At 47.2% G+C, this 60,948-nt stretch overlaps 4 protein-coding genes and 1 pseudogene across 7 annotated transcripts; 4 read left to right on the plus strand and 1 right to left on the minus strand.

The window, feature by feature from the left end:
• Nucleotides 1-144: 144 nt before the first annotated feature.
• LOC102273832 (ubiquitin carboxyl-terminal hydrolase 17-like) lies at nt 145-9,339 on the minus strand (annotated as a pseudogene).
• A 2,937-nt stretch (nt 9,340-12,276) lies between these two features.
• On the plus strand, nt 12,277-15,256 carry LOC102274122 (zinc finger protein 124). Its single transcript, XM_070364097.1, is given in 4 exon segments — nt 12,277-12,288; nt 12,409-12,535; nt 14,582-14,924; nt 14,926-15,256. Coding segments are annotated over 4 exon segments (813 nt in total).
• A 7,219-nt stretch (nt 15,257-22,475) lies between these two features.
• On the plus strand, nt 22,476-25,276 carry LOC138985922 (protein FAM90A5-like). The gene is made up of 4 exons (XM_070364098.1): nt 22,476-22,595; nt 23,038-23,234; nt 23,662-23,767; nt 24,569-25,276. The coding sequence occupies exons 1-4, from the start codon at nt 22,476-22,478 to the stop codon at nt 25,274-25,276; spliced, it is 1,131 nt and encodes a 376-aa protein (XP_070220199.1).
• A 7,261-nt stretch (nt 25,277-32,537) lies between these two features.
• On the plus strand, nt 32,538-35,681 carry LOC102274698 (zinc finger protein 596-like). The gene is given in 6 exon segments (XM_070364099.1): nt 32,538-32,549; nt 32,670-32,796; nt 33,520-33,615; nt 34,251-34,333; nt 34,718-35,629; nt 35,631-35,681. Coding segments are annotated over 6 exon segments (1,281 nt in total).
• A 4,169-nt stretch (nt 35,682-39,850) lies between these two features.
• On the plus strand, nt 39,851-60,686 carry XKR5 (XK related 5). Of its 4 annotated transcripts, none has more exons than XM_070364234.1 (7): nt 39,851-40,151; nt 42,084-42,267; nt 47,982-48,166; nt 49,757-49,963; nt 50,620-50,789; nt 54,285-54,396; nt 56,205-60,686. In XM_070364234.1, exons 1-7 carry the CDS (start codon nt 40,094-40,096, stop codon nt 57,272-57,274), a joined length of 1,986 nt encoding a protein of 661 aa, XP_070220335.1. In that variant the 5' UTR covers nt 39,851-40,093; the 3' UTR covers nt 57,275-60,686. The 4 variants fall into 4 exon arrangements, with proteins under 4 accessions (XP_070220335.1, XP_070220334.1, XP_070220336.1 ...); XM_070364233.1 differs by having other exon boundaries at nt 39,875-40,151; nt 49,754-49,963; nt 56,205-60,683; XM_070364235.1 differs by having other exon boundaries at nt 39,997-40,151; nt 49,735-49,963; nt 56,205-60,685.
• Nucleotides 60,687-60,948: the final 262 nt, after the last annotated feature.

Below are 60,948 nucleotides of genomic sequence, written 5' to 3' on the forward strand. Positions count from 1 at the left end.
TTAAGGATACTGTTTGCTGTGGTTTGTCATATATAGCTTTTATTATGTTGAGGTATGTTCCTTCTATGCCTGCTTTCTGGAGGGTTTTTATCATAAATGGATGTTGAATTTTGTCAAAGGCTTTCTCTGCATCTATTGAGATAATCATATGGTTTTTAAGCTGATTTCTTGAACATCAGTTTCCTTCAGGGGCTCCTCTGACCCAGGAGCTCCAGGACTGGCATCTCCTGCAGGCTCGCCATGGGCTGCATCCACACCTGTGGGGTCAACCCCCAGGGACCTCCTGGCGCTACCCCCATTACCTGCTTCCAGTTCATTCTTCTGGATGTAAAGAGGACATAGGCACTCTGGGTAGATGCACGGCACAGGGGGTGACCTTAGCATCGTCCATCTTGTACCACTGGCCATTTCCAGCTCTTATGCAACAAAAGTAATGTCCTTGGTGACAGCTCTTCCCGGAGTGGACCAGCACGGCATAGAGCACATAATCCAGGTGTCCTACTTTCTGCTCAGATATGTACAGTAGAACATCAAGGCATCCAGGATATCTCACTTGCTTGTGCATTTTGTCACCTATGAAACCTGAGAGCCGCTTTAGCATGAGGATCAGGACCTTGCGGGGGCGTGGTGCAGAGTCAACCTCTTGGTGGCCTGCACCTGGAGACATATGCTACAATGATAGGCATTGCCACCATCTAGCTTCTTGGGCTTCACTAGCTCTCTCAAAGCTTGGTTCATACTCTGAGTTGCCATGATATCCAGTGGATGTCCAGACATGGGTCAAAAGTGTCTGAGACACCAAGGCAGTGGAGACACTGGATCTGAGATCTCCAGGACCCTCCAAAGATCTGACAGATGAGGGTGCTGTCCTCAGAGGCATGGTCTAACAGCTCATAGGCACTCAGACACACTTGCTGCATGATGTCCAGGGTGAGTATCAGAAACTCGTGGGCATCTTCCTGCTTATATCTGTGGAAACTAGCAACCAGGTCCTTCCAGGGCCAGATCACCTCTCCAGAATGAAGGAGGGCTCAGGTGATGTGAGCTTGCATAGCACACAGCACACAGATATGGTAGGGACAGATGGTCCATGCTGCTGAAACAGCATGAGCTGCCCAGGGCCCGCGTGTCGGTCAGGCACTACAGCACTGCATTCATAGAGCAGGTGTTCCCCATGTTCGAAGCCCAACTCCCAGCTCATGTCTCTTTCAGCTTGGAAGTGGGTCTCAGATTTCACAGGTGACAAAATGCACAAGAAAGTGAGATATCCTGGGTGCCCTGATGCACAGCTGTGCATGTCTGACATGTAACCACTGGACTGCCAAGGAATTCCCCAAAGATAGTTTTTTTAATGGTGAAACTATAATATATTTAGAAAGATGAAAACTTATTGGGAATCATCCACATTCATCCCAAGTATTTGAAAGTAGAAGTCAACTCAAGATGTATGAAAAAGAACACCTGAAATGAAAGGTATGAGAAAGAAGTTGGACAGATCATAGATATTTGACGGTAGGAGTTCTAGTAACATTTATCCTTTTAGAGCACTTCTTCAGTCCTTCAACCCCAGGTCTGGTCCTGGGAGTCCCCAGATCTGAGCCCAAGGCTTGGTCTCTGCCTCCAGAGTTACTGGGTTATAGAAATGGAAAACATGCTCTGAGGGGTTTGGTGTGAAACCGCACCTCCGGAGGTCCACACTCCAGTTTCTATCTAAATAAAGATCTCCAACTGCAGGCAGAGGTTCAGTCCTGGAGGCATGAAGTTTCCACATCAAGTGTAGTTGCTCTGTTTTCTCCTGAGGCCTCTGTTTTTAGAGTGTGACCAGTGTCCTCCAGTGGCCTGCCCGTCCTTAGACTTTGGGGTCTCTTGCTTTTCTTCTAAAGGCACCAGTCTGCTGAGATGAGGGTATGACTTTAACCTAAACACTGCTTTATCTGCCCCCTCTCCATAGACATGAGAGAAATGGCAACCCACTCCAGTGTTTTTGCCTGGGAAATTCCATGGACCGAAAGCCTGAGAGGCTATAGTCCATGGGCTCACAAGCAGTCTCCATAGACAGCCACATTAGGGTCTCTTCAAGTTTTATTGATTTATTTTTAATTCGGGGGCCACGTTTTGCAACATGTTACCACAACCAAGAATGGAAACTGCACTCCCTGCCTTGGAAGGCAATGTCTTAACCACAGGACCACAAGGAACATCCTCCATTCTGGTTTCTTCAATGTGATCAGATCAGATCAGATTAGTCTCTCAGTCGTGTCCAACTCTTTGCGACCCCATGAATCGCAGCACGCCAGGCCTCCCTGTCCATCACCAACTCCCGGAGTTCACTTAGACTCACGTCCATCGAGTCAGTGATGCCATCCAGCCATCTCATCCTCTGTCGTCCCCTTCTCCTCTTGCCCCCAATCCCTCCCAGCATCAGAGTCTTTTCCAGTGAGTCAACTCTTCGCATGAGGTGGCCAAAGTACTGGAGTTTCAGCTTTAGCATCATTCCTTCCAAAGAAATCCCAGGGCTGATCTCCTTCAGAATGGACTGGTTTGGATCTCCTTGCAGTCCAAGGGACTCTCAAGAGTCTTCTCCAGCACCACAGTTCAAAAGCATCAATTCTTCGGCACTCAGCCTTCTTCACAGTTCAACTCTCACATCCATACATGACCACAGGAAAAACCATAGCCTTGACTAGACGAAACTTTGTTGGCAAAGTAACGTCTCTGCTTTTGAATATGCTATCTATGTTGGTCATAACTTTTCTTCCAAGGAGTAAGCATCTTTTCATTTCATAGCTGCAGTCACCATCTGTAGTGATTTTGGAGCCCAGAAAAATAAAGTCTGCCACTGTGTCCACTGTTTCGCCATCTATTTCCCATGAAGTGATGGGACCGGATGCCATGATCTTCGTTTTCTGAATGTTGAGCTTTAAGCCAACTTTTTCACTCTCCACTTTCACCTTCATCAAGAGGCTTTTTAGTTCCTCTTCACTTTCTGCCATAAGGGTGGTGTCATCTGCATATCTGAGGTTATTGATATTTCTCCCGGCAATCTTGATTCCAGCTTGTGTTTCTTCCAGCCCAGCGTTTCTCATAATGTACTCTGCATAGGAGTTAAATAAACAGGGTGACAATATACAGCCGAATAGCTGAACATATGAATTTGGTAGGAGATAAAATCTGGCTTCTAAAAGTTCATTCTTTTTTGTGTTTTTTATGTTTTAAAAACTGGCTTTTATTTTTTATTGATTTTTTTAGTTGAAGTACAGTTAATTTACAGGATTATAAACCTTTCAGGTGCAGCACTTAGTACTTCAATATTTTTAATGGATCATACTCCATATAAAATAATTATAAAATATTGGCCATATTCCCTATGCTTGTGCATTACATCACTATTCGTTATCTATTTCACACCTGGTAGAATCAAGAATTGGAATATTTCAGGAAGCTCCTCAGGAGAAAATGATACCTTGTGGTATAGCTGGAAACACTTTTCCAAAGAGCATCTCACCTCAATGTTCTGTATCAACAACCACAATGTACTAGCTATGACAAACCTAGACAGCATATTAAAAGGCAGAGACATTACTTTACCAACAAAGGTCTGTCTAATCAAAGTTATGGGTTTTCCAATAGTCATGTATGGATATGAGTGTTGGATCATAAACAATGCTGAGTGCCAAAGAATTGATGCTTTTCAACTGTGGTGTTGGAGAAGACTCTTGAAAGTCCCTCGGACAGCAGGGAGATCAAACCCATAAATCTGAAAGGAAATCAGTCCTGAATATTCATTGGAAGAACTGATGCTGAAGCTGAAGCTCCAAGACTTTGGCCACCCAATGGCAAAGAATTGACTCCTTGGAAAAGACCCTGATGCTGGAAAAGACTGAAGGCAGGAGGAGAGGGGATGACAGAGGATGAGATGGTTGGATGGCATCACCAACTTAATGGACATGAGTTTTAGCAAGTTGGTGATGGACAGGAAGGCCTGGTGTACTGCAGTCTATGGAGTCCCAAACAGTCTGACACAAATAAGCAACTGAACTGACTGAATAACAATGTACTATAATATACAATAATGGGAATAAAGAAGATTAACAACAATAACAATTAAGGCAACAATGAACATGGGGAGGGAGATGTACTCATTATATTAATGATGATAATAAACCTACAGTGATGGGAGATGAGAGACAGGTTTTTACGGAGTGAGTGACAGGGTCATGACATCAGTTCTCAGGGCAGCAGAGCTCTAGATTTAACAGGGAAATACATTCTGGGGCACAGCCTAGGAGCAGGAAGAGAAAGGAATCCACTTACACACGAGGACACAGGGCACTTAACCCCATTGCCAGCCTTATATGGAGGGGTTTCTGGGCACAGAGAGACCTGGTCCAGGACCCCCACAGGACACCACCAGCTCTCCAGAGTGAGGACAGCTGGCTGGCAGGGTGGCTGCCTCCTGGGAGGCAGGGTCCTGATCCACACCTGCCCAGCAGCACCACTCGGTACTGACTGTCAGCTCCCAGTGTCACTCCCCCTCAGTTCAGTTCATATCAGTCACTCAGTCATGTCCAATTCTTTGCAACCCCATGGACCGCACCACGCCAGGCCTCCCTGTCCATCACCAATTCCTGGAGTTTACCCAAACTCATTGAGTTTAACAACCCATTGAGTCTGTGATGCCATCCAACCATCTCATCCTCTGTCATCCCCTTCTCCTCCTGCTCTCAATCTTTCCCAGCATCGGAGTCTTTTCTAATGAGTCAGTGCATTCACATCAGGTGTCCAAAGTATTGGAGTTTCAGCTTCAACATCAGTCCTTCCAATGAACACCAGGACTGATTTCCTCTGGATGGACTGGTTGGATCTCCTTGCAGTCCAAAGGATTCTCAAGAGTCTTCTCCAGCACCACAGTTCAAAAGCATCAACTCTTCGGCACTCAGCTTTCTTTATAGTCCAATTCTCACATCCATCCATGACTACCGGATAAACCATAGCCTTGACTCGATGGACCTTTGTTGGCAAAGTAATGTCTCTGCTTTTTAATATGCTGTCGGGCTCATGGCTGCAGTCACCATCTGTGATTTTGCATGGATTTCTTCCTTCTCATCTTCTTGAGATCACTCCCGAATAAATACTCAGCACATGAAACTTCATCTCCTCTGCCCTCTGGTATCCAAAACTGTGATGAAAGTGATAAGATTCCAGGGAAAATGGGGCTCACAACAGAAGGAATCAACTTCTGCTCAGGATGGAAATAACATGAAGACTGATGGCATCTCATGAGACTTGAATTTTGATCGGACATGAGCTTTGCTGGCAAGAATCATGTCTATGAATTAATGAGGAAAAACACAAGATTGTTTGAGATGGGGAGAAATGCTAAAAAGCTCTACCCTCAACCTGGATTAAAGAGGGTATGAGAGGGAAACCATTAGAAATAAAAGGAATCCAAATTGTTTGCTTATACTTTTTTTTTGTTTCATTTAAAATTTCAGGTTGGGTGATGCCATAACATATTTAAATGCAAAGAGGAGGGTTCAGAGAGAAGGAGTGGTTTAAAGTGTATATGGTTTGTTTGCAACTCATACAACTCAATATCAAAAAAAACAAACAAGCCAAATAACAATTGAGCAGAGGTCTGAACAGACATTTTTATAAATAAGAAATACACTTGGCCACAGGCACATGAAAAGATGCTCAACAATGTTAATCAAAGAAATGGAAGTCCAATCCACAATGAGATTTCACCTCACACCTGTCCCATGGTTATCATCAGAATTCTATGGCTAGCAGGTGTCGGCTAGAATATGGAGAGAAGGGAACCCTCCTACACTGTTGGTGGGAATGCAAATTGGTGTAGCCACTGTGGAGAACAGTATGGAGGTTCTTCAGACTACTAAGCAGAACTACTGTATGATCCAAAATTCCTCTCCTGGGTAAAATCTGAGAAAAGGAAAACATGAATTCTAATAGATACATGCACCTCTCATGTTCACATTAGTATTGTTTACAAGAGCCCAGATATGGAAGCGCCTAAGTGTCCATCCACAGATGAACCGATAATACCCTCCAGTCCACGCTTGTTGCTGCAAATGGCAAACTGCTTTCATTTTTATGGCTGAGTAATATTGCACTGTATATTATGCCAAGTGAAATAACTCAGAAAGACAAACACTGTGTGTGTTATCATTTATGTGTGTAATCTGAAATAAAATAAAACAGAAACACACAGATATAGACTACAAAGCAGTGGTTACCACTGGGGAAGGGGAGCTGGGAGGTGCAAGTTAGGGGTTGGAAATTAAGAGGAACAAGCTGCCTTGTATAAAATAAATGAGCTGCCAGTATATATTACAAAACACAGGGAATACAGATGATATTTTATAGTAACTTTAGTGGGGCATAATCTATAAGATACTGCATCACCATGCTACATCTGAAACGAATATCATACTTTACATCAACTATCTTTAAAAACTAGATGAAAATAAAATACAGTGCATGCATTTTAAATCATAACATACATTCTGATGCCAGGAGAGAATAGGGGAAAACACAGGTAGAGAAATAAATTCCCGAGTGAGATGAAAGGCAATTCCTTTCCTTTTATGTGGGAGATGGCATAAATAATGAATAATCCTACAAGAGTTCTTTAAAACTTGTGGTGGAAAATGTCCACTCCCAAATGATCTATTTCATTTAGGAAATGGTCTACACAAAATCTGATGAGCCATAAAGAAAAGGATGAGCCCTTGAAGATTGAGTGGTAATGGGGAAAGTTTAAAAATATTCTTTTTAAAAAAAATTAAAATATAGTGGATTTACCTTAATATACTAGCTTCAGATGAAATTTCCTTTTTTAAAAAATTTTATTTTATTTTTAAACTTTACAATATTGTATTAGTTTTGCCAAATATCAAAATGGATCCGCCACAGGTATACATGTGTTCCCCATCCTGAACCCTCCTCCCTCCTCCCTCCCCATACCATCCCTCTGGGTCGTCCCAGTGCACCAGCCCCAAGCATCCAGTATCATGCATCAAACCTGGATTGGCAACTCGTTTCATACATGATATTATACATGTTTCAATGCCATTCTCCCAAATCTTCCCACCCTCTCCCTGTCCAACAGAGTCCATAAGGCTTTCTAATCAGTGTCTGTCTTGCTGTCTCAGTTCAGGGTTTTTGTTACCATCTTTCTAAATTCCATACAGATCAAGAGTTAGTATACTGTATTGGTGTTTTTCCCATCTCTTTTCATTTTGTATAATTGTTCCATTTCATCCACCTCATCAAAGAACTGCTTCAAATGTATTCTTTTTAGAAATAGAATTTTTCTGGATATGTACCATTGCTTTTTTTCCATTCATCCTGTGGATTGGCAATTTGATCTCTTGGTCAACCTTGTAAAAAGAATGAAACTAGAACCAGATTGAACATCAAAGTTCACGGTTCAAAAATGCAAAATGGATTACTTTACTAAGTGTAAGACCAGAAACTATTGTGCTCCTAGTTTGAGCATTCTTTGGCATCCATTCATTTGGGATTGAATGGAAACTGACCCACCTCCTTTTCCAAACAAATACAAATAAACAAAATAAACAGAAATTAAACTTAAAGACTGCACAGAAAACAAACTATAGTGGTTGCCATTTAAAACAAAAATAGGGGGAAAGAAAGGGGTTGGCAAATTAAAAGAACAAAACAACTAATGTCAAAAAAACTATAAAACTAGTATAGGAGAACATAGAGAAAATAAACCTTAATCAGAAAAATGGGAGTGCTGAGTAAATTAGGCTTTTGATTTCTCCAGAGAAGACATACAGATCCCTAACAAACACATGAAAAGAGATCAAACCATTATCAAATGCAAACAGGAGCCAAATGAATATACCATTTGAAGGTCAGAATGGCTGAAGATCCAGAACTTTGGCAATAAATGCTGAGAAAGTGCTGACTCACTGAAAAGACCCTCTTGCTTTTCAATTGAGGAATGATTGAAAGGAGAAGGGGACAAACAGAGGGTGAGAACAGTGTGGAGCATCACTGACTCAATGGACCTAATTTACAAATTTTGAAGTAAGATAGGAAAAACATCAATACAGCATGCTGCATGTCTATAGGGTTTAGAAAGATTGAAATAACCCAAGTCAACAAACAACAAAAGAACACTGATGCAAAAGAGGAGGAATACAGACATTTTTCCAAAACTTTAGTACAGATAATCTATAAAATACATTGAAAATGTTCTACATCTGTAAGAAACAAATGCCAATCCAGGTACATCAACTATAAAAAAACTAGATGAAAAGAGTACTGTTTTAAATCAGAGGGATTCTGATGGGAGGAGAGAATAGGGTTCAAAAACAAATAAAATGCTGAGCTGTGGTGGAATTTTGATAACCCTTCTAATACTATGTAAAGTTTAAAAATAAAATAAAATTTAAAAAATAAATAAATAAAACAGGAAATTCTTTAAATAAATGTGGAATATTCAGTCCATCTAAAAAAAAAAAAAAAAATTTGGAAATAGCACTGCCTTATGATCCATGAAATCCCACTGCTGGGGAACACATGGAGATTGAAACCAGAAGGGAAATGACAAGTTACCAAAATATTCTTTTTCACAAAACTGTTTTTAATAGCCAGGACATGGAAGCAACCCAGATGAAATTTCTTTAATGAACATGGGAGATGGAACTGAAATGCATGAAATAATAGGATTCCCAGGCATTATATGGGGTATAAGCAAAATGTCCTCAGATACAATGAAATACTCACTATGTCCTCTGGTTTAATTTTTTCCATTTGGGAACCAGGAACTTTTAGCTTAAAGAACCATTGCCATACCTGGTAATATTTCTACTCCAATATAGAAATCAACTGTGCATGGCATGGAAGTAAAATAAATTACAATAGTTTACTATGTAGGAAAATTTTTTGTTGATTTCCCCACTAACCAACAAATAGAGGATAAAATTGTCTTCCCATTTTCTGTGCACAGTTAATAAATTTTTAACATGTTCTTGAAGGCCCTGTGTGGCCAGTGCTTTAATGAGTCATGCTCTGCAGTCCAGCAGTAGGTCCTATATGGTCACCTCAGTATTTATCTTTCAAGTGTTCATAGTTCTTCATTTTGCATTTTATTTTTAATTTCTCCCAGAGAATCCCAGCTTCATTTCCCCAGAATCCCAGTGTATCTGATGTCCTGCTTGTTTTGAAGACATAGTATGGTTCATGGTGCAGAAAATGCACTCAAAATATTTATGGATGAAGAAGGAAATGATGGATCATCTCACTGTCCCTGGACAATGTCATTACATCCTTGCTCTTCAACATGCTTGAGGGTTATACTTTCCTATTAGTTTGGGAAACCTAATCTGGTGCCTCAGATGGTAAAGCATCTGTCTACAATTCGGGAGACCTGGGTTTGATCCCTGGGTCGGGAAGATGCCCTGGAGAAGGAAATGGCAATCCACTCCAGTACTATTGCCTGGAAAATCCCATGGACACAGGAGCCTGGTAGGCTACAGTCCATGGGGTCGCAAAGAGTCGGACAGGACTGAGTCAAGGCAAAGCAAAAGCAATAATCAAATTGAAGAGGGTTCCTGATAAGGTGAACCATAGCCTACATTGGATTATAGGCTGTTATTCAGGTATAAAAGGAAGTCAAACAGACAGGGATGCATCTGTTCAGAAGAAGAAGCTGCACTGCTTGGGACCTTGAAGAAAGAGAAATCAGCTGCTTGCTGTGGAGTCCTCAGAATCTGCTTGGCTTCATCAGCTCCTGCAATTTGGGGTTTTGGTGAGTCCTCCAAACTGAGATAGGAGTGTGTTTCTTTCCCTTAAATGTTATGTCTTATCTGTCTCTAGACACTGGTGTCAAAGCAGCCTCTTATGGTCTCTGACTCATACTGTGTCAACATTTTCTTTGCCACTCTCATTTCCAAACTTTGACTGGTCACATCCCTTTTTTTCAGCTCCAACACTGTTGTCTTAAATCTATTTAATTATTTCATCTGCCTAACCGAAGATCCTAGCCATGTGCTCTCCAATACAGCCCCATGTGGCTGGAATATTTAAATTCCTGCAACCGAATAGCTAACTTTCACATCGTTGGTAGTGCCATCCAGATTTCAAGTCTCTTGTCATGATATACATGTGGCACAGCAGTTTCTGTATCATACAACGCTGGTATAGAGCATGCCCTTCATCTTGGAAAGTTCTACTGGCTGTTGATCTCCATCTGATGTTTTTACTAATTTGTTTCTAAATACTTCATTTTCTGCCTCTCTGAATTACTCTCCTTTTATGGGTTTCATCAAGCAATTTTCTTCCTTTCTTATGTGACTTGAGATAGATTTTTATGTTGAAATAATTATTTCAAGATGGAAGGTCTCTTGAAATGTGTCCACTGGTGTGACTGCCCTTTTGCATATGACTGGGGCTTCCTTCCATATCATAGGAATTTACCTGTTCCTCTTATCAGTAGAAGGAAAATTCTAAGAGTGAAAAAGAACATGTCACTTCACTCTGAAATTATCTTTAAGTCAAAATGAAAGGCAAATCTTGATCAGTTTTCCTGGACAGCCCCTCATGATCCATGGGGTTGCAGAATTGGACACGACTAAAGTGAGAATCCCTGGGATGGTGGAGCCTGGTGGGCTGCCATCTATGGGGTCGCACAGAGTCGGACACGACTGAAGGGACTTAGCAGCAGCAGCAGCAAAGTGACTTAGCAAGCACACACAGTCCATCCCACGGGTAATCCAATCAGTGATTCAATCACTTCCTTGAGTGGATTTTGGGGTTTGTGCTTTGTCCTAGACACTTGATTCCTCTCCACAGTTAGCAGAGGCATGGATCCAGGAATTCATTTCTGATAGGAAATGATCCCTAGGCTTTCATTTTGATTGTGAATGGAGGACTGGAGAGCAGGAGCCTGAGAGCAAATATCTTTAGGGAGATTTCTGTTTCAAGACAGAGGGGATGTGATGAAGGGATCGACTGTGGATATATGGAGAGGTTCCTCCCAAACTGGGTGATAAACATGAAGAGAGATTACAGGGAGCTTCTTCTGATTGCTAATGTTAGAGGTCATATTACAGGTAAAACCAGGGAGACCTTTGTTACCCTAAAGGAATTTGATCACAGAACACTGACTGAGCAAAATTAAATGACAGCTGCTCCTTCCTCTAGTGTAACTCTGTCATATTAAAGTTTTTGGAATCTTTGGGTGTCATTGGTAAATTGGCAAATAAAGCAATTTCTTCCCAAACCTGTTTTTCCATATTTTTGAACATCCTTGATCTAGAGAACTGCAACAGTCTATGACAGTAACACTGTGACTCCTGGATGCCGGCTACCTTCTGGTTCGGAGGATGTTAAGGATGAGGCTGGCCGGATAGGTGCTATGGTTTCTCCAAATGGAATAAGTCCTCGATTCAACTCCATCTAAAATAGGTCCTTCAGTTCAGTTCAGTTCAGTCACTCAGTCGTGTCCAACTCTTTGCGACCCTATGAATCACAGCACGCCAGGCCTCCCTGTCCATCACCAACTCCCACAGTTCACTCAGACTCACATCCATCGAGTCAGTGATGCCATCCAGCCATCTCATCCTCTGTCGTCCCCTTCTCCTCCTGATCCCAATCCCTCCCAGCATCAGAGTCTTTTCCAATGAGTCAACTCTTCGCATGAGGAGGCCAAAGTACTGGAGGTGACTGATATTCATGTGCATGTGGGACAGAACTAATGTCAGGGCTGAGGGGAGCTGGAAGGCAGTGTGTTTCCAGAGGACTGCCAGGGCTGTTGGAGAAGCACTGTGGGCGCATAAGGCAGGAGATGATCTGGGGGCTTCCAGAGTGTTTACCTACAGCTGTAAACCACCATCCACTCTGGCGAGAGTCAGGGTCCCCGAGGGTGGGAACCCGGGAGGACACTGAGCGATTCTGGGTGCCACGGGCTGATGAACACAAAGTCAATGCTTAGCACGTTCTTATTTGCAGACTCTGACTTTCTTTGTTAGCAACCGCAGCTCTAGCTCTTCACATGGGATCTGGGAGAGAAGAAGCTGCATAGTATTCCCTGGATGCACCACCGGTTTCCAAGTGCTGGGCTGAGGCTACACCCAGGTGAAGGTTGGGGCTTGAATTCAGGTGGGTCTGGAAGCACAGGACTGGGGTCTCGTGGCTTCTCCATCCTCAGGTTGGCCTGCCTAGTGCTTGATCAGCTGTGAGTGAGATCCTGAGAAAGGCTCCCGGTGACTGAGCTCAAGGATGGAGCCCCTGGTGAGTAGTGATGCTTCCTCCTGAAGCTGCACCCAGTCCCCATCCTTCCTCAGCTCAGCCGCCCACTCTGGACAGTGGTAGGGCTGCTCTGTCTAAACCAGAACATCCATAGTTTTTTAGGAATTGGTGACATTTAAAGATGTAGCAGTCAACTTCACCCAGGAAGAGTGGAGCCTGCTAGACAAGTCCCAGAAAAACCTGTTCAGAAATGTGATGCTGGAAACTGTCACCCACCTGGTCTCTGTAGGTGAGTCTGTCAACAGGGATGTGCCTGCACCTGTGTCCATTCTGTTCATTCACTCACTGAACAAGCATTTAGAACAGCTTCCCTGTGTCCCACTCAGCTGCTTCCTGATTCTCTGATAGTCCTCATAATTACTTAAAGGAAGACATTCCTTTTCATGGCACTTTTCATTACCACACTGAAAGGTCATCTTGGCCAGGTTTCATATCTTTATTGGTACTTAGTCTCAACATTCAGAACAGGACTGGGGATTCAATGGACATTTTAATGCATAAATAAAAGGATCAAATATTTTAAAAAAATAATTCTTCTGTTCCAATCACTCCATGAAGACTTAACACCAGAGTCCTGTATATGACATAATTTCGATTCTTCCTGTAAGGTGAATCACTACTGGATCCTGTTTGACAGAAATATTCAGCCCACTGTAGAGTCTTTTGATCTTTCCCATTTGGAAAAGAATGAGGATTCTGTGGCCTCTCTCTGAACTGGTGCACGGGCATCAGCCCTAGACAGCCTCACTGTTTTTGCTGCTGCTCTGGGTTTCCTCCTGGTCTGCTGAAGGACCTTCACTGTTCTGTCAGTGAAGATGTTACCTGCACCGACCTTCAATTATCTCTTTATTGTCTTCACTACCTTACCCATGACTTGAGCACAGCAAAGGGTAATTAGTCCACACTCAAAATCCACATTTGTTTTTTTTTTTAATCAAACAGGATATCAAATTAGCAAATCAGATGTGATTTCATAGCTGGAACAAGGAACAGAGCTGTGGACTGAAGGAGCAGGAGGCCTCCAAGGTCAGAGTCCAGGTGAGCGTCAGGGGCCTGGGCTTCAGGGCAAAACAGTTTCAGCTGGTGTGTTAAGTCCTTAGAGACACCAGATGAAAGTCTGATGAAGGCAGGGATATATTCCAAAGTGGAAGTGAGGACATTGGGGCATATTCCTCGTGTTGTCATCATTCTGGGCCCCTATCATCACAATTCATATTACTTCCTGCCATTTTCTCTTATTTAAGGAAAGAGGTTTCTTGTGGAGTTATTGCACTTAAATTTTCACATAGTGATTCTTGTCCTGATCCTGCCATTTCATGTTTTTTCCACCATTTTCTGACCCAATGTCACCTGCCCACATTACATTGTTATATTTTAATTCTGTTTTTCTTTTCTAATAGATAATGATTTTTAAAATATTTCTTTCAAATACTACATTGAGTATTTCCTTGCTATATACAGTTTCTCCAACTGAGTGCCAATTTTTGAAACATACTCAATGATCTTGGTGGTTGTCTACATTTTATTTCCCTAATGCCATTCTAAAATCTATATTTTTTCCATTCTTTAGGCAGTGAAAGATCCCTTAAACAACAAGAAATTATATTTATGCAAAGTGTCTACAGAAAGCACATATCCTCTACTATGTCAGTAGTAAGTTTCAGGGGTGGGAACCTCAGTCATCCAAATGAAAGACCCAGCAGTGTGATAAGTTGGTAATTGAGCACAGTTGCCTATGTGTAAGTTGAGATAAAGCTCTTTCAGAGCAAATTTTTGGATAGTCTGAAATTGGTTAACTGATTATGAGCTTAAAACTAATGTAAGGAAAAAAGTCAATAGCATGAACATTGTTCATCTCCTAGTCTTTAGAACACACTGAAGTTTTCAAAATTAATCTGATATCTGGGGTTTGGAAACTATAAAAGAGAATGTTTGTGCCTGAAGGGGAGTATCACAACATGTTTGCAACTAACACGGGAGACATTTTACCAGGAGACTATTCCTGGTTGATGCTCTAGGGTGAACATGTAGAAGAATAAGTGTCTGCCTAGACATGGGCAAACCAGCAACAGCCTCATATCTCCTTTCCCAAAACATGTTTCTCACCAGCAAGGGGATCCTGCTGCATGAACTAATTTGAGAGATGAATTAGCTTCTAGATCTTCACTTCAACATTCATCAATTCACTTAAGAAGGTAACATGTCAGCAAACAGTGTGGAAAATCATGTAGTCAAGGATCATTTCTTAATGCACAGGGTCCTATTCACACTAGAGGAAAATCATGTGAATGTCCTCTATGTAGAAAAGTCTTTAATAATTACTTTAGCCTCAGATGACACAGGATGATTCACACAGGAGAGAAACCAAACAAATGCAGTCTCTGTGGAAATGGCTATTTTCTGAGAAACCACAATCGGGTCCACACTGGAGAGAAACGATTTGAATGTCATGTGTGTGGGAAACTCTTCAAAGTTCCTACCTGGAACATGAGAAAACACACAGGAGAGAAGCCCTATAAATGTCACCTGTGTGAGAAAACTTTTCATCAAATCTCTTACCTTAGAAAACATGAGACAAACAATCCCAAAGAGAAGCACTATGAATGTTGTCAGTGTGGGAGTCTTTAGCCAAAGCTCTGGCCTTAGTCAGCACAAGAGAATCCATGCTGGAGAGAAACCTCACGTGTGTCTTGTGTGTGGGAAGGCCTTCAGTCAGTGTTCTGGATTGACTCTGCACAAAAGAACCCACACAGGAGAGAAACCCTATACATGTCAGGGGTGTGGGAGCACCTTCAGTCAATATGCAAACCTGAGAAGGCATGAGAGAACACACACGGGTGAGCAACCCTATGAGTGTCAGCTCTGTGGGAAGTGCTTTAGTCATGGCTCTTTCCTTAGACAACATGAGGGAACCCAGCACCAGAGAGAAAACCAGGAAGGCCCTCAGTAGACTTTCTCACCTGAGGTGACATGCTGTTCCTTCCACATTCCACACATGAGGAATGTGGGAGGAACAGCAGCCATAGCGTTAGCATTTAAACTCACCAAGTTCACACTCACTAAAGTAACTGTCTGTAATCAATATGGAGGCTCCTTCAGGCATCACACTCCCGGTCCAGACAGGAATCACCTGTGGACATGGATCCACATGTGCACTATCTCTGTGGCAAAGCCTTTAGTCATTGGCCTGACCTCAGGTAACTTAGCAGCTGCTGCTGCTACTAAGTCACTTCAGTCCTGTCTGACTCTGTGAGACCCCATGGACTGCAGCCTACCAGCCTCCTCCATCCATGGGATTTTCCAGGCAAGAGTACTGGAGTGGGGTGCCATTGCCTTCTCCAACTTAGCAGAACTCCCTCTAAATACAATATGGGTGTTTTCAGCAACAACTCCCAACTCTTAAAGACCCTAGAGGATGTGAGCAGAGGATAAGAATGCCTAGTTTTTCTTTCATAATTATTGTTCAACGTGAGCCAACTCCATGTGGAGAACCCTAGGACTTTGATAACTGTCAACAAACATTTGGCCAAGCCCCAGGCTTGATGTGCACAAGAAATTCCATGAAAAAAATAAGCACTAAAACAAGAACAAAGATGAAGACCTTTGAGAAATACTAAGGTGTGTTGAGCAGCACCAAGGCATACTTCTGAACAATTTATCCTAGAGAAGTGATTTCACAGAAGGTTCTGAGAAATTCTGTCTCCATAGAGCAACCCCTCTGGTCCACATGTACTCAGACTATACAACATACTGTCAGTGTCATGAAGGAAGGGAAGTTTTGGTGATCACTTATTTCTCAGTCAACACAAACTTATCACACTGAGGATGCAGCAATCCTAAAATCACAGTGGAGTTACAGCTAGATTTCATATCAGAAAAAAAAAAATCCTGTGTAGGAGGTGTAGTGTTAGTCACTCAGTTGTGTCAGACTCTTTGTGACCCCACGGACTGTAGCCCACCAGGTTCCTCTGTCCAAGGAATTCTGCAGGCAAGAATAGTGGAGTGGGTTGCCATTCCCTTCTTCAGAGATTCTTCCTAACCCAGGGATAGAACCCAGGTCTCCTGCATTACAAGGCAGATTCTTTGTGTGGCAGGGAAAACCCCTGAAAATCCTTTGTGCAAGCCCCTAAAAAATAATGTAACATACAATCAGGTCTCCCTGGTGGCTCAGTGGTAAAAAATCCACCTGCAATGCAGGAGACATGGGTTTGATCCCTGGGTCCAGATCCCCTGGAGAAGGAAATGGCAACCCACTCCAGCATTCTTGCCTAGAGAACCCCATGGAAAAAAGAACCTGGGGGGTACAGTCCATGGGGTTGCAGAGTTAGTCACAACCTAGCAGTTGAACAACAACAACAGCAAAACAGTAGACTGTGATTTGGGGAAAGACCTATTCATGAAAACGTGGCATGAAATGGAGAATGAAGAGACCTGGCAACGTGGATGTAAAGTTTTGTAAGAAGTTAAAATTTGTGTGTACAATAAATAGTTGTAAATATTCTAAACAATCGTTTGTGGCTAAAGGAGCTCAGTATTGCTGTCTGGTTGCTTTGCCTGTGTTCATGCTGATTGCTTCAGTCGTGTCCAGCTCTTTTTGATCCCATGGACCAGAGCCTGCCAGGCTCTTCTGTCCATAGGATTCTCTAGGCAAGAATACTGGAGTGGGTTCCCATGCCTTCCACCAGGGGATCTTCCCAACTCAGGGATCAAATTCATGTCTGTTTATGTCTCCTGAATTGGCAGGTGGGTTTTTATCAGTTGTGCCACCTGGGAAGTCTGGTTTCTTTGGGCCCCTGTAAACACAGGGATGCAGGTCTGCACTCTGGGAAAGTGGGCAGAGACTCAGCCCCATTCTCTGAGTCCCCCTTTCTCCACTGCTCTTTCCACACATCTCAGCTCCACTCATTTCAACATCTCCCCACCCTATCTACCCCTTCAGGCCCTGGGGTGACACAGCTCTGATCTTCAGCTCCACTGGCCAGGTTTCCCAGAATGTCATGACCTGCTCAAGCAAGGACCTGGGGGAGTCTCAGAGACATCTGGTCTTATATTATTTGAGGCCCTTCAACCTATGTCTGCAGATGGAAACCACCTGGGGCTCAAGAGACAGACATCTGATCTCTACCCTCCCAAGACCTCAGAAATCTTTGTTATTTTGTCCCAAATCTCTGAACTGAGCCAAGTGGATGAAGAGTTCCTTCCATGATTGTACTCTTTATCTTACTCAGCTGATTCCTGAATTATGCACACAGCAGTCTCAACAGAAACCCAGTCTTGTTACCCTCACATAAGCTCATGGGATAAATCTGCAAGAATATAAAATACCTAAAACTATCAGCCATCACACAAGCAGGTTTTTAAAAGAATTAGTGCAATGTCCTTTTCCAAAGAAAGAAATGAATGTCATCACAAAGCAAATCGCCCCTCTTGTCTGTAGGACTTGGAAAGTTATCCTTTGACACACATCCATCCTGAACCCATATCTCCAGGGAGAGTCTTCCTGGATATCCACTCGGATGAGGTGTGTTCCTGCCAAAGCAGCACAATTCCCCAAGAAGGCCCGAGTCCACTCACAGAAACACACACAAGGATGGTACTGATACCTCACTTTTTTTTTTTTTTTTTCTTACTTATTTATTTAATTTTAGCTATGCTGGGTATTTTTGCTATGAGGGCTTTTTCTCTAGTTGCAGTGAGCCAGGGCTACTCTCTGGTTGCACTGTGCAGGCTTCTGCTTGCAATCGCTTCTCTTGCTGCAGAGCACAGGCTCTATGGTGCATGGACTCAGTAGTTGTGTCTCCCGGGTGCTAGAATGCAGGCTCAATAGTGGCACATGGGCTTAGTTGCTCTGTAGCATGTGTGATCTCCCCACACCAGGGATCGAACCCATGTCTCCTGCACTTGGCAGGTGGAGTCTTATCCACTGAACTACCAGGGAAACTCCATCATTAGCTTTCAAAATCTCCACGAGGAATTCTGGGGACAGTCAGGTGGTAAAACTGAGCAAGGGTAAGGGGCAACCAATTGTCTTGTCTGTCTATTGTCATGCATTTCATTCCTTGGGTACAAATGGCTCAACAAGGTCATGTGACCTTGGAGTAGCATGAAGGTCAGTTTGCAAAGACAACTTTCCCCATGGACACATCCTCAGCCTCCTGAGTAGCTTCATGTCATCCAGTGAAGTTTGTCCAGCACCCATTTTTCTGAGATTCTACTGACAGATAGGAGGAGTGCAGCTGGATTTCAGGTTGCTTTGAAATATATGTGGTGTTCAGCTAAACCCCCAGAGAAATGGAACAGCAGTCAAAATATGTAGTGATGTGGCTTTAGACAATGGGGTGAAGATTCTTTAATTTTTTTTTTTTAATTTTTATTTTTCTGAGGTATTCTGTTATAATATTAGATGAGTTTTAGGTTTACAACAATATATTTCAGCTCCTGCATACCGTGCACCTGCTCAGCACCAACACGTTATCTTCCCTCCTTTACTCTCCGTGACTGTGTTACCCTTGGGCCCTCCCACCTGCCAATTCCCCGCTGCATCCACCACTCAGTTCTGAGTATCTGTGTATGTGTTCTTGTGTCATTTGTTTTGTTCCTTGATTTTTTTTTCACTTGTTTTCTTTTTGTTTCTTGGTTTCTTCCTGCTTCACACATGAGTAGAGTCAATAGGTGTTTCTCTTCTCTTAATCTGTCTTCAGACATGGAAGGAACAAAGCTGATATATGACTTGGATTGGTCAGGAAAATCTTAACAAGGTCACATGACCTTGGAGCAGTAACAAGTCAGCTAAGAAAGGGAAATTCCACCACGGACCCTCAGCCACCTCCGAGGCTGCATCTCCTCCAGTGGACAGAGTCCAGCTCCCACCATTCTGAGTATCTACTGACAGATGGGAGGTACCCAGCTGGATTTCAGGTTGTTTGTTTTTATTTGGTGTTCAGTGTATCCCCCAGAGAAACAAGACATAGATAAAATATGTACACAGGTGGCTTTATGCACTGTGAAAGTCGTTCAGTCCTGCCTGACTCTTTGCGATCCCATGGACTGTATAGTCCTGGAATTCTCCAGGCAAGAATATTGGAGTGGGTAGCCTTTCTCTTCTCCAGGGAATCTTCCCAACCCAGGGATCGAACCCAGGTCTCCTGCATTGCAGGCAGATTCTTTACCCGCTGAGTCACAAGGGATGCACTGAGGCATGGATAATGTAATTTTTAAGTACTTCTTTTTCTAGGGTATCTTTGGGTTACAATAGTACATGTTTTATTTCTATAAAAATAGATTTCAACTCTGGCATGCCATAAAACTGACCAGCACCAAAAACTGGGTTTTTCTTTTACCATCCTGTGGGCCTCTTTTACTGCCACCCTCTGACACCTGCTGCTCTGTTCTGTGAATGTGTGTTTATTCTTGTGTCGTTTGCTGTCTCTTAATAATGTTTTGTACTTATTCCCTCTTTTTCTTTGTATTTAGTGTTCCATATATGAGTGAATTTATAAGGTATTTCTCTTTTTGGAAAGTGTCTGCAAGATGTTGTTAGATCAAAGGTGATACTTAACCTTGATTGGATTAATACAACCTCATCAAGGTCAGGTGATGTGGGAGCAGACTCAAAGACATGCCCTGCTCTGTTCTGTGAGAATGTTTGCTTTTGTGTCATTTGCTTTCCTTTCTTTTTGTTTTGACTTATTTGCTTTTGAAATTTGTGTTTAGTGTTCCACATCGAAGTGAATTCACAAGATATTTATCTTTCTAAATGGGTCTTCAAGACACTGAGAGATACAGGGTGAGTTTTGCTGTTCAGTCGCTCAGTTGTGTCTGACTCCTTGTGACCCCCTGGACTGTAGCCTACATAACGTTGATTGGTTAAGAAAACCTCATCAAAAAAAAAAAAAAAAAAGGAAAGAAAACCTCATCAAGGTCATGTGACCTTAGGGGAGTATCAAGTCAGCAGGAAAGGGAAATTTCCCCTCTGACCCTCCTCAGCCACCCTGGAAGCTGCATCTCCTCAGCTGGAGTGTCCAGCACTCATGATTCTGAGCATCTGCTGACAGACTAGAGGCTCACAGCTGAATTTCAGGTTGTGTGGTTTAAATTTGGTGTTTGGCTAGTCCCTCAGGGAAATGGGACAAGAGTAAAATCATGTAGTGATGTGGCTTTAGGCAGCTGGGATCGATTCTGTAATTTCTTTAGAATTTTATTTTAATTGTTTTAAGTTTTGGTATTATCCCATTATAATTTTAGTGAAGTTTTAGGTGCATCACCATACATTTCAGCTTCTGTGAACCACACACCTTCTCAGCACCAAAAACTGCAGTTTTCCTCTGTTACTATTTGCTGCCCCATTTTCTTTGAGGCTCCTCTTCTGATTTCCTTTACTCAGGTCTGTGTATCTTTGTATTTGCTATCATGTCAACATTGTCTTCTTTAAAATTCTTTTTTCTTGTTTTCTTTTTGTTTGTCTTTTGTGTTCCACACATGAGTGAAATTGTGAATTATTTCTTTCTCTTCACATGTCTTCAGATGTGGTTAGACCAAAGGGAATAGATGATGTCACTTGGCTAAGAAACTCTCGACAAGCTCATGCGACCTTGGAGCAGCCTCAGGTCAGCTGGGAAAGGGACATTCCTTCTTGACTGGTCCTCAGCCACCATCAAAGCTGCATCTCCCTCAGTGAGGGCATTCCTCCCCCACCTCTCTGATCATCTCCTACAGAGAGGAGGAGCACAGCTGGATTTTAGGATGGTTTGCTTTTTAAACCTGGTGTTCAGCATATTATTCAGAAAAAAGTCCATAGTAAACTTATGTAGTGGTGTGGCCTGGCAAGAGGGAAGGTGTCTTGAACTTTATAATTTCATTTTTTAAATTGAGTAAACATTGATGTTAATATTAGATGTTTCATTTGTTTTTTTTTTTTTTTTTTTTTGCAATTACAAAGCTAATTTTAAAACTTTGGGGTGAACTACACAGGAATAAAAAGACTGGGAAAGGATAACCCCCTCACCCTCTGAGAGTGGCCGAAAGGGAGAGAGGCTACCTGAGGGGAAGGAAGCACAAAAGGGACCCGCTGCAGACTCAGGGCAAAGGGAACACCATCGGTCCTGGGGCCCGGGAGCCCTGTGGCAGGAAACCCCAGCGTGGGGGCACTGGCTTCAGGGACACAGGCCAAGGGCAAGAGGGTTGCACACAAAGCCCCAAAGCTACTTGGCTTCCCCCTTCCCTTTTGCCTTTCTCAGCTTCTGCTGCGTGATCTGCATGTCCCTCTGCTTGGGGGACAATCGCCCCAGCAGCTCAGTGCTTTTCCTTAACTGAGCTGCTCTGCCTTTTCTTATTCTTCTGGCGGGCAAGCTCCTGCTGGCTACCTCACGTCATGGTGACTGCAGCGACTCTGCCCTTTTGTACATTATCACATTTCAGCTGTTTGAACCTTATTCATGCTCACCACCCAGATTTTCCTCTCTCACTGCTCAAACTCATGTCCACATTTGACCACCGTGACTGTCCTCCATGTCCTTCCATCATTTGCCTTTGTCTTGCCCAGCATCAGGGTCCAACAACATCAGTCCTTCCAGTGAATATTCAGGATTTCCTTTCACATCCAGTCCAAGGGACATCAAGAGACAACCACAAAAACCATAGCCTTTACTAGATGGACCTTTGTTTACAGTCCAAAGGAATACATGACTACTGGAAAAATACCATAGCCTTTACTAGATGGACATTTGTCAGCAAAGGAATGTCTGCTTTTTAATATGCTGTCTAAATTGGTCATAGCTTTTCTTCCAAGGAACAAGTGTATTTTCATTTCATGGCTGCAGTCACCATCTCCAGTGATTTTGGAGCCCCAAAAAATAAAGCCTGTCACTGTTTCCCTATCCATTTACTATGATCTTAGTTTTCTGAATGTTGAGTTTTAAGCCAACTTTTTCATTCTTTTCTTCCACTTTCATCAAGAGGCTCTTTAGTTCTTCTTCACTTTCTGTGAAGAGAAAGATCTGGGCAGGAGAAGTCAAATTGTCAGAAACCTGGTCGCGATGTCATGATCTCCATTTAGGGTCGATAGGGCAGGGATGTCTCTGTGTCTCTGCATCAATTTGACAGTTTTTTTTTCTTTTCACAGAGGTGAACTAAAAATTAAGATTCAGGAGAACCTCCAGTAGGTGTGGAAGATGGCTGGTCATTATGGATGGCTGAAAGCCTGCCGACTCTTTCAAGACCAGAAAGTGAGGAAGCAAAACCCAGGACCTGGGAGGCAGACGGCTCCCCCACCACAGGAGAAAGACTCCATGGTGAGTGGAGGCTTGGACCTGCAGGGAATCTGTGGGTGGCATGGACTGCGGAGACAGGGTTTAGACCTGGAATATTCTGGGTCCATAACTCACTAGTGCATTCCCATCCAAAGATAGCTCCCTCGACCTCCCTCCCCAGCAGATCGGGCCACTCAGAGCCTGGGAGGAACCATTGGGGCTCCTCGGGGTTATGTCTGCCCTGGCTTCATCCAGATCTTTCAATGGGGCTCTTACTGTTCACCTTAGACCGCCAGCCCCTCCTCCTCTGATGCTCCTGATGAGGGCTTTGGGAACCACAATATTGTAACTATCCTGGCACCTAAGGAACTGTGTCCTTTCTCCAGAACCAGCATGCAACGCTCTCCATCCATCTTTGCACTCCCTTTGGCCTCGTGCCTGTGGCTTCTGCTGACTCACTGACCTGGTTCTCCTCCACCCACAGGTGAAGTGTAAGGACTGTGGAGCCTTTGGGCACACAGCAAGGAGCCTCAGGTGCCCCATGAAGCGCTGGCAAGGGGCGCTGGTCCCCCTGCCCTTGGGGTCCAGATTCGGTAAGGAGAACCTGGCGTGGAAGCTGCAGGACCCACCGACCCCAGGGACCCCTAACACGGCTGAGAGAGAGGAGGAGGAAAGGCAGAGGTGAGTGGCGGGGAGGTGGGACCCAAGGTCTGGGCTGCAATCTGGAGACGGTTCCTCTCCTTGTCGACACTGTGCTGAGCCATCTCTAGAAAGGACAGGGAAACTGGGCAGACAGAGACAGGAGCCACGTGCTCAGGGGCCACACTTGGGGGCTCACACTAGACTCTGAAGTCACGAAGGAAAGTGGGGAACACACATAACTTTGCACCTGACCAGACCCAAAGCCATACAGATGAAGAGACAGGACTTCCTGGGAGACCCTGGAGGGGTCTTTGGAGTTGGGAAGGACCCGGGGGTCTGCACAAAGGCAGAGGGGTTCAGGTCTGATGTCACACCCAAACTAGGAAAGGGGCTGGGCCACAGCACCGTTGATCCCAACTGTGACAAGGATACTGGGTTTCTGACACTTGACATGTTTGTGTTGCAGGAAAGAGGAGCAGCAGAGGAAGCTCCTGCAGCGATTTCCCAGGAGGCCCCGTGGTCGGCAGCCGCAGAGCTGGAAGGAGGAGCTGGAGCCCGGCCTCTGCCTGAGGGTCAGTCTCTGCTGGGCCCCCTCTTTAATCCACTGGCCTCAGTCCTGTCTGTGGGAGGAAACCATTCATGTTCTTTCCTGACCAAAGTCATCATTTATTTTTCAGATGCCATTTTTCTTGCTGTCTTTGATTTTGCATTCTTACTTGCATGTCTGGCAAGAAAAAGCTGGCAGGGACATGGAAGTGATTTTATCAGTAGCTTCCATGCTATGCTATGCTATGCTAAGTCACTTCAGTCATGTCCGACTCTGTGGGACCCCATAGACGGCAGCCCACCAGGCTCCCCAGTCCCTGGGATTCTCCAGGCAAGAACACTGGAGTGGGCTGCAATTTCCTTCTCCAATGCCTGAAAGTGAAAAGTGAAAGTGAAGTCGCTCAGTCATGTCCGACTCTTAGCGACCCCAGCCCATGGGATTTTCCAAGCAAGAGTACTGGAGTGGGGTGCCATTGCCTTCTCCAAGTAGCTTCCATAGTAGAAGTTAAAACAGGAATCTGTGAATTGTGATTCATCCTCCATGACCATTTTGCCATCATAGTGCCTGCAAAACACCAAGCTGTGTACAGTCCTAAGAAGAGTGTGTACCAAAATCTTGTTTCCCCTTGCTTAACAAGATATATTTTTATAACATTTCCATTTACCTATTTGATCTATAAATGTATCAACGTCATACTGTAATTTTTTTTTTTATGAGCAAACCTGATGTTGAGGATCTTATCATATAAATTAATGCCTGTGAGGTGTTTTACTGGATGGAGAGAAGATTCTCACACCTGGCCTCTCTGTGTGGTCTTGTCTTACAGCACCCAAACATGCCCCTGCTTATCCACACATCCAAGAGGAAATCCCTCCAGCATCCAGATCACCCAAGAGGGTCACCAATGAGGAGAGATGATGTGAAATCCAGCCTCCCCACAGTGGCTCTCATCAGCAGGAATTTGGCCCCGGCCTCCAAGGGCCACATTGAGGCTCCAGGCAAGAGATGTGCTCAGATCCCCACCCTGACACGTGTGAACCCCCCAAAGAAACCTAGACTCAGCCCCGTCCAGACCCCTCAGCAGAGCACTCCGACAGCAGATCTGGGGGCCTTCCTGAATCTCCCTCCTCCACCCAGCACAGCTGGACGTGGACCGAGAGTGGCTGCCTGTGTATCCAGGGAGACACCTGCCCAGGGGCAATGCTTGGACCTCCAGCCTCCAGCGGACAGATCTCCTTCCAGGAGCGTGGGCACCGTCTCCGCAGCCCACCTCCTGCCCATCATCCACGTCCCGGCCCAGCCTCTCAGGATGCTCTTCCTGAGAGATGGCGAAGGCTGCTGGAGCTGCCAGTACACGGCGCCCCTGTCTCCACGGCCTGCGGAGCAGCCAGCCCCTCCTGCTCAGAGCCCGTCCGTTGACCAGGAGCCCGACGGACACGCTGTCCCCGGGCCCCGGAGCGTCCTCTACGATGACCTCCAGGTGTCTTCTTCCTCCGAAGAGAGTGACTGGAACGAAGACACCAGTGGCAACTGAACCTTGTCCTCCAGTCTCAGGAGGTGCCCTGTCATGACTGTGACCTTGACGGGTGGGCTGGGTGTTAGAGGGAGTGGCTGTTTCCAGTGAAGCAGGACTCCCCACCCTGGTGGGTGAGACAGCAGTGGGACCGGACCACCCTGGGGACACACAGCTGCACACACTGCCCTGTCTCCTCATGGAATCCGAGTCTGTCCCATGGCACTCATCCAACCGAATGGCAAGCTGTCAACCTCAATCTATTAGAAGTAATGGAGGCAAATTCTAGGAGTGACTTTAACCATTGTGTAGATAGGAAGTGATGGTAGTATCAGTAGTTGATGATGGTAGTGTCTGTGTTGGATGGGAGTATCTGTATCTGAACATTTGGAACCTGCCTAAAGGGCCTGACTCTGCTCTGCAGAAGGTGCGCCCTGACCTGAGATGAGTCTAGTGGACTCTGTGGAGTCTTTCACTATAAATCATGGTGGGAGACATCCATGTATGTGTTTATGTTTCTTTAAGTGTTACTATAAAGTTTGCTTTAAATTTTTCTTTGTATATTTATATAAATGTCTTTGTATATTTATTCTTGTATAGAATATATAAGAAAAACTACACAATCATCTCAAGAGATGTAGAAAGATCATTTGGCCACATTCCATCCTTCTCAGGCATGCCCTGCACCCAGCTCCAGCAGGGCCTTCCTTCTGCCCTAAATCAAATTTGCATAATCACCTGTAGGTCAAGATCCATTATATATGGATTTAATATGCTATTATATATTACAGACTGTTGGATGTAATATGCTATTTATTAAGAATTTTTGTATCTATGCTCATGAGGAAATTTGTGGTTTCCTTATAATGCATTATTGGATTTTGTTATCATGTAATACTGGTATGAAAATAGTTGGTATGAAAATAGTTGGTATGAAAAAATAGTTTGAATAAGTTCCCGCCTTCCTTTTTAATGATAATTTTAGTAGGACTGATATAATGTTTCCCAAATTTTTATAAAATTTACCATAGAATAAAAAATTTTCTTTCAATTTAAATAAAGTTCTACCATATAAGACATGTTTTATGTGGTTTTTATCTCTAAGTCTTGAAGAGGATCTGAATATTATTTTTACTCAAGATAGATTTTGTAATTGAGGGAAAGAGCTTCAGAAGACCTTATAAAAATGCAGAATCAGGCCCTCCCAGCCCCAACATGTGCACATTAACAACGCACCGTGTGAGTCCTGTGCATAGAGAATATAATAAGCGTTTGTACTGGTTTATTCTCACTCTGGCCACACTGGACTCAGTTGGTGAGTTGCAATGTGTACACACGCCCGAATCCTCCTTACAGGTACAGCTCATTGTCTGTTCTGAGGCCTGGGCACCGGGCTTGCCGCTGGTCTGAGGTCATCAAATGAGCAGCAGGGTTTGAGAAGCACTGGAGGTGGTGGGCAGAGATCACCCACCTCACCGGCTGCCTCTCTTCTCCAGCAGGAAAAGACCCGAGTAGGTCCAAGAACAGCCACTGAGCCGCGTGGAGAGGACTTCCTTGGAAGAGCAAACTGTGCTCCTTCCTTCCTGCAGAGCAACGGTTGGGGGAATGTCCTCATTCTGCAGAGCCCTGCACCTCAGGGGAGGGGCTGCTGGCTGAAGGCGCAAGGGGATGAAACTATCAGGGAGATGGCTGGCACACTGGGGCCGTGCCCAGACCTCCCAAAACTTCTGAGACGGTCTTTCTCTGTGACCTGGGTCACAGCCTATTCCTTTTACTCCCTTGTCTCAGGACCTAAATCCTCCTCATTACATTCTTAGGTTCTCACAAAACAAAACATCGTCTGATCTTCAACTTTCTCATTTCAAAGGCTCTGAATGGGCCTGAGAAATGCTATTTTATGGGATCCTCTGAGCATCACAGGAGTAGAGAGGAGTCTGTCACAGAAGCCAGGTGAGATTGGAATTATTGGGATTGGGTGGGCTGATATTCTTGGGCCTGAGCCTCCAGGGGCAGGGGTTTAGGACACAGGACAATTTTAGTGAGATGGCACAGATCTGGGCTCCATCAGAACACGTGCTGTCAGCTGAGAAGAAGATGGTCCTCCATCCGCCCAGGTGATGGCACACAGCTTTTTAGTCACACTTGACCCAAAATATTTAGAGTAAGCAAATGTGTAATGACAATATATTTCAAAAAATTGAAAAAGAATGAGATAACATGTTTTTAAAAACTTATTTGAATTTATATATCATTTCAAGCTGTGTGAAATAGAACTCATGACAAATGAAGAATGAGAAAGAATGTACATAGGCTGACATTATATAGACATTAGATGCATACAGCATCTTGAAGTTCTTTTCAAGGAATTCCTAAGCCCTTCATCCTCACTGACCACATTCTGGTCTCATGAAATCCCCGAGAAGAGCTCTATGTTAAGTCTCTGCCTCCTGAGGGAATGGACAAAAGACATGGAAAACGTGTTCTGAAGTCTTTAATGTGAAATAGCACATTCCCTCCTACTCTAGTCTGGAGTTTCCCATTAGTTTCCATCAAGGTTTCCTGGAGCCAGAATTTCCCAGATCAAGGCACAGATGGGTTTGTTTGTCCCAAGAGGCCTGTGTCCATGTACAGCTGACACGAATCAACTCACTGTGTCCTCACACGGCCGTTCCTCTTGCTCAGACCCCTGGTGTCTTCTCGTGCTTCTAAGGGCACAGATGAGATTGGATTAGGGCCCCACCAGAAGGCCATCACTTTAATCTAATCCTGGCTCTCACTGCAGGCTCACCAGGTAAAGTCACCTTCTGATGCACTGAGTGTTCCCGCTTCAACATATGAACTTGGGGGGCAACACAAAGCTCATTATACATACTTGACAGAAAATATTAAACCACATAATATTTTCAGAAGAAAAATCATCTGTCAAAACCCTCAAGGAACAAAGGTGATTCCACTCCAGGGTACATATCTGAAGAAAAGGAAAGAACAGCAAAAGATACAATGCACTTTCCATATTTGCAGAATTATTACTTATAAGAGCCAAGACAGGGATGCAACCTTAGTGTCCATCCACAGATGAATGGAGAAAGAAGATGTGGTATATATTAGAATGGAATACTACTTAGCAAAAAAGAAAAGAATGAAATTTGCCATTAGAAACAATAGGGATGAGCCTAGGCATACAGTGCTTAGTGAAATAAGTCAGAGAAAGACAAATACTGTATGCTATCACATATATGTTAATCTAAAAAAAAAAGAAAGAACAGAAACAGATTCACAGGTATACAATACAAACTGCTACTGCTAAGTCACTTCAGTCATATCCAACTCTGTGCAACCCCATAGACGGCAGCCCACCAGGCTCCCCCGTCCCTGGGATTCTCCAGGCAAGAACACTGGAGTGGGTTGCCATTTCCTTCTCCAATGCATGAAACTGAAAAGTGAAAGTGAAGTCGGTTAGTCGTGTCTGACTCCTAGCGACCCCGTGGACTGCAGCCCACCAGGCTCCATCCATGGGATTTTCCAGGCAAGGGTACTGGAGTGGGGTGCCATCGCCTTCTCCAACAATACAAACTAGTGGTTACCATTGGGAGGGGGAGGTGGGAGGGGCAAGTTAGGGGTTAAGGATTAAGAGATACAAACTGCCATATATAAAATAAATACACTACAAGGATATATGGTACAACACAGGGAATACACACAATATTTTATAATCATTTCAAGAGGGGTATAATGTATAAAAAATACTGTATCACTAAGTTGTATATCTGAAACAAATATAATATTGTTCATCAACTATACTTTAAAAATTAAATAAAAATAAAATAAAGTATATACGTTTTGAGTCAAAACATACCTTCTAATGTGCCAGGAGAAAATAGGAAAGAACACAAGTGTAGAAATAAATTCCCAAGCTTAGATGAAAGGCAATTCCTTTCGTTACAGTGGGAAGATGGCATAATTAATACATGACCCTACAAGAGTTCTTTAAATCTTGTGGTAGAAAGAGTCCACACTCAAAATTATCTATTTCATTTTGGAAACAGTCGGTACATAATCTGATGAATGTAAAGGAAAAGGATAAGTCCATGGAGACTGAATGGTAATGGCATAAGTTTAAAATATTCTTTTTAAAAATTTGAAGTACAGTGGATTTACCTTAATATACTAGTTTCAGGTGAAATATTCTTTAATGAATATGGGAGATGGAATTGAAATGCATAAGATAATAGGCTCACCAGGCATTGTATGAGGTATAAGCAAAATGTCCTCGGATACAGTGAAATACTGTGTCCCTTGGTTAAATTTTTTCCACTTGGGAACCAGGAATTTTAAGCTTAAAGAGCCATCTCCACATCCATAAGATTTCCACTCAAATATTTAAATCAGCTGTGCATACAATGGAAATAAAATTACTTATGATAGTTTACCGTGTAGGAACACTTGTATGGATTTTCCTACTAACCAAGAAGCAAAGTATAAAGTTGTCTTCCCATTTTCTTTACACAGTTAATAGATTTTTAACATGTTCTTGAAGGTACTGTGTTGTCAGTACTTTAAAAGTCATGCTCTGCCGCCCAGCAATAGATTTTATGCTGTCACCTCATTATTTATATTTCAAATGTTCATAGTTCTTCATCTTGCACTTCATTTTTAATTCCAAATTTCTCCCAGGGAACCCCAGCTTCATTTCCACAGAATCCCAGTGTGTCTGATGCCCTGTTTTTTGAAGACAGTACAGAGAATGCACTCAAAACTTTTTATGAATGAAGAAGAGAATGATGGATTTTCTCACTGTCCCTGGACAATGTCATTACATCTTTGCTCTTCCAACACTGGGTGTGGGTTACAATTTTGATTAATCTGGAAAATCCAGACTTTCAAACCGGTTCACTGACTGAAACCCTATCAAGCTCAGGAGGATCTTGATAGGGTGGATCAGGTTGGGTTATAAACTGCTATTCAGGTTTAAAAGGAAGTCAAACAGACAGAGGGAGGCATTTGTTCAGAGAAGCTGAACCATTTAGGAGGTTGGAGGAAGAGGAATCAGTTGCTTGCTATGGAATCCTCAGAATCCATTTGGTTTGACCCGCTCCTCCAATTTAGGGTTTTGGTGAGTGCTCCAAACTGTGAGAAAGGACTGTGCTTCCTTCCTTTAATGTTATGTCTTATCTGTCTGTAGACACGTCATGGTCTCTGAATCGTACTGTGTCAACATTTTCTCTGCCACTCTCATTCCAACCTTTGACTGTTCACATCCCTTTTTTCAGCTCCAACATTTCTGTCTTGAATCTATTTATCCACCTAACCTAAGATCCTAATCTTGTGCTTTCAAATACAGTACCATGTGGCTTGAACATTTAAATTAATCCAATTAAATAGCTAAATTTCAGTCATTGGTACTGCCAGCCAGACTTCATCCCACGTGTGTGACACTTTCTGTATCACACAATGCAGATACAGTGTCCTTCGTCTTGAAAAGTTTTATTGGTCATTGATCTACATCTGATGTTTTTAAATATTTGTTTCTAAATATTTAGGTGATTATCTTCTAAGTTTTCATTTTCTGCTTCTCTGAATTAATTTCCTTTAATGGATTTCATCAGGTGATTTTCCTCACTTTATTTATGTGTCTTGAGATCTATTTTTATGTTGAAATAATTATCTCAAGATGGAATAAATCACTTGAAATACTTATTTTAATTCTTCCAAAAAATTAATATATATTAACTTCCTTTGATTCTTATGACATCTAAGCTGAACAAGCCAAAGTTGCCTAGGTTCCATCTTCTTTCTATTGTAGGCAGCCTGTTACATATGCCTGGGGTTTCCCTGGATATCATAGTAATTTACCTATTCCTATTATCAGTAGAAGACATATTCTAAGACTGAAAAAGAACACTTCACTTCACTTTCGAAATTGTCTTAAGTTGAATCGAAACCAAAGGCAATCCAGGGTCAAGTCTTGATTGGTTTTCCTGAACAGTCCCTCCCAGCTTGGGTTTCCCCAGGTTCTCTGCATACTCTAATCACTAATCCAGTCACTTTTCCTTGAGTGGATTTTGGGATTTGTGTTTTGTCCTGGACACTAGATTTCTCTCCACAGTGAGCAGAGGCATGGATCCAGGAATTCATTTCTGATAGGAAATGATCCCTAGGCTTTCATTTTGGTTTCAAAGGGAGGACCGGAGAGCAGAAGATTGAGAGCAAATATCTCCAGGGAGATTTCTGTTTCAAGATAGAGGGGATGTGGTGAGGGGATTGACTTTGGATATATGGAGAGGTTCCCCCCAAACTAAGCGATAAATACAAAGAGAGAAATAACAGGAGTTTCTTCTGATTATTGTTGTTAGAAGTCATCTTACAGAACCTATTGATCTTTGTTAGGCTAAAGGTATTTGATCACAAGACACAGACTGAGCAAAATTAAATGACAGCTGCTCCTTCCTCTAGTGTAACCCTGTCATATATTCAAGATTTTGGAACCTCTGGGTGTCCATTGTAAATTGGTAAGTAAAGCAATTTCCTTCTAAACCTCCGTATTTCTGACCATCCTCAAGCAGGAGGATTGAGACGGTCTGACAGTAACACTGTGACTCCTGGACTCCTGCTGCTTCCTGGTGCAGGGATGTTAAGGACCGGGCTGGCAGGGTGGGTGCTATGGTTCCTCCAAATGGAAGAAGTCCTCAGTCTAACTCCATCCTAAAAGAGGTCCTAGGGTAATTGATATCCATATCCATGGAGGACAGAACTAACCTTAGGGCTGAGGGAGAACTGGAAGGCAGTGTGTTTCCAGAGGACTGCCAGGGCTGTTGCAGAAGCACTGTGGGCGCATAAGGCAGGAGATGATCTGGGGGCTTCCAGAGTGCTTACCTACAGCTGTAAACCACCATCCACTCTGGCGAGAGTCAGGATCCCCAGTGGTGGGAATCAGGGAGGACACTGAGCGCTTCTGGGTGCCACGGACTGATGAACACAAAGTCAATGCTTAGCACGTTCTTATTTGCAGACTCTGACTTTTTGTGTTAGCAACCGCAGCTCTAGCTCTTCACATGGGATCTGGGAGAGAAGAAGCTGCATAGTATTCCCTGGACGCACCACTGGCTTCCGAGTGCTGGGTTGGGGCTACACCCAGGTGAAGGTTGGGGCTTGAATTCAGGTGGGTCTGGAAGCACAGGACTGCGGTCTCATGGCTTCTTCTCCATCCTCAGGTTGGCCTGCCTAGTGCTTGATCGGCTGTGAGTGAGATCCCGAGAAAGGCTCCCGGTGACTGAGCTTAAGGATGGAGCCCCTGGTGAGTAGTGATGCTTCCTCCTGAAGCTGCACCCAGTCCCCATCCTTCCTCAGCTCAGCCGCCCACTCTGGACAGTGGTAGGGTTGTTCTGTCTAAACCAGAATATCGCTGATGTTTTAGGAATCAGTGACATTTGAAGATGTAGCCGTCGACTTCACCCAGGAAGAGTGGAGCCTGCTAGACAAGTCCCAGAAAAACCTGTTTAGAAATGTGATGCTGGAAACTGTCTCCCACCTGGTCTCTGTAGGTGAGTCTGTCAACAGGGATGTGCCTGCACCTGTGTCCATTCTGTTCATTCACTCACTGAACAAGCTATCCTGTGTCCCACTCCAGCTGCTTCCTGATTCTCTGCTAGTTCTCATAACTATATAAAAGGAAGCTGTTCCTTTCCAGGTACTTTTTATTACCACATGGAAGGGTTATCTTGGCCAGGTTTCATATCTTTGTTGCTACTCAGTGTCAACATTCAGAACAGAGCTGAGGATTCAATGGATATTGTAATACATAAATAATAGGATAAAGGATGAAATATTTTTTTTAATAATTCTTTTGTTCCTGTCACTGCATGAAGGCTTGAGACCAGAGTACATGTATATGTCATATTCATGTCTGTATATGACATAATTTTGATTCTTCCTGTAAGGTGAATCATTACTGGATCCTGTTTGACAGAAATATTCAGCCCACTGTAGAGTCTTTTGATCTTTCCCATTTGGAAAAGATTCTGTGGACTCTCTCTGAACTGGTGCACGGGCATCAGCCTTAGACAGCCTCACTGTTCTTGCTGCTGCTCTGGGTTTCCTCCTGATCCATTGAAGGACCTTCACTGTTCTGTCTGGTAAAGATGTTGCTGCCTACACTGACCTTCAATTATCTCTTTATTTTCCTCAGTACCTTACCTGTTTTGAGCACAGCAAAGAGTAATTAGCCTGGACTCAAAATCCACAGCTTTTTTTTTTTAATCAAACAGGCTATCAGATCAGCAAATCAGATGTGGTTTTCCAACTGGAACAAGGGAAAGAGTTGTGGACACAAGCAGCAGGAGGCCTCCAAGGTCAGAGTCCAGGTGAGCATCCTTGGAGATACCGAATGAAAGTGAAGTGAGGGACATATCCTAAAATGAAGTGAGGACATTTGGGCATATTCCTCACATTGTTATCATCCTGTGCATCTATCACCACAATTCATATTACTTCCTTCCAGCCACTTGCTCTTCTTTCAGGGAAAAAGTGCTGTGGGCTTTCTGAACTTAAAACTTCTACATAGTGATTCTTGTCCTGATCCTCCCATTTAATGTTTTTTCCATCATAATAGACAATGACTCTTAAAAAAAAAAATATATATATTTTTTTGTTTTAATATGGACCATTTTAAAGTCTTTATTGAATTTGTTAGAATATTTCTCCAGTTTTATGATTTGGTTTTTCAGTCACAAGACATGTGGGATCTCAGCTCCCCTATCAGGGATCAAGCCCACACTCCCTGCACTGGAAGGTGAAATCTTAACCCCTGCACCACCAGGGAAGCTCCTAGACAATTACCTTTAAAGTATTTCTACTACCTCAGGATTTCTTTGTTATACACAGTTTCTCCATCTAAGTACCAATTTTTGAAACACAGGCACATAGACCTTGGTATTTATCTATGTTTTTATTTCTCTAATGCCATTCTAAAACCTATACATTCTTTCCATTTCTGTAGGCAGTGAAAGTCTCTTTAGACAACAAGAAATGACATTAATGCAAAGTGTCTACTGGAAGCACACATCCCCAGTAAGGACAATGGTACGTTTCATGGGTGAGAAGCCCAGGCAGCAACTGAATGACCTAGTGATGAGATAAGTTGGTAACTGAGCACAATTTCCTGTATGTAAGTTGAAATTGAGCTTTTTCCAGGCAAATGTTTAGATATCTGAAACTAATTAATAAGATAGTATGAGCTCAAAACCATAATATAAGAAAAAAAAGTCAGTTGCTAAAACATTGCTCATCTTATAGTCTTTAAAACACAATGAAATCTTCAAAATTAATGTGATATCTGGGGTCAGGAAACTAGAAAAGAGAATGTTTGTGCCTGCAGGGGAGTAACACAACATGTGTTTGCAACCAACACTGGAGACACTTTAACAGGAGACTATTATCGGCTGATGCTCTAGGGTGAATATGTAGGCAATGAGTGTCTACCTGGACATGGGCAAACCAGTAACAGCCTCATATCTCCTCCCCTCAAAGCAGGTTTCTCACCCACAAGGGGATCCCGCTGAATGTGCTGATTTGGGAGATGAAGTTACTCCTACATCTTCACTTCAATATTCAATAGTTCCCTTCAGAAGCAAACATAATGTCAGCAAACAGCATGGAAAATCACTTAGTCAAGGGTCATTCCTCAATGGACAGGGTCATATTCACACTAGACGTAAATCATGTGAATGTGCTCTGTGTGGGAAAGTTTTTAATAGATGCTCTAGCCTTAGCAGACATAAGATGATTCACACTGGAGAGAAACCATTCAAATGTCAACTGTGTGAGAAAGTCTTCAATCAAAGATTCTCCCTGAAAGTACATGAGAAAACTCACACAGGAGAGAAGCCCTATGAATGTCATCAGTGTGGAAAAGCCTTTAGTAGATGTGCTAGCCTCAGGAGACACAGCATGATTCACACTGGAGAGAAACCATTCAAATGTCATCTGTGTGGGAAAGTCTTCAATCAAAAGTCCTCCTTGAAACAACATGAGAGAACTCACACAGGAGAGAAGAGATATGAATGTCATCAGTGCGGCAAAGCCTTTCTTCAAAGCTCTGGCCTTAGTTCACATAAGAAAGTCCACACTGGAGAGAAGCCACATGTATGTCTTGAGTGTGGGAAGGCCTTTACTCATAGTTCGGGGCTTCATGTGCACAAAAGAATCCACATTAAAGAGAAACCACATGTATGCTCTGTGTGTAGGAAGGCCTTCAATAAATATGCTAAGCTGAGGGAACATGAGAGAACCCACAGTGGAGAGAAGCCCTATGAATGTCAGCTCTGTCGAGAACACTTCACTCGTGCCTCTTCCCTTAGACGACACAAGGGAACCCAGCACAGGAGAGAAAACCAGTAGGACCCTCAGTAGATGTTCTGACCTGAGGTGACATAATCAATGTGGAGGTTCCTTCAGGCATTGTGCTATGCAGTCCAGACAGGCACTGCCTGTGGATGTGGATCCACACATGTGCTTTCTCTGTGACTAAGCCTTTAGTCATTAGCCTGACCTCGTGTAACTTAACAGAACTCACTCTACAAACACAATATGGGTGTTTCCAGCAACAGCCCCCAACTCTAAAGACCTTAGAGGACATGAGCAGAGGATAAGCAACCCCTTCTACTTCTTCGATAATTACTGATCTATGTGAACCAACTCCACGGAGAGAACCACTAAGACTGTGATAACTGTTGACAACCATTCAGTTGATGTGCACAAGAAACCTTGAAAAAAAATAAACACAAGAACAAAGATGAAGACTCTTGAAAGATACCAAAGTAGGTTGAGCAACACCAAGCATACTTTTAAATAATTCATCCTACAGAAGTTATTTCCTGGAAAGGTATGAGAAATTCTTTCTCCATAGAGCAACCCCTCTGGTTCACACATGCTCAGTCTATAGAACACACTCTCAGGGTCATGACAGAAAGGAAGACTTCAGGGATCACTTTCATTTCTCAGTCAACATTAAATTCTCACACTGAGGATGCAGCAATCCTAAAATCAAAAGTGAATCTACAGCTAGATTTCATATCAGAAAAAAAAAGATACTGTGTGGGAGGGAGAATCCTATAAGAATCCTGTAACAGTCAGGCAGTTTGTGATTGGGGGAAATACCTCTTCATGAAAATGTGGTATCAAATGGAGAGTGAAGTGACCCAGCGACATGGAATGTAGGTTTTTGTAAAATTAAAGTCTGTCCAAAAAAGTCATAGTGGAAAATATTCAAACAATAAAGTCTGTGGCTAAAGGAGCTTAGTGTTGCTGTCTGGTTTCCTTGGGCCCCTGCAAACACAGGGATGGGCTGGGAGGTGGCACTGGTGGTAAAGAACCCGGCTGCCAGGGCAGGTAGATGCCTGAGTCAGGAAGACCCCCTGGAGGAGGACATCACAACCCACTCCAGTATTCTTGCCTGAAGAATCCCCATGGACAGAGGAACCTGGGGGGCTACAGTCCACAGGGTTGCACAGTCGGACATGACAGAAGAGACTTAGCACAGGGGTGCACGTCTGCACTCTGCAAAAGTGGGCGGAGACTCAGCCCCACTCTTTGAGTCCCCTTTTCTCCATTGCTCTTTCCTCACAACTCAGATCCACTCATTCCAACATACCCCCCATCTACCCCTTCAGGCCCTGGTGGGTGACACAGCTCTAATCTTCAGCTCCACTGGCCAGGTTTCCCAGAATGTCACAACCTGCTCAGGCAAGGTCCTTGGGGAGCCTCAGAGACATCTGGTCCTATGTTATTTGAGGTCCTTAAACCTATGTCTGCAGATGGAAACCACCCAGGGCTCAAGAGACAGACATCTCTGCCCTCCAAGACCTCAGAAATCTCTGTTATTCTGTACCAAAGCCTCAGAACTGTGCCAAGTGGATGGAGGGTTCCTTCCATGATCATACTAATTTACTCAGCTAATTCCTGAATTATGCACACAGTTGTCTCACTAAACAGGACAAGCTCATGGAATAAATCTGCAGGAATATAAAATGTGTAAACTACCAGCCATCACACAAGCAGGTTTTTAAAATAATTAGCGCAAAAAAATAAATAAATAAAATAATTAGCGCAATGTACTTTTCCTCCCCAAAAAATGTTGTCACAAAGCAGATCTCCCCACCTTGTCTGTAGGACTTGAAAAGTTATCCTCTGACATATATCCATATCCTTTTCCTCACAAAAACCCTCCCATAGCTTCAGGGCGGAAGACATTCACTGTAGCTCCTGTTCAAACTGCTGCTGTCCCAGGAGAACGACCCTCCTCCAAACCTCTAAATCATTGGATTCTTTCTTAACATATGAAACTAGGATACATATTTTATGCCTCCAATAATACTTAGGAATTCAGAGAAACATTCTTTTTTTCCAAAACTTGAAACACTGAGGAAAGTATGGAATACCACAATGATTCCTTTCCTCCCAATTCCAAATTCTGTAAGTGACTTCAATTTTCTATCTCTTTTCTAGAGGAGAGTCCTGCTCCCAATGTGAACACATTATGACATATTCTCCAGGGGATCTTCCCAACCCAGGGATTGAAGCCAGGTCTCCCACACTGCAGGGGGTTCTTTACCAGCTGAGCCACAAGGGACGCCCTGAGGGAAGCGTCACCAAAGGTTTACAGGGGGTTTGAAAATCTGTATCACAGAACTGAGACTCTGAAATGGGGACAGACCTAGAAGATCAGAATTCAAAATTCTGATGGGAAATCCAGAAATGCATTGAAAAGTGAGTGGAAAACTAGGAGGGAAGCCTCTTGGGATAAATAAACATTGCTGTTCAGTTGCTAAGTCATGTCCAACTGTTTGGACCCTCCTGGACTGTACCCCACCAGGCTCCTCTGTCCTTCAGGATTTTCAGGCAAGAATACTGGAGTGGGTTGCCATTTCCTTCTCCAGAGGATCTTCCACACCCGGGACTGAATCAGAGTCTGCTGTGTCTCCTGCACTGCAAGCATATTCTTTACCACTGAGCCATCAGGGAAGCCAAATACACTACCTTCAATAAAATAAAGCATTTTTTTTTAAGAACTGCATCCAAACCATAGGGAAGAATCAAAGATGTCTGACTCTGCAGTTTTATTTTGGTAAATGAAAAAATAACTATGTTTTGTAGCTTCACTTGATTTAGAAGGTCACCCCCCTCTATTTTTTTCCCTTCAAAATATAAGTCCTTCAGCTGGTGCATTTTCTACTGTAGGGCTTTTGTAGGGAAGGAGCGGGTACTCTATCTCACTAAATCAGCGGGTCAGCACAGCAAGGTCCTTTGGAAATGGCCCAAATAAAAAGAGGAATGTGTGTGTGTCTGTTACTCAGTCGTGTCCAACTCTGCGACCCCATGGACTATAGCCTGCCAGGCTCCTCTGTCCATGGGATTCTCCAGGCAAGAATACTGGAGTGGGTTGCCATTTCCTTCTCTAGGGGATCTTCCCAACCCAGGGATCAAACCTGGGTCTCCCACACTGCAGGCAGATTCTTTACCATCTGAGCTATTAGGGAAGCCCAAAAAGGAGGAATAGTTTGGCTAACTGCCTACTTTGAAAGTTAAAGGGCCCACCTGCATCATCAGCATCACCATGCCTAAATATCACTTCTTCCTTAAACTACACCCCAGTTAGATAGATAAGACACACACACAGATAGATGTCTTGGTGAGACAGGCCTGGGACTGGGACACTTTGCTGCAGTGCTGGAATGCTTGCACCCTACAAAATCCAAAGAAACTGTAGGAGACTAAAAATAACTGTGTGCATGTGCAGTTGGGGCGAATTCTTCAACCCAAAAGACACACAAAGACAAAAATAAATTCAGCAGTCATTTCTGAAGAGCCAGGAGCAAAAACTGAGTGTAAGAACAAAAGTAGGGCACTGAGCGCCCTCTGCACTCAACACCACAAAAAGGTGGGCAAACCACCTAAGCCACGCCTCCAGCCTGAGCCCACTCCAACCCTCACCCCAAATAAGGAAGAAGCTCTCTGCTCCAACCCTAACCCTTCTGGGAACTGGCAAGGGAACTATTGCTTCACACACACACACACACACACACACACACATATTCTGGGAGCTAGCAAGGGAACTATTGCTTCTCTCTCTCTCTCTCACACACATTCTTCGGCCAGAGCAGGAGCCCCAGTAAAGCCTCGCCTGAAACTCTCCTCTGCCCTCTACTCAATTTCTGCAGATTGCAGAAGGCCAAGACTGGTCGTACCACGTGGGGGAAGGTGTCTCCAAAGAGCAGTTTCACTTCTAGCACGTGTGAATCTTGATTAACCGTCAAGTCCATGTGGGGAAAAAAAAACTGTGCGGTCAGAGATCGTGATGGATTTAAGAGTGAGAAACGGGGAAAATGCCAGCTTTCATGCCCTCCAGGGTTTCGAAAAGACTCCTTAACGGTTCCAAGTCAGCTCCTCCCACAGACGCCCGTGTGCTGTCAGACTAGTGGTTCACCAGACTGCCGCTCAGCGGCTCGAGGCGGGGGCCGGTTTCCGCGGCCCTAACACTCACCGAGTCCTGTCCCAGGGCCGCTCACAGGGCTGGGGGACCGCTGCTGCGCACATCCAGAGGCCGGGCGTAATCGGTGCTTCACCTGACTTAGCAACCAGACCACTCAAGCTGCCTCTGTTCCCTCCCTCCACCCCGTCTAGTTACCCTGGAAAAACCCGAGGGAAACCCGGGAAAAAACGTTGAGCCGAAGAGCCCAGCCCAAACGCAACCTGCAGTGGGGTCTCCGGCCGGAAACCTCCCCGTCCCGGGTCGGCCGGAGGGGAAGGGGCGGGGGCGCAGGAGGCGGGCGGGCGGCGCGGAGGATGCACGCGGGGGTTCTGGGCCTGTCCGCCCTGCTGCTGGCGGCCGAGCAGAGCGCGCGTGAGTGCGGGGCAGGCCATGCTCGCCCCTCCGACCCACCCTGACGCCCGGGGACCCTCACCCCCGCCCCGCCACGGCGGCGCCCTGCACCCCAGCACTGCGCGCCAGTGCTAGCCCTGGGCACTCCGCACCCCCGCCCAGCCCCTCGGGGATCCCCGCGAACGCGTGACCCTCCCGGGGAGGCGTAAATCCCCCGGAGGATGCATGGACCCCTGCCCCGCTGCACGCACGGTCCTCCGGGTGCCTGAGACCTCTCCCTTGCGGATGCACAATCCTCTCCCCGACCCCCAGCCCTGCCCCCCACCCCCAGCCCCAGCCCTCGTCCCCAGCGGACGGGCGATTCTCGCCGGGAGTCTGAGAACGTCTGACCCGCCCCCGCCTTCCCTCCAGAAGGCCTCTCGGTGCTGCGGAGCCGGGGCGCTGCACGCGGGCCTGGCGCGCCCTGCTCATCCCTGCCCGCTCCCTCGCCCGCCTGGGGTCCGGGCGGCGCGGGGAGCCGTTTGGGACCGGGTTGGGGTGGGACCGAGCTCGACGTCCGCGGAGCTCTGGAGGACAGTTCACCTCCTGGCCGGAGGCGGCCGGCTGGGGACCCCCAGGCCGAGTGCTGAGCGCGGGCCCGCAGCCGCGGAGGAGAGAGCGCGGGGAGCGGTTTCGCGCCTTTCCAGTTTGAACGCGTAACTCCTTCAGTGCCGGCGCCAAGGCCTCCGCCCCTCTCTGCCCCGCTCCCTGTAGCCGCTTCTTCCTCCGCGGGGTCCCCCCGGATGGCGGGTGCGGAGTGGATTTGATGGGGCTCCAGCTTCGAGACCCCCAGGGTTCGTCGCCCCTCCCCAGCTCGCACTACGTTTGAGTGCCGGGCCCTGAACTTGACCCCTGGGAGCGAGTTGCCCGCCACCCCCTCCCCCCGACCTAGTGTTAGCCGGGCCCTTATGAACTGCGGTCCGTGCAGTTCCCCTGAGGTTTCTAAGGTGCACAGAGGAGGCGCCAGGCTGAGATCTGCCTCTAAACTCCCGCCCGGGGCCAGCGCCCCTGATAAGACAGGACCCCAGTCCCAGCACCCACTCCAGGGGGTCCCGCAGACCAGCCTCCTCCTTCCCTCCCAGCCAGGGCTTGGGCATTCCTCAGCTTGGGGAGCTGTGACTCCACCTGACGCTTTTTGCCTGGGGGACCCTAGTTTGCTGTGTGTGCCGGGTGATTAGAGCAGGGGACAGAACCAAGGAGATCCAACCAGTCCATCCTAAAGGAAATCAGCCCTGAATATTCATCGGAGGGACTGATGCTGAAGCTGGAGCGCCAGTACTTCAGCCATGTGATGTGAACAGCTCACTCATTGAAGAAGACCCCGATGCTGGGAAAGATTGAAGGCGGGAGAAGAGGGCGACAGAGGATGAGATGGTTGGATGGCATCACTGACTCAACGGACATGAGTTTGAGCAGACCCCTGGGAGATAGTGAAGGACAGAGAAGCCTAGTGTGCTGCAGTCTATGGGGGTCTCAAAGAGTCAGACAGGACTTAGCAACGCAACAAAACACAGAGCCTGTGAACCAAGGAGGGGCTGCCCAAGCTGGGGCTTCTCAGTCCAGACCTGCAGGGCTCCTGTCTGTACCCGGGGCTGGTACCCTCTTGCTGCTGCAATTCACAGCCTCATGCACCCATGAGCCCGTGCTAAGTACCCAGTGTTTTGTGCATGCTGCCCTATGCGAACCAGCAGTCTCCTTCTCGGACCATGATGTCTGATCCTTTGGGTAGCTCTGGCCCTTCCATTCAACCTCCTTCCCCTCTAGGCTGCTTGTGGGCTCTGCCGGCTCCCGGGCTGGGTCTAGCAGGCAGCCCGGCCAACTCTGGGGATGTAGCGTTGCCCAGGCGCCCCCCCCTCCCTCACCCCCCACCCCCAGCCTCCCACTAACCCTCTGGTCCTTCCTCTTTGGCCCCAGGCCTCTGCGCTGTGATTTACTACTTCACCACAGGCCGCCTCCTCTGGGCCTGGCTGGTCCTCTCGGTGCTACTGCCCGGCTTCTTGGTCCAGGGCCTGAGCTATCTCTGGTTCCGAGAAGATGGACGTCAAGGTGGCTGCTTGCTGGTGGTCCTGCACCTCCTCCAGCTCGGTGTGTGGAAGCGGTAAGAACAGACAGCCCCTTTCACTCCGCTGGGTGACTTTACACCTGAGATAGGAGAGTCACTCTGCACATAGAAACCCATAGAAAGTGAATCGGTTCAGGGCAGCCCATGTGAACCCCACCCCTTCACCCGAGGAGGGCGGCACAGATTGAAGCAGTGCAGTAGGCTGCATGGTGACATTTGCATTAAGTTTTTATTGCAAGAAGAAACCATTTGAGTGCCAGGGACAAAGTTTTCCATAAAAAGCAGCCTGGACAGGCGAGTGCTCAGCGGGCTGGCCTGTGGGAGACCAGACCAGTGCAGCCCCTTAGCTCAGTGTACAGGAAGGCGCCCAGGGTGGGAAGGCCATCCAAGGAGTGGTTGTCTAGTCTCAGATCTCAAGCTGTGCTGCTGGGTATTTTATGCCCTCAAGCTGTAGCCCAAGGCTTTCTTTAGAGGAACTGAAGTGAGTTTTATGGTGTCTCAGCAGACTCTGAGGAGGGAGTGCATCTCAAGCTGGAGGCAGAGGGTGCTTTTTTTTTTTTTTTGGCCTTGCAGCCAGGCATGTGGGATCTTAGTTCCCTGACCAAGGATCGAACCCTGGGGCCTCTGCAGAGAAAGCCCAGAGTCCTAACCATTGGACTGCCAGGGAATACCCCAGAGGGTGCTTCTTATAAAGATATCATGCAGCTAGCCAAATTTCACTGGGGTTCTCTGAGCTAGATCCCTCCATCTCTAAAAGCCCCAAAAGCATTTTCAGCCACACCAATTTAGCCTAATGGTGGACCGTTGTGTTCAAGCTGTGTGGTTTCTCTGAAAAGATGAGATTCTGACCAGTGGGGAGAGAGCAGAGGCGGCTTTTCCTTCTGGCTCAGGGGGGATTGGAGCCTGTCGTGGGCACTACTCACGTGTGCAGATGCTTGTCTCAGCCCAGCTTGGTGTGAAAACCATTAAGGGCTCGAGTCCTTCTGGGGACCACCTGGTACGTTATAGCCAACAAGCATGTGACCTCAAAGACAGACCACCTCTTGAAAAAATGAATCAGCTTTCCCCTAAGCAAACATGTCATAGCTCAGAAGAAGAGTGAAGTCCGTGCCAGTCACTTGAGAGAAGCTTCCTGAATAACTGTCAGATAAGTTTGCCTTCTGGAGTCCTGTGGGGACCCTCTGGCCCATCCAATCCACTACCTTTTTCAGAAGTGGGGCAGGGTCAGGCTCACGTGTCTACTTTCATGCTGGTGTCCAACGCTGACCCCCTACTCTTCCCCAAGTCTCTCCAATGATGTCATGAATACTAAATACATTTTTTAAATGGAAATAAGTGAAGAGACATGAAGATTAGAAATTAGAAAGAACAACCAGTCATCTATATCTCTTCTTATTTTAAAAAATCAGTTAAGGTGACTAAAATATATATATATATGTATATATATAATTTAAAAGGACAAAAAAAGGCAAGAAGAAAGAAAAGAAGTGAGAACATTCAGGAAGCAGAAGGGAGTGTAGGAAAAGAAGGTAATGGCAAAATACAGTTACTCCAGGTGAACGCAAATTTGGGTCTGAGTTTCACTGGTAGCTCAGACGGTAAAGCTCCTGTCTACAATGTGGGAGACCTGGGTTCAATCCCTGGGTCGGGAAGATCCCCTAGAGAAGGAAATGGCAATCCACTCCAGTACTGTTGCCTGGAAAATCCCATGGACAGAGGAGCCTGGTAGGCTACAGTCCATGGGGTCGCAAAGAGTCGGACACGACTGAGTGACTTCACTTTTGTTAACATAAGAAGCTCCATGGTTTCTGTGTTAAAAAAAAAACAAACAACAAATTGAAATCTACTTCCTTAGAAGAAAGCTTTGAAAGTTAAAGTAGAAAACAAATCTATTTCTCATCCTGCAACCAGCATATCTGGCTTTCACAAAGAAGACACTGGATAATGAATTGTCTTTAAGCAAATCCACACGGAATTTTGTAATGGACTCCCAATCAGGGTTAGTCAAGAAGCCTCTCAGCAAACTGCAGTTCAGTAAAAGCGCCTCTAGGTGGAGCCAAAGCAACTCTGTTTGCGCAATCCTCAGTTGAGTTCAGTTCAGTCGCTCAGTCGGGTCCGACTCTGCAACCCCATGGACTGCAGCACACCAGGCCTCCCTGTCCATCACCAACTCCCGGAGTTTACTCAAACTCATGTCCTTTGAGTAGGTGATGCCATCCAATTATCTCATCTGTCATCCCCTTCTTCTGCCTTCAATCTTTCCCAGCATCAGGGTCTTTTCAAATGAGTCAGCTCTTAGCATCAGGTGGCCAAAATATTGGAGTTTCAGCTTCAGCATCAGTCCTTCCAATGAATATTCCGAACTGATTTCCTTTAGGATGGACTGGTTGGATCTCCTTGCAGTACAAGGGACTCTCAAGAGTCTTCTCCAACACCACAGTTCAAAAGCATCAATTCTTCGGCACTCAGCTTTCTTGATAGTCCAACTCTCACCCATACATGACTACTGGCAAAACCATAGCTTTGACTAGACAGACCTTTTTAAAAAGGGATCCTGGCCTGGATGGTAAAGAATCCACCTGCAATGCAGGAGACCCAGTTTGATCACTGGGTCTGGAAGGTCCCCTGGAAGAAATGGCAACCCACTCCATTTCGTGCCTGGAGAATCCCATGAACAGAGAAACCTGATGGGCTACAGTCCATGGGGTCACAAAGAGTCAGACATGACTGAATGACCTAGCACACATGCGGCTCGATACAATACAGAAGACTGTACTAACTACAGAGAAACCAATTAAACAAAAACTTCCTGATGTAAAGTAGCTTATAAAAAGTTCAAGGAGTTAAAACATAAATGTTTTCCTTTTTTTTTCTTTTTTCCGCCACATGTCATGGGATCTTAGTTCCCCCATCAGGTACAGGGATTGAATCTGTGTCCCCTGCATTGGAAGTGCAGAGTCTTAACCACTGGACTGCCAGAGAAGTCCCATGTATTGTTTTGTTTAATTCCAAATAATACAGATAATGTTAAGTCTGACTGCTCAAAAGAACTTGACATTAGTAACTACTTGTTTAAACAAAGTCAGTTACATTTTTCTATTTTGTTTTTATATTTCTACTCTAATGCTATATGTTACCAACGAGTAAAAATTTTTAAGTTAACAAATGCATTTGTAAACTCAACATGAGATCATAGAAGAATACCTAATCCATCTCATCCTGAGCCTGTGTTTTGGGTTAAAAATATTTGTTTAGTGGAAGGGAAAAATTATTACAAAGAAAGTTGAGATGAGCTTTAAGGATATGTAAGGCAAGCTTAATATCGATGGGTATAAAATTTAACATTTAAAAGTTTGTAATTTACATTCCCATCAATAAGCTCATGAAAAGATGCTCAACTTCACTAACCATTAGGGAAATGCAAATCAAACCATAATGAGATACCACTTCACACCCATTAGGATGGCTACTATCCCCCACCACCACAAAAAAAAAAAGGGGGGGGACATGTTAGCAGGGATGTGGAGAAATTAGAACCCTTGTGTACTGTTGGTGGCCATCTGAAATAGTGTAGGCACTGTGGAAAGCAGTATGCTGCCAAGTCGCTTCAGTCGTGTCCGACTCTGTGCGACTCCATAGACGGCAGCCCACCAGGCTCCCCCGTCCCTGGGATTCTCCAGGCAAGAACACTGGAGCGGGTTGCCATTTCCTTCTCCAATGTATGAAAGTGAAAAGTGAAAGGGAAGTCGCTCAGTCGTGTCCGACTGTCAGCAACCCCATGGACTGCAGCCCACCAGGCTCCTCTGTCCATGGGATTTTCCAGGCAAGAGTGCTGGAGTGGGGTGCCATTGCCTGCTCCGGAAAGCAGTATAGTAGTTCCTCAATTACTTAAACATAGAATTACCGTATAATCCAGCAATTCCACTTCTCGGTAAATATCCAAACAGGTTGAAAGCAGTGTCCTGAAGAGATCTTTGTACACCTACGTTCGTAGCATCATTCAAAATAGCCAAAACATGAGGCAACCCAAGTGTCTATTAACGGATGAATGGATAAGTAAAGTGTGGTCTATACATGCAATGGAAAACAGAAGCAAATTCCGTAACATGCTACAGTATGGATGAGTCTCGAGGACATGATGCAGTAAGACACATGTTGTATAATTCCACTTACATGAGGTGTCTAGAGTGGCCGAAACCATAGAGAGAGAAGTTGGAATGGTGGTTGCCAGGGCCTGGGGGAGAAGGGTCCATGACCATGCCACTGGGCGTTTTATGCCCACCTTGTCCTCTCTCCCAGGACCCCTCTCACCCCTCTCGTTTTGGCACGTCTTTCTTCCTGCTTAAAACTTGGCTGCGTGTGTGCGGCATTCTTTCCATAACTGATTGTTGGGCTTCTAGAGGTCTTCAGTTTCTTTTGTGGCCTCTGCAGTCTCCAGCAGGTGGAGGCAGCCCATAAAGATGCCTGCTGAATGAACAGGGGCAGCTGGGAGGGTAGGAAGGGGGCTGGGGTGTCCCCAGAACTGAGGATTCAGGACCCGAAGGGCAGCTACAGGTTTGGCTTCATCTGCTTTTTCTTAACATTCTGTTTGGGTCAGAGATCACAGCTTCAAAGACTCAGTGAGAAATCACTTCACTCCGGGATCCAAGTCATGAAAAAGGAAAGCTGTTTTCTCTTGAGCCCCTTTCCTGGGCTCTCGGTACCCTGATTAAGAACATTTCAAAGAGGACCCCCTCCTGTTCTGGCCGAAGAAACGTTGGCCAGAGATCAGAGAGAGAGGGCGTTTGGGGTGACTTGAAAGGCACACCCAGCTCTGGTTCAGAAATCAGTAAATTTAAATGATTTCCAGTTTTTCTTAACTTGGATAGGACTGAAGTTTGCGATCGCCCGTGGACTTGGCGGGCATGCCTGCCCCCGCTGCAGGCAGGTGTAGGGATCACCTTGTTCCTGCCCCTGGGAGGGTGAGGGGGAATTTGCTATGAAAACCTGAAGTCCTCAGAGCCTGCAGTGACATTTTTATACATGCATGACTGTCCAGGTGGCACAGGATGGTGGTCCATGGCACCTCCGGTCGGCTTGCATGAGTCTGAAGCATCAGGAAAGGTTTCAAGGGTGGGCTTATCAAAAGTAGAATGAAACAGAAACACTTACTGACTTTTTTTTTTTTTCCTCTTGTGTTGACTCCTTTTCCTGGATGTGAGGAATGTGGCCCCCCCGGAGGAGCCAGTGTGTCCCTGTGCCCGGGCCAGCCTGGTCTTGCAGACCCTCCAGTAGCCCCCTGCCCTCCCTGCCGTCCAACGGGACTGCATTAATTCCCATTGTGAGGGGCTCTGGAGAAGGGCATGGCAACCCACTCCCATATTCTTGCCTGGGGAATCCCAAGGACAGAGGAGCCTGGCGGGCTACAGTCCAGGGGGTCACCCAGAGCGACTAACACTGGCGGCCCCGGGGTCGGGGGGGGCTTAGGCTTAGCTCGGGATTCGCAGGACTCAGAGAGAGCCCCAGCAAACCTGTCTGCTCCCAGCTCCCAACCCAGCAGCCCTTCCATGTGTGGGCAGAGTGAGGTCAGCTGGGCAGGATTCCTACACTGGGAACAGAAGCGCCACCCTCAGCCTAGAGTCAGGGCTCAGGGACCTGGGATGCAGGAATGGCGGGCTAGGCCCTAGAAGGCTCTCGGTCTCTACACCAGGAGAGGGGTCCATTTGAGCCCTTGCATTGAGGTTCTGAGTCCTGGCCCTCCTCCGCCCTAGGCATTGGGATGCTGTGTCCGCCAGCCTCTGGAAGGAAGGGCAGGCCGCCCCCCAGACCCGGCTGCTGCTGTGGGAGGCGGACCTGGCGGCCCTGCACCTCCTCGAAGCCCTGCTTCAGGTCGGGCCCCACCTGCTGGTCCAAACATACGTTTTCCTCGCCTCTGACTTCACTGCTCCCGTGCCAGGTGAGTGACTTCCACCCCAGACCGCAGACTGCCTGACTTCTCATGGGGGACAGAAGCTAACTCCTTGTTTAGCAAACCCTGGCAACCTAAGATGTCCCCTGTTAGGCAGAGTTAGGGCAGCCCAAGCTCACTACGGTGCACAAAAGTGAAAAAGTGAAAGTGTGAGTCACTCAGTTGTGTCCGACTCTTTGCGACCCCATGGACTGTAGCCCTCCAGGCTGTTCAGTCCATGGGATTCTCCAGGCAAGAACACTGGAGTGGGTTGCCATTTCCTCCTCCAGGGGATCTTCCCAACCCAGGGATCAAATCTAGGTCTCCTGTATTGCTGGCAGATTCTTTTACCATCTGAGCCACCAGAGATGTTACCTACAATGCCCAAGGTGATGGTTAAAACTGGCTTTTGTCTGGGGCGGTGAGTTCCCAGGGGGTGGACTTCCTTCGTGGGGGTTGGTCCGTGAGAGGAAAGTTGCAGGTGGTGAGAGGACCCTGAAAGCACCTTGGGGAGGCCTATGCTGCCCCTTGTGAGATCAGTATGTTTGTTTCTCCTGGGACTAACTCTGTGCAGCCTGAGCCTCACCCCTTGAGAGCAGTGGGATCAACACCTCGGGCGCCAGCAGAGGTGCTGGCACTCAGGCCAGGGCTCAGGGTGTCTCCTCCGGGCCTGGCACCCCCTACTGTTCTGGTCTTGTTTATCTGGTTACATCTCCTTTGTATGGACTGAAGGCCTCCCAAGTGGCACAAGTAGTAAAGAATCCACCTGCCAGTGCAGGAGATAGAAGAGACGTGAGTTTGATCCCTGAGTCAGGAAGATTCCCCTGGAGGAGGACATGGCCACCCACTCCAGTATTCTTGCCTGGAGAATCCCACGGACAGAGGAGCCTTTTGAGCTATGGCTCACCAGGGGTTGCAGAGTTGGACACAACATACATGCACGCGTATGGGTTGAACTGCAAAGTACAACTGAGATGAAATACCATGTTCAGAGCTGTTAAGAGCTGCTTCGTCATAAACCAGAGATGCTCGAGGGAAAGTGGCTGGGCTGCTTGTTTTTTTTTTAATAATTTTATTTATTTATTTATTGACTGCCCTGGGTATTCGTTTTGCTGTGTGGGCTTTCCTCTGGTTGCTTTGAGTGGGGCTGCCCTCTAGTGGTGGGGTGCGGGCTTCTCGTTGCGGTGGCTTCTCCTGTTGTGGGGCACAGGGTCCAGGTGAAGGGGCTTCAGTAGTCGTGGCAGGTGGGCTCGGTAGGTGCGGCTCCCGGGCTCACGAGCACAGGCTCAGTGGTCATGGTGCTCGGGCTGAGTTGCTCCCTAGCACATGGGATCTTCTTCCCAGACCAGGGATCAAACCCATGTCTCCTGCATTGGCAGATGGCTTCTTTACCACTGAGCCACCAGGGAAGCCCTTGAGCCTTTTTTCTTAAGTGTGAACCCACGGAGAGCCCAGCCTGCCTTGGTGGGGAGGAGTACCCAAGTCCTCGTTTCTTCTGCATGGAGACAGACCTGCATGTTTGCATGGAGGTGGCGGTGCCCTCTGTGAAGGCAGGTTCTGTTGGTTCGCGGTCCTAGGGTCCCGCTTGCCTTCCAGGAGTGAGTGCCCTGTGCTCCTGGACCACGCTCTCCTGGGCCCTGGTGTGCTACGCCCGATCCCTGCGCTCCATGAAGCCGGACCACTCCTCTGCACCCTGGACAGCCCTTGGCTGCCAGCAGCTCTGGAGGATGGGCATGGTCGGGGCTCGCGTCCTCAGCCTGGTTCTCTTCTTCTGGGCTTACCGCGTCTGGGTGCTGGTTGTCGCAGGTAAGCTGAGCTTCTGTCCCGACAGTCTACTGCTGCATGACAAGCAACCCCAGAGCTTAATGCCTGAAAAGAACCATTGGTGAGCAACGACCCGGCCTCTGAGGGCCGACCGGGATTCACTGGGGCTTCCTGCCTGCAGGGTCCCCACACCATCCCTGTAGGCTTGCAGGTATCTGGACCCACAGAGGGGCTTCCCTGGGCTGGCTGTTTAGACATCCTGCACCCGGGGCCCCTCCACCCTGTCCATGCAGGAGAGCCAGCTGGCTTCAGACGTGGCAGCTGAGAATTCCAAGAGCAAGGGAGTGGGAGTGGCCAGTCCTCTTAAATCTAGCCCAGACCTGGATCAGCACGACTTTGGCTGAATTTTGCCCGGCAAAGCGGTCTCGGCCAGCCCAGGTTCAGGAATGTGGAGGGATGCCCTGAGTGTCCAGGGAGAGAGGAATGCACGAAGGCTCACGTGACATTAAACATGCAAATGTTTTGTGTCCCTTGGATCTCTCCTGGGTTTTCATCTGTCTCCTTGGATGCCGAGTCACACGCAGTCAGAACAGAGAGGAGGGTTATGGCCCCGGATTCCGAGTCCCTGCCCCACCCCTCCTTCTTCCCCCAGCCCTGCCCCCTCTCTGGGCCCTAACTCCCGGGGCTGCTCTCTCCAGGTGCCCACTGGCTGGTGATGACCTTCTGGCTCGTGGCTCAGCAGAGCGACATCGTGGACAGCACCTGCCGCTGGAGGCTCTTCAACCTGCTCATGGGTGCCGTGTTCATCCTCTGCTACCTCAACGTCTGGGACGGCCCCTCCAGAAACAGGATGGTCACTTTCTACACGGCAAGTGATCCTAACTTTACTGTATACATGAAACGTGGGCGTGCATGTCTGTGTGTGTGTGTGCGTGTGTGCAATTGTGCACACATATCTATTATGAAGGAATAGCTTGATTTTAGGAAAATCTCTAAAAAAAATTATAGTCTTGAGCAGAGATGATGGTCTCTGAAAGGAGCAAGCAGATGTCTGTTTCCACGTAGTTACCATAGCGAGGATTGTGGTGTATTTGGTGATGCTTTTCAGCGGCTCTCTACATCAGCCCATCTGATAAATATAATCACAGTTCTATTCTTTGTCATATGCGTGACATCCTTGTCAATCAGCTCAATTGCTGAGTTATAGCTGTGGTCATAGATAGTGTTAAAAACACAAAGGTGACGTAATGCTTATCTGTAGGCAGCTTCTAGTCCATTGGAGGAAATAAGCTTGTACCCAAATAATAATAAATAACCTCTGGGACGGCCCCTCCAGAAACAGGATGGTCACGTTCTACACGGCAAGTGGTCCTAACTTTACTGTATACGTGGAACGTGGGCGTGCATGCATGTATATTATTTGTACCCAAATAATAATAGAGAGGCAGAATGTGGACCAATGCCAGCAGAGAAAGCAGTGTCTGAATTTCATAGGATTATCACTTCCTGCTCGGATGACCAGGGACACTTTTGACGAGAGGCAGGAAGTTGAGCTGTATTGCAGAAGGCAAAGGAGAGCCTGGATCAGCCACAAGCTTCAGAGGCTTTGGAACCAGACGGCTTCCATGGGACCCTGGCTCTGTCATTAACCGTTACCAACTGTGACTGAGAATTTAGACTCTCTGGACCTATTTTTTCATCAGCGCTTCAGAAACTCACCTCTTGGTGTCGCTGAGAGAATAATGTTAAGACCTACCTACTTTTCAGGGTCCCTATGAAGAGTAAATAAAATAATAAACTTGGACTGAAATAAGAAACCAAGAGTGGCCTTTACCAAAAATAGAAGTTGAGACTTTCAGAGGTGCCGGCGCTTCAGGACAGAGACCAGAGTGAAGAAGGGAAAAGCCGGGGAGGCAGGTCTGGTCCAGGGCAGGTGACGGCGTGGTCACCTCCGGGTTTAGGAGAGCCCCATAGAGCTCGCTGACCCCCGAGGCCACAGGCCCACAGAGGACCCACGATACTGGGTGAGTCATGCCAGGCCTCAGTCTCCACATCTGGAAATGGGGAGTAACCAGGCCCCTCACACCGTGTGGGCTGAGGGCTGGGTGTGTGGTCCAGCTTAGCCCACACACTGCGAATAAAAGAGAGTGAATTTCATTGTCCGTTTGTGGGAGCATCACGCTCACGTGCTGATGTCCAGAGGCGCCCTGAGAAGCAGAACCAAATGAGGAAGCGTTTCACATTGGCTGGTTCTGCTTGCTTCTGTCACATTCACACCCTCGTCAGCAGATCGTGTCCTGGGAGTTTCAGGGGCCATTATACAAGGAAGGGGGACTTCCCAGGTGGCTCGCTGGGTAAAGAATCTGCCTGCCATGCAGGAGAAGCAAGAGACTCGGATTCAACCCCTGGGTCCCAAAGATTCCCTGGAGAGGGGCATGGCAACGCACTCCAGTGTTCTTGTCAGGAGAATGCCATGGACAGAGGGCCTGGCGGGCACCAGTGCAGGGGTCGCCCAGAGCCAGCCATGACTGAAGTGACTGAGCGCACGTGCATCATACAAGGAAGGGAGAAAAGTGCTTCCTTCTTTCCAGCCGTCTTAGGCACTGGGCCACTGAGCTCAGAGCGATCAAGCAGGAGAGGCAGAAATTAGACAGTGCGGAAGTTTCGAGTGGGGAGAAGCCGCAGAAGCGCAATGAAGGCTGTGGAACCCAGGGGGCGCCCAAGGGAGAGCACATGTGGATGGTGCTGAGATAACACATCCAGACACGGAGGAAAGGGAGGGACACAGATGCTGATAACTCAACTGCAACAAGCAGAGGCGTCCCGCATGGACTGACCCCTCACCTCCATTGACACGGAGGCGACTGCACGTTTTAAAGGGGGAACGGGGGGAGGGAACGGTGTGGTCTCCGCCAAAGTCGGGGAGTGACTGCACACCATCTGCACACCATCGTTAACACACTTCCCACGTATTCATGACGGGAGGCAGCGTTAACACACTTTAGAGCTGGGTTTCCCTGGTGACTCAGATAGTAAAGAATTTGCCTGCAGTGTGGGAGAACTGGGTTCAATCCTTGGGTCGGGAAGCTCCCCTGGAGAAGGAACTGGCACCCCACTCCAGTATTTTTGCCTGGAAAATCCCATGGACAGAGGAGCCTGGCGGGCTATAATCCATGGGGTCACAAAGAGTCGGACATGACTGAGCAACTAACACATATACAGAGCTGGGAGAGTCGTCTCCTGGGATGTTTGTGTTTCCGAGGGCTGGTTCTCAGGTCCTGGAGAAGACAGCTCTGGGCGGTCAAAGACTGACATTTCAGAGGAGCAGAGAAAATATGTGTAATTGCAGGCTTTCTAAAGTAGCTCCCCTGCGTGGAAGGGTCTGGGCCGCTCTTGCCTTATGACCAGGTTTTTTCCAGAACAAACAGTAAGTGCTCCGGACAGCACCGAGCTTTCTCAGGCAGGAACTTCTTTGGGGCTGGGTCACCACGCTGGGGATGCAGGCTTGAGCTATTAGAAAGTACGTTAGTGTTGGTTTCAAACAGTCATTTCTGCCTCAGGTCTGCAGTTGTTATAGGCCAAGAAGAGCACTCAGAGGAGCCCGTCTGAGTCAAGTTTGGTTCAGAAGAGCATCTTTGTCAGTGGAAAGTGGTTGCATTCACCTCCTGTTGGTTCTGTTTTTCTGGAGGGCCCTGACAAACGCAACCACTAGAAACAGAACCAGTGAGATATGTCTAGATTCGTAACTGATTTGGTATAGGGATTTTCTCATGCAATTACAGCGCCACCAAGTCCCACAGTCGCCCTCCGCAAGCTGGAGAACCAGGAAGCTGGTGATTATTCAGTCCAGGCCCAAAAGACCAAGAACCATGACTCCGGTGTCCAGGGCCGGGAGGAGATGGGTGTCTCGGGCAAATATTTGGGAAAAAAAATTCTGAAATTGTTATGAACATTTGTGACTCACTGGAATCCAGTGTCACTGTGAGCTCTGCAGATACTTTTAATTATCTCATGATAAAACTAACATGTGTATACAGTTAACATGAGACTATGCAACAGATAAAGCAGCAAACAGAATTCCCTGTCAGCCCCACCCGACTCACCAAAGGGACCCCTGCGGCCTTGTGAACCGTGCCCTTCCGTTTTCTGTGCGTTTCTGCCTCTGCAGACACTTAGCAAGCTGCAGTGAGAACAGGAGGACCCCCTTGGCAGGAGAGGCTCACTCGGCCCTGCCCTGCTGCTAGGGGGGCCCGGTCAGCAGTGGGAGCCCCCAGCCCTGAAGGGGGCTGCAGGAGATTGCAGGGCGGGAGCGTGCCCAGGCCGCGTGCACTGCCCGGGTGTGCTGACTCTGCTGTTCTCACAGGTGATGCTGCTCGAAAATATCATCCTCGTGCTGCTGGCGACGGACTTTCTCCAGGGGGCCTCGTGGACCAGCCTGGGGGCCGTTGCAGGCGTCTTGTCTGGATTTCTGATCGGTGAGCCCCGAGGTCGCCTTCGCTGCCCCTCTGTCCCCCACCCACCTCCCACAACTTGCTTCTTTGCGGTCAGCTCACCCCAGGGGTAGGAATTGGGGCTCGGAAGTGGCTGGGTAGAGACCAGGGCCAGGCCCTGCACTGAGGGTGGCCAGGCCACCTCTGCAGGCGTGAGGGCCTGGATTGGCCTTTGTCTCCTTAGCTCAGCTGTGCTCAGAGCCGCAAACCAAGCAGGGGCCGCCCCAGAGGTGGCCTGTTGGTGAGGCTGGAGGGGCTCAGGCAGAGCCAGGCCAACTGGCCCTTGCCCCCAGCTTCCGGAGGCAGCAGAACTCCCGAGTGTCCAGTGCCCTGGACTAGAGTCTTCAGTGGGGAGGTGGAGCCCAGGCTATAAAGCAGCAGCTCCAGCTTCCATCTTGAGCTGCCTGGATAAACATTTGTTGAGTGCCTACTACATGCCAGCCTGGGGCTGCCACCAAGAAACCAGTTAAACAGCAGACTTTTGAGGAAAGTCTGTCTTCACTGAACACACACAGCCCTGCGACTGGCAGGATGGAGTACGGACGGGGTCAGCTCCCCTTTCTTGGTCTCAGGGGGCTCCTCATAGCAGAAGGGGAACAATCCCTCCTGCCCACTGACCGTGAGGACTCAAGACACTGGGTGGAAATGGCCTGAGCCGTGTCCCCTGCAGAGACAACACTGGGTCACCCTCCATTAGGAGTTCTGACTCCATTCCCCCAGAGATGCTGAGAGCAGGCGAGGGGACGTCTGTTGGGTTCCTTCTAGCTGCATCCTTGCTGCGTTTCCTGTCCCTGCTCACACCACCCCCTAACCCCCGCCCCCGTATCAGGCTTCACACTGTTTATTACAAGCTCCCTGAAACCCGGCGCTTGGTCCAGTACAACAGGAAACTGGAAATAACGTGGGAGGATTACTGGAATGCTCTGCTAAATAAATTATTGCCGCAGTCAACACTTCTGATCAAAATAAATGAAGCTGACAACAATGTGATTCAGATGTTTGTGCACAAAGGAAGTTTTGTTGCTGCTCGTGGAAATTCCTTGATATGGGGGTTTTGATGGGTATGTTTAACCTCTGCTTGGGTCTTGTTTGTGAAATGATTATCTCTCTCTCCCTTCACTTTGGAATCCATCATCGGTATGTGGATGGTTGTATTCTGAGTATTTGACCTGGTTTTCTGAAAGTGAAATTACCTTTTCTATCAAACCTCTCTCTCTGTCTCACATACATGCCCGCATACACCTAGAGGACTCGGTTGGAGCCTCCTTCAAGGAAGAAGTCATAAAATCTCTAAGATTTAAACTCTGTTCTTAAATTTTTTTAAGGGTAGAAACATTTGCAGTTTATTGGAACTGTGTATGTGTGTATGTGTGTGTATGGATGCACACTCAGTCACTCAGTTGTGTCTGACTCTTTTGCGACCCCATGGACTGTAGCCCATCAGTCTCCTCTGTCCATGGAATTCTCCAGACAAGAATACTGGAGTGGGTTGCCACTTCCTTCTCCAGGGGATCTTCCCAACCCAGGGATCAAACCTGTGTCTCTTGCATCTCCTGCATTGGCAGGTGGATCCTTTACCACTAGCACCACCTGGGAAGCCCTATTGGAGCTGGAACATACGTAAATTCCCCCAAATACCCACTTCTGATGCTCCAACAAGAGTCCTGTTTTGGATCCCAAATGATATTACTCTACTCAAAACTGCAGACCCTAGAATTCTGCAAACCACAGGGAGGATGTAGGACTTCAAAGAACGTAACCTTGTGCTTTTTTTCCCCTACCTTGTTTTGCAGGCAGTGTCTCGCTGGTCCTTTACTACAGCCTGCTGCATCCGAAATCCACAGACATCTGGCGGGGCTGTGTACACACGTCCTGTGGCCCCACAGAGGGTAATAAAGCAGAAGAAGACTCTTCTCCACAAGCCCCCGGCCCAGCTGGGGAGGGACTGGACAGCCTGGGGCCCTGCCCAGAGGAAACCAGTGAGCTCCCAAGCCTGGAGAAACCCCCAAGCCCACAGTGGACACCCCCAGAGGCTGGGCTGGAAAGCCAGACAGCGGGGGAGGCCTCTTTGCTTAGCCGCCACCACTGGCTGCTGGTGAAGCTCGCTCTGAAGACAGGGAACGTGTCAAAGATCAATGCAGCCTTTGGAGAAGACGGCCTGGCCCGCTTTTGCTCCCCTGAGTGGGGGTTGAGCCAACACCACAGCGAGGGGAGGACGCCCCCACCCCCGCAGCAGGAGCCCCCTTCATCACCCCAGGACCCTCTAACCTCAGAGGAAGGCTCGGAGTTTCCAGTGGTCCCCAAAGCAGAGGCTGAGGAGACCTCAAGTTACCTGTCTTTTGACAGCCAGAGTCCTGACCGAGCTCCAGCCCAGCAGCCGTCAGCTGCACGGTGGGAGGGCGGCTCAGAGGAGGGATCCCGGGCCGCCCCGGGGGCGAGGGGTGCAGGGGGGCATCCGGGGGGCGAGGGCGGGCAGGGCGGCTCCACGCTGTACTTCAGCGCCACCGCCGAAGGGGCGCTACCCTCCCCCGCGGAGCCGACGCCCCTCTCCGGGAGGGGGCTGGGGTTGGGCAGCTCCGCCCAGCCAGCCACCGAGCGCTTTCCCCTCAGCGTGGCCGACATCAGCCCCATCTTAGGCCCCGGGGGACGCTTGCAGCCCAGCGGCCGGGCCCGGGGCGGCGCGGGGCTCCGGGGGCAGCGGGAGTCCCAGCGTCGCCCTGTCGCCGCTGGCACCCAGAGGCCGCTGCCCGAGGTGCACCCGAGGCCCGCGGACGCACCCTGCCTCACGTCCACCCCGGTGCATGGCGCCCGCCGGGGGCTGCGGCCGCAGGGCGAGGCTGACGGCCGAGGTTTTCTCCACTGAGCACGATCAGTAGGTGACCCACAGGCCGGCCCATCAGGCTGGTCGCTGGGATGGGGACTCCCGACACCTCCACCCTTGAGTATGTCACAGCCCCTCCGGACGTCTGTCCGCTCAGCCTGAAAACGAGGGAACCGGATTAGATTGTTTCTAAGGTCCCCTGCAAGCACCACACGCCACACTTCGCATAGGAGTCCTTCTCTAACACCGTGAGGGAGTCGACAACGATAAAGCTTCCTTCCAATCGCCTGCTTCTGGGTTGCCATTCCCTCCTCCTGGAGATCTTCCCTGACCCAGGGATTGAACCTGACTCTCCTGCGTTGCAGGCAGATTCCTTACCATCTGAGCCATCAGGGAAGCCCCTGACAAACTCTATGATCCTTCCTGTGGCTTCCCCAGTAAACTCAAGGGTAAAACCCAGAGTCCTATTTTATTCTGTTAATAACACTTAAGTGGTTATTAATCACTCTTCTTTTTAATGTATTTTAGCTGTTATTTTATGAAATCCCTTGTAAGCCTCAGGACACCTCAGGCCTCTGTCCCGTAGAAGGAGAGTCAGAGAAAAGCCAGAGCTGGACAGAGTTGAAGTGGTGAAAACAGATTTTATTCAGGAGCTGTTGCAATAGGGGAAGAGGCCTCCGCGTAAAACTGGCTCAACTCTGAACTCAGTGTGGACAAGTGGGGTTTACAGCCGAGGAGCAGGTGGGGCTTAGTGGATGGAAAATTATAAAGAGGAAACATCGGGGTTAGGGGGCTTCTGGCTAAACCAGTGTAACAGGATGCTTGCTGAATGCAGGCCAGTGAGGTCAGACATCCTGGGTCGGAGGATCGGGTGAGTGAGGAACCCGATTGGGTATGGAAGGTGATCAGATACTGAGGGTGGGAGGTTCTGGCTAAGCTGATGTAGCAGGATTCGTGCTAGAACTGGACAAAGCAGAGAGGAACACGAAAGAGGACTTGGCTGAAAAGTTCTGGGGAGCCTGAGCAGGGTTTGGTCAAAGAGAATCTTTGTCAGGAGGACACGGAAAACAGCATCAGTGGCTCCACCCGGGGCTTCTGGCCTTTCCCCTCCACATCGAAAGCTCGGCAAGAACTGGATGCTCTGTGTGACCTTGAGAAAGCGGTCACTGGAGGGAGCTTTCTACTCAACTCCTCCTTGTCTGGATCTCCGTGGTCAGGACACGCGCACCTCAAGAGTGACGTTTGGAGATGGCACTGCACGTGTCCTCAGGGGAGGACCACCAGGAGCCACCTGAGCTCGAACCAGCAGGTTCAGGACTCATCACGGTGATGGGGAATGAGCGCCACAGGGCATCTCAGGACGAGTCTGAGGAGGGACCGAGGCTGGGACCGCGGTGCGGGAATTGGGAAGGACCTTGGGGAGTAGGTGTCCACTCTGATTCGGGTGCAGTTCTGTGACCTGGCCCCTGCACCTGCAGGGGCTCACGCTCACCTGCAGAGGCTAGACCAGACTGGGAAAGAAGCCTCGCTTGAAAACCGGGCCAGCCGTTGCCCCTTTGGGTAGAAGGAGTGGATCTTGCAGCGCGTGCAGTGATGTTGCTTTTTCTCTGTCGCCGTCTCCAGGTGGCCTCTTCTGAAGCTGATAACTTGTGAGACCCTGTGAATGGCAGAACACATGGCCCAGCTGGGAGCATCCAGTGAGCTCCCAGATTCAGGGGCTGCTCTCTGCTCCCTCAGGATATCGGTAGTCGCTGCACGGCTGTTTGTTAGGCTAAGTCTCACGTATTGGATATATTCTGTTGATGTTCCTGCTTCAGTGAGTGGCCGTCATCCTGGGCCACTTGAAAGTACAGGCTGCCCCCAGATATTTGCTTGAGGACATTTATCTCATATCTGCTGTCGCACCTTCTTTTCTTGTTTCTTTAAGCCTACCTCACTCCCTTCTCCCTTGAAGCTGCATAGGAAGCAATGCAAGGACTTGCAGAATTGGCTGCTACCGACTGCCCGCATGTCCCACACAAAGGAGGGAAAACGGGTTCTCCAGAAGCTGAGGAAATCAGGCTTGGTCTCCACGAATGTTTCTCTGATGGTTTGCTCCTTGGGACAGGCTGTTTTCTTCAGCTGTTTGCCTGGTGAGGCCTGGCTGGCAGACAGCTTACAGCAAGCAAAGAACACCCCTATGTGGAATTAAATTCTAGATTTTTCTGAAGGACTAGAGATTGTGCCGGTCGTAAGCAAAGCCTCTGAATAACCGTCTGGGTTTTTGTAAAAAACCGTTGCACGCGCCTGCCTTTATTGCTGAGGTCCCTGCTCTCCTAGAGCACAAGTGGCTCTTACGTTCACAGGCTGGTCGACAGTCTGATCAGGGGGTGGTGTGCTGAATGTCCCCAGAATGGGGACTCCGTTCTGGCTGGAGTCTCAGGAACCAGAGCACCCAGGCTTGCAGGAGGAGGGGGTTGCACCAGCCCCAGGAGGGTCCTCTCGCTGCAGTGGAGCCCTGGGTATGCTGTGCTGTTGGTGCTGGTAAGGACCAATGCCAACCCACCATGAGCAGGCCACAGGAGGCCAAGGAGTGAATGCCCTGGGCCCGCTCTCCACCTCCACTGCCAGAAAGGGAAGGCCGAGGACACAAACTCTCCAAAAGTGGGCGCCCCGAGCCCAGTAGCTTGGGAGACCAGCCTGGGGCGGGGGGCACTGAAAGTAACCGCCCAGTTCCCCCCAGCAGCGCTCTCAGCTTCTTTCACAAACTGTAGCGCGCTTGCCTCTAAACCAGTTGCCCCCAAGCAGGGACGTGGCCATTTTAAGTGTGCCCTGCTTCTCCGTCTCGATGCTGGACCTCAGAGCTATAGAATCTGCTACAGCAGAGATAACACACATCTACCAAAGGCTCTGAGCTTATAGAAACAGCTTCTATTCCTACCCCGAAACCTCAGCATTTATAACCCCCAAAACGGGTTTAATATTTGTGTCCCAAGCTGCCTGGTTTTAGAAGTCAGAAGGAGGTTTGACACGTGTGTCTTCTCACCCCTGTGCAAAGGTCCCTCATGTTTTGGGATCTTGTGTTGGCCATTTTCTTTAAGATTTTTTTTTTTATATGGATGACTTTTAAAGTCTTTATTGAATTTGTTACAATATTGCTTCTGTCTTATGTTTTAGTGTTTTGGCCCCAAAGCATGTGGGGTCTTAGTTCCCTGACTAGGGATCGAACCTGCGTCCACCCGACATTGGAAGGCAAAGTCTTAACCACTGGACCGCCAGGGAAGTCCCTGGTGTTGGCCATTTTTGCCTAGGCTTTGATTCCTTACTCTTCCGTTTCTTCCTACCCCAGTCAGCCTCCCAGTCCCTAAAAGGCGGAGGCTTCCGCAGTCCTTGGAAAAGGCCATCAGAGCGAACTGAGAGAGACCCAGAAGGCCACCTCCAGGCCCAGGGCACTGAGTCGGGGCCCAGAGGAGGCGCCCCGGCTCCCACGCCAGCCCTGACGCCTTCGCCCCTGCATCCTTCCCTCTGCGGGCCCCAGGAGCGTCTCCTGGGACGGCCAGCGAACCTCGAGCCGCCTTGTCCTGCTCATGCCTCCAGAGTGGGATCGGTCAGCGTAAGAAATCGTTACATAGCGTGGTGGCGTCTTGGGTTTTTCATACTATATTGTGCCGAGCCAAGCGTGAGATTGAGACCTTATTCCTTCTGAGACCCCACTCCCGTGCCCCCAATTCAGTTCT

The sequence above is a fragment of the Bos mutus genome, chromosome 27 (assembly GCF_027580195.1).
Source record: "Bos mutus isolate GX-2022 chromosome 27, NWIPB_WYAK_1.1, whole genome shotgun sequence".
In the NCBI taxonomy this organism is placed as follows: Eukaryota; Metazoa; Chordata; class Mammalia; order Artiodactyla; family Bovidae; genus Bos; species Bos mutus.

Excerpts from the sequence above, each read along its gene's own strand:
- LOC138985922 (XM_070364098.1), top strand. The coding sequence starts at position 22,476 with ATGGCTGGTCATTATGGATGGCTGAAAGCCTGCCGACTCTTTCAAGAC. Across the intron at positions 23,235-23,661 it reads GAGGAGGAGGAAAGGCAGAG|GAAAGAGGAGCAGCAGAGGA; the intron begins GTGAGTGGCGGG and ends TTTGTGTTGCAG. Across the intron at positions 23,768-24,568 it reads AGCCCGGCCTCTGCCTGAGG|CACCCAAACATGCCCCTGCT; the intron begins GTCAGTCTCTGC and ends CTTGTCTTACAG.
- XKR5 (XM_070364233.1), top strand. The coding sequence starts at position 40,094 with ATGCACGCGGGGGTTCTGGGCCTGTCCGCCCTGCTGCTGGCGGCCGAG. Across the intron at positions 40,152-42,083 it reads GGCGGCCGAGCAGAGCGCGC|GCCTCTGCGCTGTGATTTAC; the intron begins GTGAGTGCGGGG and ends CTTTGGCCCCAG. Across the intron at positions 48,167-49,753 it reads CTTCACTGCTCCCGTGCCAG|GAGTGAGTGCCCTGTGCTCC; the intron begins GTGAGTGACTTC and ends CTTGCCTTCCAG.